This window comes from Papaver somniferum, chromosome 7, assembly GCF_003573695.1.
Source record: "Papaver somniferum cultivar HN1 chromosome 7, ASM357369v1, whole genome shotgun sequence".
In the NCBI taxonomy this organism is placed as follows: Eukaryota; Viridiplantae; Streptophyta; class Magnoliopsida; order Ranunculales; family Papaveraceae; genus Papaver; species Papaver somniferum.
Window position 1 is genome coordinate 187,323,819 of NC_039364.1, and position 72,089 is coordinate 187,395,907.

The following is a 72,089-nucleotide window of genomic DNA, read 5'->3' on the forward strand; positions in this document are numbered from 1 at the left end:
AACGACATATGATGTGCTCCCAAATGAACCTGAAGACGTCCTTGTCACGGATATGTCTCAGTGGTGCCGCCTCCACCCATTTAGTGAAGTAATCCGTCTACTATTAAGTATTTTCTCTGCCCCGATCCACATGTAATGGTCCCACGATATCGATCCCCCACTTTGCGAAGGGCCAGGGGCTTACTACCGAGTTTAGAGTTACTGAAGGTGCATGTATCTTCTTACCAAACCGCTGGCATTCTTCGCAAGCTTGCGCCATTTTTTTGCATCATCGTTCATATACGGCCAGAAGTATCCCATCGTTTTCGCTCTCGCTGACAGACTTCGTCCCGAGCTGTGATTTCCGGCTGCTCCATAGTGTAGTTCATTCAAGATTGTCTGGCCTTCTTCCTTACTTAAGCATCTTAAGAGTGGTCCCAGGTATGATTTCCTGTATAGGATTCCGTCTCTTAGCTCGTAAGCGGCCGATTTGCTTTTCACTTTTTGATCTCGGGTCGCCCCTTGGGTAACTCGCCTGTCTCCAAGTACGAATGAATCGGCTTTCTCCAATCTCCGTCCGGATATCTGTCGGCCGTGTTGATAGCCACGTCGACGTGCACCTCGGGTGTCTCTGGTATAGATGGGGCGAGGAGTCTCATGACACGAATACCCTCCACACTTGGGTCTGTGAGCTGGGATGCAATATATGCCAATGCGTCCGAGTGTCGATTATCTTTTCTGCATATGTGGCGAAATTTGATGTTGGGATCTGGTCGATATAGAATTGGGCGAGCTCCCAGTACTTCTGCAAAATCGGGTCGTGGATGGCGTATTTGCCTGTGATTTGTCGGATCACCAACTGCGAGTCGCTAGTTAGTCTTACATCTTGTAGGCCCATCTCGACGATTAATCTCAGGGCGTGAATCGCAGCTTCGTACTCGGTGACGTTGTTTGTCGCCTTAAATTCCAATCTAAACGAATGGACCATTTTTCGTCCCTTTGGTGTGGTAAAGACTATCCCAAGTCCCGATCCATCTTTGTTCGACGCTCCATCGACGAATACTTCCCAACGTGATGGGCTACTTGCTTCGAGTAAGTCGGCCGGGTCTTCTCGATCTTCTTCCATTCCGGGTATGTCCTCGACCTCATCTTCGTCGCTTAGTGGAAAATCTGCCAAGAAATCTGCCACTACTTGTGCCTTCACTGCTGTCCTCATTTCGTAGAAAACATTGAACTGTTTAATTTGCGCCCCCCATTTGGAGATCCTTCCAGATCGGCCTGCATTGTCCAGTACCGCCTCAATAGGTGATTTTGTGAGCACGCGGATCCGATGGGCTTGGAAATATGTCTTACTTCAGGTGGCGAAAGCTAGCTAAATCATCTGTTCCATCCTTGTATAATTTTTCTCGGGGACTTAATGTTTTGCTGATGAAGTAAACAGGTTTTCCTCGCCCCTTCATTTCGAACTAAGACTGCACTGATAGCATATGAAGCGCTGAGGTATAGTGAGGACCTCCGATGGCTCGGGTCTTTGTAATACTGGAAGACTTGCAAGATGTAGCTTAATATTCTGAAACGCCTCCTCACAAGCGTCCGTCCATTTGAATTTCTCTCCCTTTTTAAGAGTGCTAAAGAAATCCTTGCATTTGTCGACGACCGAATAAATCGCCCCAATGCTGCTATACTTCCGTTCAGCTTTTGACGTCTTTTATTGTGGCGTGACGGCATCTCGAGGATGGCTCTGACTTTCTCGGGATCTTCTATCCCCTTTGGAGTGATGATATATCCCAAAAATTTGCCCGATGTGACCCAAAAATCGCATTTGGTCGGGTTAACTTTCATTTTATATTCTCTCATCGTTCGAAAAATTTCCCGCAGGTCTCGGATGTGATTCTTGGCTAGGCGACTTTTTACTAGCATATCGTCGACATAGACCTCAATGGTGTTGTGGATCTGGTCTTCAAACATGTCGCCCACCAACCTCTGATATGTGGCGCCTGCATTCTTCAGCCCAAACGGCATCTTGGTGTAGCAGTATAGGCCCCTTGGTGTGAAGAAGGAGGTGTGTTCTTGATCCTCGGGAGCCAGCGGGATCTGGTTATACCCCGCGTATCCGTCCATCAAGTTAGTGCCTCGTACCCCACTATAGATTCCACCAGTTGATCGATACTTGGGAGAGGGAAACTGTCCTTCGGACAAGCTTTGTTCAGGTCGCTGAAGTCGATGCATTCTGACTCCTCCGTTTCTCTTTGGTACCACGACCATGTTAGATATCCACTGTGGGTAGTGCGATTTCCTGATTATTCCCGATTCCTGTAACTTCTTTAGCTCCTTCTCGAGCCGTCTGTAATTCTGGTGCGATTCGCCTCATCTTTTGTCGGACGGTTTGAAGCTTGGGTCGATTTAATGGTGACAGCATACCTCCGGTCTATCCCTCCATATCGTGCATGTTCCATGCGAATGCGTCCATGTTTTCCTTTAGCACCGCCACGAGCTGGTTTACTTGTTCGTCCGATAGTAAGGACCCGATCCTTACCACCCTTGGTTCTTCTACAGTTCCCAAATTAATCTCCCGAGTAGGTTCCACGGCCGAGAAGTTTGGTTTTGATTCCTTCACGCCGTCGTCTCCTTTAATTGCTATGAAGGCTCGTTTCCTTGTGCTTCGTAAGTCATGACCGCCTGCGAAATAACTCTTTCCAGTTCTTCTGCGACTTTGGCTTCTTTAGCCTTTTCTTCTCTCCCCTTTGTCGTGCTCGCCGCTCCTCATTTATCTGGGCATCGACCTGCATGCACTGTCGGGCTGCCTGTGGATCTCCTACGACCTCAGCTATCCCCTTGTACGTTGGGAATCGTAGCCTTTGATGATAGGCGATGCCACTCCTTTGATTCCCGCGATCCATGGTCTTCCGATTATAGCTTCATAGGGCGAGGCGACATCAACCACGCAGAATATGGTTAAAGTATCTAGGTAACCACCTTCATCTGATACCCTTAGAGTTACTTCACCCTTCGGGATGGTTACGGTCCCATTAAAACCGTAAATACGATATGTCGATGGGACGAGTATATCATCTGACAACTCCATCCTTTTGAAAGTATCGTAGAAGAGCACTTCGACTGAGATCCCACTATCTACTAGTATCCTTCTTACCCCCCATTCCTCAATCAGCAGGGTGATAACCAAGGGATCACTGTGAGCTTGGTCGTTCATCGGGACATCCTGAGCCGAGAAAAAGATGGGTCGCATCATCCAGGGTTCCATCGGCAAAACTTTTGCTACACTGAAAATTTCCTTCTCATTATGATCTCTCTTGTGGATCCTTGACATAATTCCAGGATTCAGATTGTACGCTTGAGTGGCGGAATGGGAAATCGTGTTGACAAACTGCGTGGATCTGTCGATTCGGACCTGATGAACGGATGCATCGGGCGTTGCGGTCGTCTGGGCTGGGTGTCGGACGAACTGTCTCAGATAACCATCTCTAATAAGGTGTTGCACGATGTCTTTCACTTCTCGACAGTTATTTGTAGAGTGGCCTCGATATTGATGATAATGGAAATATTCCGGGTGATCCTTGGTCTCCTCGAACTGTATCCCTCTTGAAGTTGGGTATATGTTGTCACTCCTTTTTTCAACCTCTTTGAAGATTTCTTCTGGTGGAGCATTCAAAGGGGTGTATGTTCTCGCCTCGTGCCTCGACCTCTTTCCTTTAGCCACCCATTCCTTCTTCTCATTTCCTCGCGTAGGTGGGCTCGGTCTCTTCTCGGGCCGCCTTTGAACATCGTACGATGTCGAATCGGGCGCCGCACTAGCCTCTTGCACTCCCCTATCCCTTGATTCCTTCTGAATTTCTTCTAGGGCAATGAAATTCTCTTGCATTTCAATGTCTGTGGTTTTTCAGTAAACATGGCTATCCAGATGGGGTCCGACCTCCCTAATGCGTTTTCGAACCCGAATATCTGCTGGTCGACTGGTACTTTCCCAATTTCTGTACACAAATTTCTCCATCTATCGGTCAATGATATGAGAGGTTCTCTAAACTGTCGGGCCAAGGTGAATAACCTGTTGACCCTGGGCCGAGGTCTGTTGTTGTGCATGTATGTTTCAAGGAAGGCTTCGACTAGAGTCTCATAACTGTCGACTTTTCCTGGTGCGAGGTTGTAGAACCATTTCCTTGCCTCGCCTTCCAATATTGCAGGGAAGAACTTGCACACTACCACCTCATGGTTTTTCCATTGTATTAGGGACATTGTGTACATCTTCAAATGCTCAACTGCGTCTCCCGTGTCGTCGAACCTTGATGGGAAGGTGGGGAGCGTGCACTTAGGTGGTAAGGCCCTTAGTTCTATCTCTTGGGTGAAAGGGGTCCTCTCGGCCTCGCTTATGACCTCGGCGAGCCTATCTTCTTCGCCGGTTCCTGACAACTTCCTTATCTTTTCCTCTAACTCTCTTAGCTTGGCTTCAGTCGCATTGTCGGACCTTGTGTTTCTATGTTGATTATTCCTCTCGTGCCTTTCGTCGTCTGTCGATGAATCCTCAGGTGGAACGTATCTTCCGATGGGTGGCGTTGGGGGTGGTCCTGATCGACCGGAATTGCTTGGTCCTACTGCAGGTGGTACCTGCCCGATTCGGCCTTGGTGTCCTGATGTCTCTCGGCTAGAAGATCCTCTCGATCTCGACCTTAAGTTCAGTAGCTGATAGTTCTCGAACTCTAGAGCTAGGTTCCTCTGCTGAAGATCCCTTAAAGCCTCATCTTGCCTTCTTTGGCTTTCTAGAATTGCGAGTTAGTGTTGGATCTGTACTCTCATGGTTGGAGTGACCATTTGGATGGCCTAAATGGGCAGGGGGTGGTACCGTCATCACAGGTGATGGAGGTGGTATTGTGGGGGGTATCTGAGTCGATGTCGCCAGATCGATTTCGATAGTTGTTTCTCGTCCTAGTTGTACTTGCCTTAGTCGTTCTTGCTCTCTACCGAGGGCTTCTTGATACTCAGCTTGTCGTCTGATGTTTCGTCTCTGAGCATGCAGGATTAATGCTTCCTCGTCATCTTCCGTGTCTGACGCGGTAAGTCCATCTATTTGATCATCATTCCTTGGGGGCGAGGCGATTCTCTCCAGAGGCGATGGGTCATCGTCTCGTCCCAGATCGATCTCCTCGTCCACAGTTGGCATACCCCTTGCAGCAGCTCGTGATTCCTCTAGTGGTGGATGCCCGTCACTCCCTCGCCTCGTCCTAGTTACTCCTCCTTGCATGTTGTTACTAGAGATCGTGCGGTTCCTCAGGGTTCTTCCCATCCCTGACGTGCTAGCCATCGGACACAGTGTGTTGTTAGTCTGAGAGTCGTCCCTACCTACGTCAGTGAAAACAGAAAACACCTTACTTTGACCTGTTTTTGAAAAGTTTCTATAGTACGTACATTTTCAGAAGAAAAAGGTGACTGACACTAAAACTGAGTTTCAAAAGTACGATCCCCTCTACTCTTCCATGCTGACCTCGCCAATTTTCCATGTTCAGACTCTAAGTGTCTCCTTTTAGACGGGTATCATGCTACGTCGCTTTCAGTACCACGACTCTGCATTAACTACAATTTGTCCTACATTCCCTAGACTCCAAATCATTAACACCTAGTTCTCTGTGGGTAAAAGTTCCAAATTCGTACTTTTATGAGGTCAGCACGCCACGGAAAAAACTGGACTAAGACTTATGCACTCCCTTAGAACTACAAAGGTATGTCTTCCCTTGATTCCTTGGATTCCTTCACCGGCGATCAATAATATCGCCGTGCTGTTGTTTTGGCAATTTCACAAGCCAACATGGAACCTCAAGCAACTTCAACCACACATCGAAGATGTTATTTGGGAGTTTTAGAGGTATTCCGTTGTTGAACTCGTATGACAAAAACTAAGATTGAAATACAGAGATAAGTGCGAAAACTAATACGAAAACGAAGATTGAAACATGAAAACAGACTCGCCTCCGAGCATGGCTAGCCGATCTGTTATCAGGATCCTTCCCTGGCCTCGACCAAACGCTACAACGTTATTTGGGAGCTCTTGAAGGATTCCCTATCAACCCGACTGTTGGGAATTGACCCAACTAAAAATACTTGCTAACGACACGACTTCAACAATGAAAACTCAACCATATCAACAAACTTCAAAACTAAACAAACATAAACAGACCTCACCAAACAGAGTTCATACCATAGCATCAACTAACACACAAGGTGTTCTTAGGAGCTTTTGGATCGTCTATGCTGGCACACGCAGTCAAGGTATCCGGAGAACTTACACATTCCCCTTAGTCGGCGCCAGAATGTAGTAGCATAAATCATACACTACATCCAATGGTATAGAAGATGAGTTAAAACTAAGTCAAGATGTTCAACAAACATAGACACAAAGATATACGTGGTTCGGTATGATTATCTACGTCCACGGGGTGAAAGGATGAATGTTATTATTTCTTTTCTTTGATTACAAGGTGTTCTCTCCTTCTCAAATGGTGTAACTCTCAAACTCTCCAATGTAGTGTCTTCTTTATCTCCCTTTCAACCTGCCTCTCTCTCTCGACGTGCCCTCATATTTATAGGCCAAGGTCGACATACAACAGAATTACAATGTTGGTCACATTACATCAATTTAGTTGTTCCCTATCGGACCTTCACTGCTCGCCCAACTTTCTGGTTTGACCGATAGTTCTTCACCCGAGGCTGAGTCTTAATCGTCTGGTTAACACGATGTCGCCCTTCTTTCTTCTCGTTCCTTTGTTTGACCATCTTTCTTCGTCTGACCGAGTGCTTTCTGATTGTTCGCCCGACCTGTCATAGGATGAGGGTCACGTCACATCCGACAACTATTGGGCCATCACGTCCGACCCACGTGATACCTCGCTCTTTGCGTCGTTTGGTTCTATCTTGTGCTTCGCCGCTCTTTTTTCTTTGGTATATCACAGCTTAGGATCTTGCCACCTATCCCTGTGGATTATCTACACCTACATCTGTGAAGGTTTAACCTTTGTTAAAATTAAGTATAAAATGAAATGTTAAGTAGGAGTCGAACCAGAGACCTCCAGCGCCCTCGTATGAGGTCATAACCACTGCACCACATCATGCTTTTGTGAATTACACTGAAACTATATATATTTTATAATAAAATTAGCAAATAATATGTAACCCACGCTACATTTTTCACGCAACTTCATTATTTATTAGCAAATATACGATTCATTATACGATTCGATTCTTAAAATTTGAAAAACGATTTACGTTACGATTCACGATTTCGCAACCTTGATCAGTTGAGCCCACCAAATGTTGGTATGTCAAGTTTGGCTGCCATATTATAGCTTCAAAACTTGAAGCTGCTTGATTAGATTATTATAGTCAACTTTGTTAGGTTAGACTAGAAGCATTAGAAATGTTGAGACAAGCTTGTGTTACTCTGAAGAACTCGAAGACGTATCCACATCAACGAACACATCATCTTTATGTTCGAGGTTAGCAATACAAGATTGACGTATTTTCATTTCTATCTACGTTGCTTTCGAGTCGTGTATACTAACACCATAACGTACGAAGTTATATATATATAAGCATCTCTATTAGTGGTGACTTCATCATTACTTTATGACCAAAGTGTCAAGAAAGTATATGCTAGTTGTTTCATACAGCTTTGGTATATTGGATTACAAAGTATAACGTTTATCTTTTGAACTTCGTAACGACGACATAACACTATTTGGTGATTCTTTACTAGTTTACTGTGTTGAACTTTAGGTTGATTCCATGCCTAGAAAACTGTGTTTAATTACATGAGTTTAAACATGTAGACTTGCAAAACTTTTTTCGTAGTTGAAAGAATCAAAGGATCTATTCTAAGACTGATCCCTTAACCAAGGATTAATACTAGGACCGGTACCAGTAATCTATAGCATGATCGATCCCTAATAGCTTAACCAATTACAAACGTATTTCCGATTCATCTATTATTATAGGGTTTGTATAGATATCGAAATAGGTTTTGGTTAATATGGAAAGTTCACAATGTCGACATAGTATTTGGACATATGCTAAACTCCTAGTTATTAATGTTCAAGTATTTTCCTTGATATTCAAGGTGAGATCCCAAATCGAAATATTTCGTAATATTTTTTAGATATTCGGAATGTATATGTTTTCAATTTTCCCAGTAATTAAAGCATATGTATGGATTATATATTAATAAAGTATACTTGTGTGCTAGCTAATGTTGAGTTGTCATCCATAAGAGATTTCGGTATATTAGTTGGACAATAGTTGGAATTTAATTAAACCGAAACTTGGTATTTATTACATATATTTTCATATGTTGGGTTATGGTTCCTTGGTGTCTAAACTACCTTGGTCTATAAATATTGAAATTTGTTCTTCTTACAAACTTACCCCAGAACACACACACTTCATTTCGTAGTCACTGTGGAATACCGACTAGCAGTATTACCTATAATACTCATTTGGAGAAGAGAGTATCCTAATTAGGTGAAATCTCTTACCTCCACTTTATTTTAAAGACTTTTATGGGATCAAGAAGCGTCTAGAAGTATTTTCGGTGGGACTAGAATCATATTATTATATTAGCTTTTGATTATTGACGTGATTGACTAACGGTAGTTGAACCTTGATAATCACAAAGAATCGCCGAAGTTTATTTTGTGATCCTTTTCTTTTGATATAAGGTCACTCGAACTAGACCAAGGATCTCCAAAGTTTGGATTTGTTTTTACATCTGAAGATAGGCTTGTGATCATCCATTGTTCACAAACTCTATCATGTGCGTGATCGATCATAGGGGAATCAAATTGTTTGTGCAGGTACATTGACAACAAAACATTTGTATACAAAAAGATTTTGTTATTGGTGTTCTGATTTTTGAGATATACTTCGTGCACACCTTGATTGACTGGGATCTAATAAATTTGTATTTTATCTTCGATAGACTTTTATAACTTGTTATATAGATAGACGATCTATCATTTGGCAATTCTCTTTAGAATCTGAATATGATAGGTTGTGAACTAAGGTTTGATTATCTGGATAATCTATATCTTAGTTGATCTAAACTAATACAAATGAGTTTAATCTTTTAAATGGAAGACCCTTTGTATAAGTCAATAAACATTTCTGATTAAGTTTTTGAGATTGGTAAAGCGGTTACCCTATACATATTAGTTTTTTTACTATTTCGAAATGCGACCCAAAGGAGTTGAGTGCTAGAAATCTTCACGGCAGGTGAAGCAACTTAAGATAGTGGACTCTATCTTAGGGTTCACGTACGTTGGCCAGATTTTTAGTAGGTGCAGGGATACTTAAGGAACTGAATAGCTTAGAGTTAGTTTACTCGGTCTCAACAATATGAAGTTGGTAGTAGTCTTGGTATAGCGCTTAATTCTGAGAGTATCCAATACTGGTCTAGTTCCTGAGGTTATTCTACATTTGCGGTTTCCTCGTTAACAAAACCTTCTTGTGTTTTTTTTATTTTACTTTTTCCATTATAATTATTTTTTTTAGTTATAATAAAGTAGTTGCATTGTATGTTAATCAAACACTTGGTTGATCCCATAGTTGGTTCGATCAGAACTTATATTATACCAAGTGTGCATCTTGATAGATACGCAAGGTGTAACTTAAATAGGTTGATATCGAAAATATTGTGGTGTACTTGGTACCCTCGTCATTTCAGTTTGTTCCCTTTTCAATTGCATCTCCAAAAAGATTCAATATGTTTTTAATTACTTGAATTTAAATAAGCGTAATTTATCGAATTATTCTATTGCAGAAGTAGAATTATAGATTCAACTGAAATCTGCATAAGCAGTTTAGGGGTTTTCTTAGTTTTGAATTTTGCTTTTGTCTATCATGCATCGGGGAATCTGGTGATCCAAGTGAGCATAAATTTTACGTACCACCTGGGAATCAATATTTGGATAATAAACACAGTTAGAAAAATTTTGTTTCTTTCTGAGATTTCATCTTTTTGTGTGTGAATGACGCTTAAGATATGTTACGATAAGATATTTCGAAACCAATAACATATTTACTAAACTTAGTCCAGCATTCCTTTGACCAACATTAGAGTGATCTCCGTTAGCAGCCATCAATAAATCCTCTTGATTCATCATATCTTTACCCAAATCCTCCATTAGCTTGTCACATATTTCAATCTCTTCATTCATAATATTAAGTCCATTGTGAGTCTTTCCACTTATTGATTCTTGATGATAGATAAGCTTGTTGATTCCTGATAGATAGGGTTTTAATATGTAGTAATGATTTGGTTTGATTCAGAAGGGAGGATATTTTACGATCCAAATCTTTTAGGTTTTCTTATCTCATACATATTTCCGTTGTGACAGTGTCATTACCGTTAGAGGGGTAAGATATATTGATGTTATCTACACTGTCTCTTCTTAAAATGCGGCCATATATAAAGCGTTCCTTTCCTCCGATTCAGAAATCTAAGCCATAAATTGATCCTGAGTCATTGCATCACCTCTTATCTTAAGTATATATCACTTAGCTACAACTTTCCTCATCATGCTCGAAAACATAACACTCCTTATATATTTTATCGGGTTGTATTTTAAGATGGTAAATCACCCAAGACTCTTTTCCATTGGCAGTATGAACCCCATCCACCACTTTTAAGATTCTTCTTAAGATCAAATTCAACCTTAAGAGTATTTTTTTTCCCATATTTTGGTTTACAATTAGGAGGATCCATTTCAATTTTCTTCTCGATGTCAGCATATATCGCATCCATAATTTTCCTATCCAAATGTTTTAATCTAAGATTTACCAGCATGATGTTTCATGTTTGGAGAGTAAACTTGAGGCCAGGAAGTGGAAATTTGGATTTATAATGTTGAATAACAACCAAATAACTGTCGATGGTCCGTGGAGATTTTTTCATAACCTCTTTCACCATATCATACTTTTTGAATTTGAAATTATATAACTTCAAACCTATAGACTCGATTTCAAAAGACTTATGTTTCCTCCATGTGATATTGACTTCCTTTCTGACATCCAGAAAATCAATAGACTCTTCACAAATATCTTTCCAATAATACTATATGTTTGTTCCTCAACAACAAGATTCATATCTTAAGCAGTGGTTGTGATGACCCGACCTTCCACTGATATTGTCCTCACTTAGGCACTACGATCATCTAGTAGTGTGAGTTTTAACGGGCACCGCTATAGTCATCTAGAAGCAGCTTCCCAGGAGGTCACCCATCCACTCTCGCCGGACCGTGCTTAACTGCAGAGTTTTCTGCCAACGCTGGAGCTAATTGTACTGAAAATTCCTCAGTACAATATAGAGGTTCCATGTATCTTGTGAGACCAGTATCTAATAACTATCTAATATACTTTCCCACCTGATCACAAGCGACTTCTCATCCCAACTATCACCAATATTGTTTCCACTTACCTTCTGCAATTATCCAGCAGTATGGGATTTTTAATGTTACTAATGTGTTCATCTAGCAGCAGCTTCCCGAGAGGTCACCTATTTTATGACTACTTCTGGATGAGCTAGCTTAACTGAGGAGTTTTTGTGACAACTCATACGGCCTATATGTTACGAAAAGACAAACCATTACTTATATTTCATTCAGCGAACCATACCTTTTGAATCGAGGTATTACAATACCACCACCTTAAATTGGAGTCGTTCTCGGCTCCGGAATATGTATACAGGCTCTGATCTTCGACGTTACCTGTCATTCATGAAACTAATACCTAACCAACCATCCAGCGTGCTCTCACCCTCAACATGTGACATGTCTTCGGTCCTGTACCATTAGTAATGACTTGTACCTCTCTGGATTGTCCACACTTAGCCACTTTGGTTATCCGACGGTGTGGGATTTTCAGTACACTACTGAGATCAACTAGCAGTATCTTCCCGAGAAGTCACCCATCATGTGACTATTCTCGGGCCTCAGTATTAGGAAATACAAACCATTACCTATTTTCCATTTAGCGAACCATACCTGTCGAGTCAGGGTATTACAGTAGTTCTTCTAGGAATCATACGAGAAGCATTTCTAATGGTAGCAGATTGTATTTTTGAGGTAATATTAGCTATTTGAGTTTGAGAACCAGAAAACGTGATGATTATATGAATTCTCTATTGTTGAACACTAGGTAGGGAGATCACTAGATGTGTTACTAGCTATTTAGGGTTTTAAAGTAAGTAGAGTGATCACTAGGTGTGTTGTTTTAATTTTAATATCGTATAAGATAGTTACCTAATTGATCAAACTCTATTGTGATTTTATTGTTGAAAATATGCTACGATTTCTGGTAGAGCCAATGAAGATTTTTTTTTGAAATTTGAATTTTAAAAGGTAAAAAAACGGGAGTAAGTAGCTAAGAATTCGCATGAGACATAACTAGGGTTTTGAATCAGTATATGAAGAGAGGAATAGTAGAAAACCAAGGGATGAATCACACATGTAAGAACGAAAAATAGATAGACAATGATATAGCTACCTAAATCAATCTTTGGAGCTAATAGAGATGGAAAGAGAACAAAGCACAACTGGTAAGGAATGCAAAACTGCTACAAGAGATTCACAAGCAATAACTGCTAATGGAACTTCACCGCCACTGGAAATCACACTCTCTAGGGAGTCAATAGGAATAATGTTAGAGCATTGCTCGATCAAATTCACAAGTTTTGGTATGTCTAGTTTGTTGTCAAATTTAGTTGACCAGAACTATATCTTGACTTATAGTCTACTAAGGTCAGTCTCGGACTAGGAATAAAGCATAGTAGTTGAGTATCAGAATTCACTTAACGATCTTAAAGACTGAAAAACAACAGAGACATCTATAGGAACTCCGTCAACAAAGGTATTTGAAGACTGACTATCATATTTATTCATATTATCTACTAGTATATGTACTGGGACAATGTCGTATCACTTTATTATGATGAATATTGCAAATAAAAAATCTTGAGTTGATGTGCGTCGTGAGTAAAATAATTAAGATATTTGTCAATAATTAACTAGTATTATAACAGTAGTACACGAGGAACAAGGAGTTTCAGTTGTCAAACGGGGGGGGGGGGGGGGGGGGGGGGGGGTTGTTTATATATTACATATAAAGCAAAGTAAATATGTACTCAATGATGAGAATTATGATCGAGGAATCCTTATTCATTACTAAACATTGATCAAAGTAATATATTTATCTATTCTTAACTAATCATAGATTATATCCAATTGTAGAATAACATGTACGCTTAGCCACCCTCAAGATTCCTTATATCATCGGACAACAGGTATGCTTAGCTATCTGATTGAGCCACCAAGAAGTACGCTCTCAAGGTGTAACTCAGTCGAATGATTTAGGATTTGTGAATCTGGATTTGATCCAAGAAGTTAAACTCAGTATGCTCGGTTCACTCACCAGTATTTTTTCTACACGTGATTGCTCCACAAAATCTCTCTGCAAGGCCTCATATTTTCTACTTGTGTAATAAGTTATTCAACAATTACGGATATCTTAACTCTTTAATGGAAATAGATTAATCAAGAAACCGATTTAGTTAGCCACCTAAAACAATCAATCATAAAAATACTCATAGTAGAAACAAAATAATCATGTGAATAAATCAAAATAGATTCATATATTAAATCAATTCATGTTTGGAACTCAGAATTCACCCTCAATCAAATAGGAGTATAACTACTCATGGATATAATGAAACCCATGAGATGCATATGATAAAATCAAAGAGAAATAGATGTGATGATGGAAGAAAGATGAGCATCATATTCAAATATGAATATGAACAGAGCAATTTTTCTCGGATATACTAAATAATCTATATCCAAAAGAATCGAATTCCACCCACCTAGAATGTAGGTTTAGTGTGATGAAATGTCAAATAACCGAGAATTGAAAGAGTTCTTATTTTATTATTATTAATATACATACTAAAACTAGCCTACAAATGTGAATATTAATACCAACATGCGGTATAGCTTCTTTAAAATATAATATAATGGTCTCGTTAAAATAATAAAATTTCATGGTACCTACTCGGGTCTTTATTATTAAAATAATAAATTCAATAAAAATCATAAGATAATATATTTTAAAAGTTCCCCATAAGCATTACTGGGTCCCAAATAATATATAAAATAATAATCTTGTTAGAGCATTGCTCGGTCTAACTCACAAGTGTTGCTATCTCAAGCTTATTGTCAAATTTAGTTGTCAAAACTATATCTTGATTTCTAGTCTACAATTAGTTAAGTCTCAGACTAGGATACAAATGTAGTTGAGAAACAGAGGATCACGGCACTCATCATTGCGTTCTACCGTTTGAAGGCTGAAAAAGCGGAGGTACAACAACCACACCTAATATTTCATTTGGCAATCTGAATAGACAAACACCAATATACTTTTAAGAGAATCAACTAGACAGTCAAACTCAATCTAGAGAAAAGTATATCAAAGAGTTTTGTATCTCTATCTCACACTTCAATATGCAATCAGTAAATAGGAATTTGCGAGCCCGATTGAATATAAAATAAGTAACTTGAACGGTACCAAAGACCAATGTTCAAGGATCAATCAATTTCAATCAACAACCAAAGGTTGGATTTACCAATTGATCGATTCAACGTACAACCTGTGATATTTCAATCATATAGCAAAATATAATGCGGAAAAGAAATAACACAGACACCAGAATTTTGTTAACGAAGAAAACCGCAAATGTAGAAAAACCCCCGGGACCTAGTCCAGATTTGAACACCACACTGTATTAAGCCGCTACAAACACTAGCCTACTACCAATGAACATCGGACTGGACTGTAGTTGAACCCTAATCAATATCATACTGATTCAAGGTACAGTTGCGCTCCTTACGTCTCTGATCCCAGCAGGATACTACACACTTGATTCCATTAGATGATCTCACCCACAACTAAGAGTTGCTACGACCCAAAGTCGGAGACTTGATAAACAAATCTGTCTCACACAAAAAAGTCTATTGGAATAGATAAATTTGTCTCTCACAGATATACCTACGAGTTTTGTTTTGTATTTTGGTAAATCAAGGTGAACAGGAAGCAATTGATAACCTGGACTTATATTCCCGAAGAACATCCTAGTATTATCAATCACCTCACAATAATCTTAATCGTATGGTAGCGAAACAAGATACTGTGGAATCACAAACGATGAGACGAAGATGTTTGTGACTAATTTTTATCTTACCTATCGGAGATTAAATATCGAGCCAATCTTAAAGAAGATAGTACTCAATACGATAGAAACAGCAAGATCAGATCACGCAACTACAGAGAAAATTGTTGGGTTTGGCTTCACAATCCCAATGAAGTCTTCAAGTCGTTGAAAAACCTTAGGTTGAAGGAGAATCGAATCTAGCTTATAAAACTAGTATCACACAGAAGGTGTGGGGTTTCCCAGTTGCTAGAGTTCTCCTTTATATAGTCTTCAAATAAGGGTTTGCAATCTAAGTTACCTTGGTAACAAAGCATTCAATTTTCACTGTTAGATGAAAACCTGATTAGATTCAATCTAATATCTTTCAACCGTTAGATCGAACTTGGCTTGTTATATACAAATGAAATGCACCTTCATTTATGTTTATGTAGCCGTACCTAAACGTGTACACCATGTTGGCTCAACTGTAGTTTATTCATCTTAACCATAACTAGTTCAAATGACTCAAATGAAACTAGTTAAAGAGTTGTTCAATTGCTATATTCTCATAGAAGTATGCAAGAACACAATTGAAGCAAAATCGTTTTGATTCACTCGAATAAATTCATGAACATTATAGCCATTGTTTGCAAAGAATGCATTCCTTGGTATATAAACGTATTAGTTGATGTCACAACCGATTCTAGAACTTTGAGCACTCCATTATGCAAACGGGTACGCATACTTAAGTAGCCGGTATGAGTTTGGGTTCGCCAGTATGAGAACGGGTACGCATAATTAGTACACTTCCAAATCCCAACAGAAATTCCCGGACCTATACCTTACGCAAGTATGCGCACCGGTATGTGTACTTGGTAAACGGAATTTCACAGCTTCAAGTACGCATACAGGTATGCATACTTTACTTCCGGTCATGGATCACATACATGCAAGAATGCATACTATGTGTATAATCCAATAGTTCTAAACTCTATTTCAATCATTGAAACTTTCTTAGAGGATGACAATAGCCGTTTTCACACACTATTAGCATCAAAGAAATTTTCAAGTTATTGAAATAATCATAAAGAAACATTCCAAGTCTACACCAAATGATTGTATCACACAAACCATATAAGATGTTACTCGGGAATTTTCACATGATCGTGTTTTGTCTTTCGTTAAGAATATAAGATGAACTTGGTAGAAGCGAAAGCTTGCCAACACATATTTCGAGAAATATGTAAGCGAGTTAAACTCAGCTCGAAATCTCAAATATGTATAATAGAAAACTATATCATAACACGACTTATGTCTCAATATATAAGATATAGTAGAAATAGACTTTCCAAGTGATAAATGAGTTTCAGTCTCCACATACCTTTTATTGATGAAATTCCTCAAGCTCTCCTTAGTAGTTTTTCGTCTTCAATTGATGAACGTCGTGAAGTCTAATGCTCAACTACACAATCTATCCTAGTCTGAGACATCTATAAGTAGACTAGAAATCAAGACTTATAGTTTTGATCACTAACATTGACAAACAAGATTGAGATAGCAATGCTTGCGAGTTCGATCATGCAGTGCTCTAACAATCTCCCATTTCTCAATTTTAGTGACAAAACTATCAATACATATGGATTACAAAATAAATAAAATTTGTAGATTCTCATCCAAATGCTTGATCTCCTTGGTTCTTCAACATTACTTGAAATCTTCGTCACTTCCAAGTACTCCAATGATTCCAAATTTGTTCAGCTCAGCATCATAGTTATTGAAGATCCGTAGCAATAACAATGAGAAAATATTTGCTCTCAATCATTGTTATACATTGTCATAGTATCATTAACATCATCAAAGTTCAATTGTATCACAACTTTGACAACAATACTATGGTGATATATATCACTCCCCCTTAGTCAATACTTCATCTCACAATGAAAACCACTCCCCCTTACATAATGATTTGTAAACTACATGTATTTGTAGTGTGAACTACACATTAATTCTCTCCCTTTTTGTCAATATAAATTGGTCAAGGTACGAAAACTAGTGGGATCCTCATGAAATTTTCATAGAGATACTTCATGACCAAAAGAGAACAACATAACTTGTTTAGATGCCACCATATAGCCGAAACTAAATACATTCATCAAGGAGTATATAAAGATACAAGATAACCCCTACAGTATTCCACAGCCACACTCCCCCACAAAGATTTGGCAGTTAAGCACAATTTCAATTAAGAACTCTCCCTCATAAAATGTCATTCCCGAAAGAACAACAAGAGCGACCTTACTTTTACAAGAAAATAAGGATTTCTTTGAACATTAACAAATCACATGAAACATGAATTTGTATCGAAAAATCTCAACTGAATTAACCACAAGGAAAATGATCAATTCAATTCGCCATGCTCAACATAAGAGAACTTACAGAGCAACACAGTATATACACAAAGATGTGGATCAGGGAAGGACCAAAATACCAATACTGCGGAATAATCAAAGATTCATTCTATTTTTTATCACTATTTGCACAATGACATATAATAGACTTAATCTTTGTAAACAAAAGTTCATCCTTTCTTCCATCAATATTCGCGTAATGACATAAAAGGCTTAACTTTTGTAGTCAAAAGTTCATTCTATCTTTTATCAATACTTTCATACCGAAATATAATAGAGTTAACTTTTGAACAAGTATGGGACAGTCAAGGTTCACGGACGTAAACAACATATCCCATAACAATTTGAAATATATAAAACCTTAAAGATTAATACTGCAAAAATCATCTTCCAAATCAAATTTAGAATGTAACTAAATAAATCTAAAAACATTGCAAGGTGAAAATGTTGCCAATAGCTATATGTACTCACAATAATGACTATTCCAAACCCTAGTTATCCTTCTTAAAAATACAAGAAAAAATTCTCATAAGAAGTTTCCTAGACAATTATTGAAAAGAAATAACTCCCATAAAGCATTTCACTTACTTTGAATACTCTTCTCATATTCCATGTACTCTTCAAGCTCATCTTCGATTAGATCAATCCTGGATTCAAGGTTATCCAACTTTTCTTCAAGTCTTTTGGAAGAAGATTCAAGTTCACTCTTCAGGGAACTTACTTGTTCCAAGACGATATTCATGGTTAAAGAGAGCTTATCAAAGGAGAGACAGAGGGATTCCCAGCAAGGTAGGAATCACGTTTGTCAGACAACATATCACTATCAGAGTAGTCAAAACGAATCTTCTTAGAAGGAAAAAGAACAGTCCAAACATCATTTTCTTTTCTTGAAAGACTTGATAAGGACATGATAGAAGAGATAAATGAAATGCTCTCACTTAGGAGAAATCTTCTTCTTAAAAAGAAGAAAGATAGGGGATAGATTTCCAAAAAATACCTTTGACCACAACCCTAACAGAATTTGGTTATCCCCAAGAGAAGATCTTAAAAGGAAAAAGCCGTTTAAGTAGAGAAACGATTATTAACTCACTAAACAAAAAGAGCCACAACAAAAAGGAACAGAAACACATACGAGAATCAACAGAAATATTTTACACAACTCTCTTGAAGATTATGGTTCTTATCTAAGAGAGAAAAATAACAAGAACCATCTTACCCCTTATTACAGATTGTAATATCTCCAATCCAAGTCAGGACAAGGTGCTTTCTTATGAGAGGAAGAACTATTTGTTACTCCTTGTTTCTGTTGAGTCTTCATAAGAGAAGAGTTATGTGCATCATTTTTCCTTTTCAGCATAGTTTTGAATACCTTGCCTGTTGATTTTCTTAAACTATGAATAACTTTGGAAATCTCTTTTGAAAGAGATGAAGGCTTCTTAGGAGATTTACATTCCATCTTCTGAAAACAAGGTTTAACATAGGAGAGATTTTCTTGATACTTCGTGCACATTGTATCTAGATGATCCTGATTTCTACATAAGAGAGCCAAACCATTTGGTATGTCCTTGTATTTTTCAATATCATCAGTGTGACTTGAGAGTGATACTGATCCAGGAATAACTTGTTGAAGATGCCTAGAAGAGTTGATCGAAGAGGTTCGATGTGTCCTAGTAAGATCATAATTGCGAGAGTCAGCAATTTCTTGTTTTAAACTCCGCAGTTAACATTCCAGATCATCAATCTTTTTAATTAAGGCTTCCTTTTCCAGTTGAAACTCTTCTGGAGAAGTAAGATTGTACATCATAGAATAATCAAGACTGTTAGGAGGACAAGTATGATTATCAGCAAAGAAGTTAAGAAAACCTTCACAGATATTTTCCTCATGACAGTAATCAAGAGTAGTCATCCATGCTTTAGTTAACTCACTGAACTTCTCATCAGAACACTTGAAAGTATCATGGACACTTTTGTAGCACTTGGAACAAGTTTCATTACCATAGTTTTTCTGAACTATTCTATCCTTGTTTTTGATTGAATGATCTTTCTTTTGAGACTTTCTTTTACTCTGTCTGAGAGTCTTCTTTAACTGTTGTATAAACAGTGAAAGAGTAGAATTAAAGTAATTCTCATATTTTGAATCAATCAATCTACGCTAGCAAGTGATGTTTTTCTCTTTGACATAGTTCAAGATCGAAAATCTTTAGCTTTCCAACAAGAGTATTTCTGGAAAGAGTATTAATGTTATTACCTTCAACGATGGCATGCTTCTTAAAATCGTATCTAGATGGCAGCGATCTGAGAATTTCATCATAATATCCTTTTCAGGAATAGTCTTACCCAACGCAAAAGATGCATTAACAATTTCAGACACTTTGTGATTAAACTCATCAAATGAATCTTCATCTACCATTCGAAGGTTTTCCCAATCAGAATTTAGGTTTTGCAGGCTAGCTTCCTTTTCACCGGTATTTCCTTCAAATACGGTTTCTAAGATATCCCAAGCATCTTTAGACCGAGTGCACGTAGTCACATGGTGCTGAAGATCTGGGGTAGTGGCATGGATGATAGCCTTGAAACCATCCGAATTTCGCTTTGCAGCGAGAATCTTGGCAGGTTCATATGCACCAATATACTTTGGAACAGTTGCATCGCCTTCTGCAACAACCGGAGGATTATAGTCATTAACAATATAAACCCATGATTGAAAATCACGCGCTTGAAGAAAGGTACGTATAGAAATTTTCCACCATAAGTAATTTGAGCCATCGAAGACTAGTGGTACGTATATGGAGATAGCACTTCTGTCCATATTCAGATCGCTACAAACACAGACTTATAAGGTTTTTAACGTGTTTGCCTGCTCTGATACCAATTGGAAAAAAAAGGGGTACAACAACCACACCCAATATTTCGTTTGGCAATCTGAATAGACAAACTCCAATATACTTTCAAGAGAATCAACTAGACAGTCAAACTCAATCTAGAGAAAAGTATATCAAAGAGTTTTGTATCTCCATCTCAATTCAATCTGCAATCAGCGAATAGGAATTTGCGAGCCCGATTGAATATAAGAGAAGTAACTTGAACGGTACCAAAGACCAATGTTCAAGGATCAATCAATTTAAATCAACAACAAAAGGTTGGATTTACCAATTGATCGATTCAACGCGCAACCTGTGATATTTCAATTATATAACAAAATATAATGCGGAAAAGAAATAACACAGACACCAGAATTTTGTTAATGAGGAAAACCGCAAATGCAGAAAAACCCCGGGACCTAGTCCAGATTTGACCACCACATTGTATTAAGCCGCTACAGACACTAGCCTACTACCAATGAACTTAGGACTGGACCCTAATCAATTTCACACTAATTCAAGGTACAGTTGCGCTCCTTATGTCTCTAATCCCAGCAGGATACTACACACTTGATTCCCTTAGCTTATCTCACCCACAACTAAGAGTTGCTACGACCAAAATCGAAGACTTGATAAACAAATTTGTCTCCCACAGAAATACCTACGAGTTTTGTTCCGTCTTTTGATAAATCAAGGTGAACATGAACCAATTTATAACCCTGACTTATATTTCCGAAGAACATCCTAATACTATCAATCACCTCACAATAATCTTAATCGGATGGTAGCGAAACAAGATATTGTGGAATCATAAACGATGAGACGAAGATGTTTGTGACTACTTTTTATCTTGCCTATCAGGGATTAAATCTCGAGCCAATCTTAAAGAAGATAGTACTCAACATGATAGAAACAACAAGATCACATCACGTAACTACAGAGAAAATAGTTGGGTCTGGCTTCACAATCCCAATGAAGTCTTCAAGTCGTTAACCTACAGGGTTTCGTGAATACCTAAGGTTAAAGGAAAATCGACTCTAGCTTATACAACTAGTATCACATAGAATGTGTGGGGATTAGGTTTCCCAGTTGCTAGAGTTCTCCTTTATATAGTTTCCAAATCAGGGTTTGCAATCTAAGTTACCTTGGTAAAAAAGCATTCAAATTTCACCGTTAGATGAAAACCTGATTAAATTCAAGCTAATATCTTTCAACCGTTAGATCGAACTTAGCTTGTTATACACAAATGAAATGTACCTTCATTTAGGTTTATGTAGTCGTACCTGAACGTGTACACCATGTTGGCTCAATTGTAGTTAACCAAGGTTAGCTATATGAACACTCCCTATCAACCTTATTCATCTTAACCATAACTAGTTCAAATGACTCAAATGAAACTAGTTAAAGAGTTGTTCAATTGTTATATTCTCATAGAAGTATGCAAGAACACAATTGAAGCAAAATCGGCTTGATTCACTCGAATTAGTTCATGAACATTATACCCACGGTTTGAAAAGAATGCATTCCTTAGTATATAAATGTATTAGTTCATGTCACAACCGATTCTAGAACTTTGATCACTCAAGTATGCAAACGGGTACGCATACTTAAGTAGCCGGTTGCAGTTTGGGTTCACCAGTATGAGAACGGGTAAGCATACTTAGTACACTTCCAAATCCCAGCAGAAATTCTTGGACCTATACCTTACGTAAGTATGTGTACCGGTATGTGTACTTGGTACACGGAATTTCACAACTTCAAGTATGCATACGGGTATGCATACTTTAGTTTCGGTCATGGATCACATACATGCAAGAATTCACACTATGTTTATAATCCAATAGTTCTAAACTCTATTTCAATCATTGAAACTTTCTTAGAGGATGACAATAGCCGTTTTCACATACTATTAGCATCAAAGAAACTTTCAAGTTATTGAAATAATCATAACGAAACATTCCAAGTCTACACCAAATGATTGTATCACAGAAACCATGTAAGATGTTACTCGGAAATTTTCACATGATCGTCTTTTGACTTTCATCAAGAATATAAGATGAACTTAGTTGAAGAGAAAGCTTGCTAACACATATTTCGAGAAATATGTAAGCGAGTTAAACTCAGCTCGAAATCTCAAATGTGTATAATAGAAAACTATATCATAACGTGACTTATGTCTCAATATAGGATATAGAGTAGAAATAGACTTTCCAAGTGATAGATGGGTTTCAGTCTCCACATACTTTTTGTTGATGAAGTTCCACAAGCTCTCCTTAGTAGTTCTTCGTCTTCAATTGATGAACGTCGTGAAGTCTAATGATCAACTACACAATCTATCCTAGTCCTAGACATCTCTAAGTAGACTAGAAATCAAGACTTATAGTTTTGATCACTAACATTAACAAACAAGCTTGAGATAGCAACGCTTGCGAGTTCGACCGAGTAGTGCTCTAACAAAGGAGAAGATCAACCTAAACTTTTGAAGAACTTCATCGATAAAAGGTAAATAAAGACTGAACCACCTATTTCTCAAGTTATATTCACTTTTCTATCACTGAGACGATGTCGCATAACTAATTAGACTATTATGCATAGACAAGAATTTTGAGTCAAGTTTATCTTGATAATTAGCTCTCGAAATATAATGACTAAGCTTAATGAATATTTGTTCTTACTTAATGAATTTCGGTTAAGGACAATTTATTTTTCGGAATCAAAATGATGATTCAAGTTTTTTCGTTCGAAAATATCCTGGAACAGTGATATGTGTCATTGATATTATTTAGAAATGTTTTGAATCAATTTAGAGATAAATATAGAATTATTATAGATTCGGATACAAGACAATGTTATCAATCTTACAAACTGGGAAAACTTTTATAAGTCTGAACCCGTATACATGTATTCGTACACGTAACGGAGTAGTTATATATCGACTTACAGATTTGTGGTACGCATATTTTTATGTATATCATGTGAAAATCTGTTCAACTCGTGAATCAGATCGGTATGCATACTCGTGCGCAAACCATTTAGGAACTGTGGTTACGGAACCAGGTTAGTTTACAAACCGGTACGCAACCCAAAATAATTATATGTTCCTGAACTCGGTTTTAGTACCTAAACCGATACGCAAACCAAAATAGTTTTGTGGACCCCGGAACCGGTCGTAGTCTTAAGGTTTCCAAATCGGTACGCATACTTTGAAAGTTTTGTTGACTCCGGAACTTGGTTTGGTTAAATGTTTACAAACTGGTACACGTACTCTGACTGACCTGAGTCACGAACGCCTATGTATTTGTACTTTTTGCATTTATTTACCATGTCGATTATCTTTAAGTGCGATTAAATTATTTCTACGAGATAATTTGCATTTGATTAATTCTCTAAAAACACTAGACTTAATTGATCACATGATTGTGACTCAAGATTAATGTCTTAAGTGCTCATAAAAATGAGTATTAAGCTTTTAAGTTCAAATCGGCTAGTTTTGGATAACCATGTTGAACATAGTCTTTGTACACGGTTCGTTACGGTTTTACCTAACCAGGGTATATATCTTGCTTATGTAAATCAGATTCAAAGATTCATCTGACGGTGGATATTGATTGCTTGGATCCAAAGATATCTTAGCTTAAACCTAAATTAACCTACGCTTTGAATGTCTATAAAAGGGTAATTTCAAGCAACTGGGATCTTTGAATCCCGACATTACTTTTTGGTGTTTCCTAGTTGTATCTAGAGTCGTCCTCTTCCTAAATATTTTAGGGTTTAGCGACTACAAAGTCTTCGTAGGATTCGTGAAGCCAGGTCCAGTTATCTTTCCTTGATAACTCGAGTATCCTGATCTTGATTTTTTTTTTGAGCTTGGTCCATCGATCAAGATAGATAGAAATCATCAAAGTTCTCTTCGTCTCAAACTTTGTTGATTCCACGGGTTTTGTACTTGTGAGGTGAATAATAATCTAAGCTACACTTCGGGTTGCATAAGTCTAGATATTGAGATTTGCTAGACTTTGCGTATTGCTATCGATTTCCACACCTTTGATCAAACTAGTTGATTATAAAAGTGTTAGAGCATAGCTCGGTTGAACCCACCAAGCGTTGGTATGTCAAGTTTGGTTTTCATATTTTAGTGAACCAAAAATCATTTAAGAGTCGCTTGATTATTTACTAGAGTCAACTTCGTATAGGTTAGCTTGAAAGTATTAGGATATGAGATATTACAAGTATTACGTGAAGACTTGAAGAATGAAGAAGTAAGGAGCTACAACGACGACATCATCCTTCCACTTGAGGTTAGTAATTGTATGAATGATTACACTCTAACGTATCTTTCAAGTCGTGCATATTGAAAACATAACTGCGAAGCTGTGAATATTATACTCTAGTTAGACGTAGTATTAAGGAATACAATACGAAGTATAACGCTTATCTTTTGAACTTTGTATATAAGACATCGACATTATTGTATGAATATTATTGTGATTATGTATGGGTACGGGTGAATATTTCGTCCTAGGAAACTATGTTTTACATTCCTTTAAAGGAAGTAAATTCATAAACTTGTTTTTTGAATCGAAAGGGAAATCGAGAGGATTATTGGTATTGTTATTCATTGCAAATCTTTTGAATTACCAATATGTGTGTTTAGTATAACCGCTCATAACTTGTTTATGTATCTTGGTAAAACTATTCACAAGGCCTAACTTTTGTATTGGTATGACTTTTATTAGTGAAACCGATCTTAAGTAATCACCTGAGATGGTAAGATCGATATCTTGAATTTGGTGTGACTAAATACTAGCCATTGGGTAACCGATCCTAGTAAGAGGTGTGACCAATCACAAGAGAGAGTGTAATCGACCCTTGTAAGAGGTTTAACAAGTTTTATTAAGTTGGTGTAACCGATCCTATAACTTGGTCAACTGATCACAAGTTTTACCATAAGAAGTGGTAACCCATCCTAGTACTTAGTTAGCCATTTTATGGTAACTAGTGTAGCAGATCCTAGTACCCACTTGGAGGTAGAACCGAAACTTTATGTTGAGGTAGAACCGTGAAACCCATTAATGGTGATTTGATAGGATAATCAATCACATAGTTCTTGGAAGTCAAATGAACCAATTCTAAACTTGTTTGGAAGTGTGGCAAATCGGTTCCAATATTGTAAATATGAAAAAGGATTTACAAAGTAAAGATGTCGACATAATTTGAACATGTGCAGTAACTCTTATCTTTTATTGTTCAAAAATATTCCTTAATAGCTAAAGGAGAATCCCGGATCGAAATAAATTGAGAATCTTTTAATTAAGATTTTTAGTTTTTATATGCTTTCAATTTCCAGCAATTAAAATGCATATCTTTAGCAAATAAAAATTAGTAATGTGCATTTACTAATTGGAGATTTTCTACTGAGATTTCGGTCATTAATTGAACAGAGCATTTCCAAGAATTATGAAAACCGTTTTTGGCTTTATTGCATATCTTTGAGAATATTCAGTTTTGGAAATTCCTTGGTGTCCAAACTTCCTTGGTCTATAAATACTGAAGTTTGCATTTCTAGCAAACTAATCCTTAGAGCCAGCAAAACTACCTAGTTGTGTTGTTACTGGTGGAGCCGCCTATTCGGAGAGGAAAGCACTCTAATTAGGCGAAATCTCTTACGACCGCTCAGTTTAAAGACTTGTTTGGGATTGAGAAGCTCTATTAGTACCGTTGGTAGGAAACTAGAAAATTGTGGCTTATTATTATTTTTCGATTCATTTGATTGACTAACGGTGGTGTAACTTTGATTGCACCTAGTTTTTTTATGCTTGAGAAACTTCTCTTCTGATATAAGATTCACTCAAACTAGATCAAAGTTTCGACGAGGATCTTTAGACTGTTTGTAGTTCTAAAGACGTCTTGTGATAATCCATTGTTAACATACTTCGTTTTGTGTGTGATTGATCACAAGAGATTCAAGTTGTTTGTTTGCAGGTGTTTATTGAAGATCTAAGAAGATTTGAAGACAAAGAAGATTTCTGATTTGGGTTCATAATCTTTGGTGTGCACAATACTTGTTTCGGATGGAAAAGGATTCAACTATAATCGGTTTATCTTTGTGATAGATTTGATTGATTAGTTGAGTAGATCGGCATTAATACGATTCTTTGTGATTAAAAGTATTGGTTGCAAAATCTAGATACAATTACTTTGGTAGTTGTTATTGAGATAAATCTAAGGACCTGACAAAGGAGTTTATTGGGATAAAAGAAAGAGCATTTTGTCAAACTCATATCACTTGGTTGAAAATAGTTGTTACCGAACAGATTTGTTGTTCCTTTACTGTTTGGAATACACCAAAGGAATTGTTCCAAGTGCGTGACTTATTGCAAGTTGGAGGTGCATGGATACAGACGGAACTAGGTGAACTATAGGTTTAGTTGCTTGGTCGCAACTATACGAAGTTGGTTTAGATTTTGTATAGCGGCTTAATCCTGAGAGTATTCAATTCTGGACAAGGTCCCGGGGTTTTTCTGCATTTTGGGGTTTCCTCGTTAACAAAATCTTGTTGTGTCTTTTACTTTTCTATTTTCGCAATTATAATTGTTTTATTATAATTAGAAGTAAAATACACAAACGTTAATTCCTATTTACTTGATAGCAATCCTATTGTGTTTGGTTAAGTCCGAACCTTTTATCAAGTAAACATACTTTGTTGTTGTGTTGTCTCGATCTTGTATCCATAGTCAATCACACAAGTTATCTTGTTGTCGTATTGTCTCGATCTCGTATCCATAGACTATCACACGAAGTGTGAACCGATTAGTTGTATTGTCTCGACTCAGTCCATAGACAATCACTTTCGGAGAAAGGACTTATAGGTGAAAAAGTTTTAGATTGAGGTATATTTGGGTACCCTCGTCTTTCCAAAAAGGAAATCATATAAATAGGATTAATCCGTGGGAGACAGATTGGTTCAAAGTCTTCAATTGACTTGAAGCAACTCTTAGTTGGGTGACATCTTCTAAGGGAATCAATTGCGCGGAGTCCTGCTGGGATTCAAGAGGCGTAAGGAGTGCGACTGTACCTTAATCAGTGGGATACCTTTTAGGGCTCAACTACATTCCAGTCCGAAGTTAATTGGTGGTATGCTAGTGCCTGTAGAGGCTTAATACACTTCGGTGTTCAATCTAGACTAGGTCCCGGGGGTTTTCCCTACATTTGCGGTTTCCTCGTTAACAAAACTTCTAGTGTCTGTGTTATTTATTTTTCCGCATTATATTGTTTATCTTTATAATTGAAATATTACAGGTTGTACGTTGATCAATCATAGTAGATACATACGATACGACCTAGTTTGTTGGATGCAACTTGATTGATTCTTGTTGGTCTTTGGTACCATCCAATTAATATCTTTATGATTAGGTTCACAGACTTGTTTCTGTAAACGTTCTAATCGCAAGACAAAGAGATATAACTATAGATATTATTCCTTGATTGAGTTTAACTCTCGGAACTGTATTGACTTTGTCCATACAAATCATCTAAGAAAAAAGTGGTTGTGAATTTTGGTACCCCCAACGTTTTTAATTGGTATCAGAGCAGGCAAACAAGTTAAGACCTAAGAAGTCTGTGTTCGAAGCAGTCTGAATATATGGACAGAGACAAAATATCTAAAAACACACACCATAATTCCTTAACGATTCTTCATAGTTTATTCTTCTCAAGACTTATTGTCTTACAAGATGCTCTCGACTCATTCAATATTTCCAATACCTTGATTGATTGTAAAGAATCTACAGGAAAAATTAAAGAATCCTCTGCAAAGGTTAAAAACAAGAAACGTCCAGTTAAGAGTAAGCAAAGTAAATAATAAAGCAAATAAAGATTAATCAAGGATGAAAATTATGATCGTAAAATCCTTCTTCGTCACTTAACATTCTTCAAACTAATATATTTATTTATTCTTCATTAATCACAGATTATCACCAACCGCGGGGTAACAGGTACCCTCAAGGTTCCTTATATCACTGAATACCAAGTACGCTTAGCTACCGGGTTCTATCTGTCTGAGCCACCAATAAGTACGCTCTCAAGGTGTAACTCAGTCTAATATTTTAGGGACTGCGACTCTAGGTTTGATCCCAGCATTTAAACTCAGTACGCTTGGTTCACTTACTATTATTGTTTCTACACGTGATTGCTCCATAAAATTCCTCTGTGAGGTCTCACGCTTTCTATTTGTGTAATGAGTTATTCAAAAAGTTACTTGGCCACCTAAAACATCAATCAATCATAACTATAATCATAATAGAAACAAAAGATGGTCATGTGAATATATATCCAATTTTTTCTAAACTATTTATTACGTTGGATATATAATTTGGGATAATATAGTAAGATATAAAAGATGCAATAGGGATAAAATAGAAGTTTTTACACAATACATATGTGGGTCCAAGCTTATAACTAAGTATGTTCCTATCAACTTCGGTAAGCAGGGAGTTTGGGGTTCAATTCCCGCCATAAAGGTTTATATTAATGTAGTTGTATATTTGGGTTTGGCAGGTTGTATCATACACAAGTCCTCACCAAGGTTCCTTAACCAGATGAATCTACTATTTAGATACTTTCATCACCCGAGAGTCTAACAAAAGATGTGAATCTAGTTGGAGGAAGGTCTAACACTAATAACTAATTTTGGTCATATTTTTCCACCTTTGATCTTATTTAAAATAATATAACGAAAAAACTACGGCCAACTATCAATTTTCATTATCATTCTTTGTTTCATTTTAGAAATATTTTTTATTTGAGGGGGCTGATAGCAATCTTGAAACAACCCCTCCGTCTAATATGTGGACGGGCCACATACATATTGTACGTGGCACATCCTTATATTTTGACACGATTAAAACTTAAACCCCCCCTCCAAATTTTGTTAATTGCTTTACTTTTTAAGAAAAAGTAGGAAGATGAAAAGATAAAAACAAAAAGAATAAGACAACCAGTTTGGTAATAAAACTTTATTTGAGACGTATAGGCGATGAAGATGGGCCATATACTTGAAGTATATAGCCCGACCACATTGTAACCATACCGGACTCTTATTTTATCTCTAGCCAAAGAATCGTAGTGGTACGTGTTTTTTTTCTGCTTAATCATAAGAATTTTATTACCAAAATCAAGAATAAAGAGTTTGTATAATAAAAACTTCTTTCTAGACAGACCGAAGGAACTAAAAACAATTAACAAAAGCATACTTGCATTTTCAAAACCTGAAATATGTCTTATCTTCACTTTCTAGCATACCTAGGAAAGTTGGTTTATTGTCATAGTAAGCACATTCACCTCTACTCAGTAGTACCCCTCTCTAGCCAATTTGTCTGCTGAAAATTTTATTTCTCTATATGAATGTCTGAATGATGTGTTCTTCAGATTCTTCCTTATCGCCTGCCATCTATTAATCACAATCCAAAGTATCTTATTTGAAGTAAGGTCATTATCACTGCCTTTTAGTCAAAACTAAAACAGACATCCATAAAGCCACTCCTCACTGCCCATTCACCAGCAATAATCAAAGTCATTACCTCAGCCACATAGTTTGTGGCAATCCTCAATCCACCTGACGTAGCTCCTACATATCTTCCTTTACAATCTCAGCCAATAAAACCAACTCCAGCTTGACCAGGATTTCCTTTAGCAGCACCATCACAACATATTAATATTTGATTAATCCCTGGAAACTTGAAAAAGCATTCCTTCACCATCTTATTAAGCACTGGAATACACTTTATACAAAAGGCAGATAATACTTGGAAATCATACAAATCACCCCACCTCTTGCCCCTCATCCTGAGACTGCATTCCTTAGTAAAACTCAATACCTTTCTTTTAACTTGCACCCAGTTTGGTGTTTGATCTTTATACATTTTTCTGTTCCTACTAAACCATACTTCCACCATGGTAGTAAGAACACTAATGTAACAAACTTGCTTTATAGCAGGACTTTTATGCTTCACAAGATTTATTAATTCTTCAAAGTCTCCAGGAATTGGGAATTGAAAATTTTCACACAACCAGTGCCATATGTTTTCACTAAAGCTACATTTCCAGATTATATGCTCCATATAATCTTGATCTTTCCCACATAAGTAACATTTAGAAACTGTACTGAAGCCTTTTTTTTTCTAATAGTTTCTTCTGTTGCACATGCTCCTCTAAGTATTTTCCAAACATTCAAAGATATATATGGATGTATACGTACAATGATCCCATAACTTTTTGGTCCAATCCACTGAAGGAAATTTAGGTCTAACCATCTGAACTGCATTGGCTACAGAAAAATGTCCAGTTAGATCTGCACTCCAAATTATTTTATTAGCACCATCACCCAGTTGTGGTAAATCTTCTAACTTAAAAAATTGAAAAAATTCTGTAGGAATATCCCATTTCCATTGGTTATTAAGTGTTCAACTTTCCAGTATTTATGTTGTTGAATAAAAGTGTTATCTGGATACCTCTCAGCTAAAGAATAGTCAAACACCCATTTATCATTCCAAACTGAAATGCTCTGTCCATCCCCCACAATCCATCTAGAACCTTCATTAACATATTGAATTACCCATTTGAACCCAGACCAGATTGAAGATTGCTTGTATGACTAAGTCTATTCTCCCTTCCTGTTCATAAATTTAGCTTTCATAAATCTTGTCCACTCTTCATCTTCAGTCATAATTCTCCACATCGGTTTCATTAATAGTGCTTTATTGATCACTTCCAATCTTCTGATGCCTAAGCCTCCTTCAGAAACAAGAGCATTAACTTATTCTCACTTTACGGTTACTAACTTCTTTTCAGCAGGGTCCCCAGTCCACAAAAAAATTCTAATAATTCTCTCACACTCCTTTATCACTACTTTTGGCCATTTGTAAATTGACATAGTAAAAATTGGATATCTATATAACACAAATTTGACTAGTGTAAGTCTAGAAGGGAAGGCAAGTTATGTACCTTTCCAACTAGCAAGCATATCCTGCATCATTTCCACAATCCCCCATACTTGATGCACTCTCACTCTACCAGGATTGAGGATAACCCCAATATACTTATCAGGGAACTCAGACAGTTCCATATGCAAATGTTCAACAATACTCTTTCATCTAGTGTCTGATGTACTCCAGCAAAATATTTACTCTTCATTATGTTTATCACATGTCCATAAGCATTTTGATACTTAATCAACAATTCCATTAACCTATTAACAGATCTTTTATGTCCATTACAAAACAAAAAGATGTCATCTGCAAACATTAAATGAGAAGGTTGACATCCATTTCTTTGAACCATTGCCTGAATATTCCTTCTTGCACCATTTGAGTTAAATTTCTACTCAATATTTCTTCATCAATAATAAACAAAATGGGAGAAAGGGGATCTCCTTGCCTCAACCCTCTACTTACTTCAATAAAACCACAAGGACCACCATTTACTAATACTGAGACTGAGATTCTAGCTGAAGTAAACAATGTTCTCAACCATTTAATGTCCACAACTGAGAAGCCAAATCTTCTTAATACTTCAAAAACAAATTCCCAGCTTAGTGAGTCATAAGCCTGAGAAATATCCAATTTCAAACCAACATTTCTCCCCCTTCTCTTTACACTCATTTCATTTATCAATTCAGATGGCAAAACTATCTTTTCATGTATGGTTCTTCCTTTAATAAAAGCTCCTTATCGACTGGATACCAATTTATTCACCACACCACTTATCCTTGTAGTTATAATTCTTGTAATCACTTCGATACTAAATTTAGCCAATCCAATTGGTCTAAACTGTTCAGCTTTTTTTGCACCTTTCACTTTAGGTAGAAGAAACAAGAAGTTTGAGTTTAGACCCTTAGGAATAAACCTACATCTCCAGCAATATTGTATAACAGCTATCAAATCCTGACCAACTACTTCCCAAGAAAACTTATAGAAACTTCTAGGGAATCCATATGGACTAGGAGAACTACTTGCATCCATTCCAAAAACTGCATTTTTAATTTCCAAATCTGAAGGAACAACATATATTAAAAATATTATCTTCTTCAGTAAGTATTTTTGGAATTACATCAAAAATTCCAGTTGCAAACTCAACAGGTTGCTTCTTAAATTTATTTTGAAATTGCTCCACTAACATGTCAGTTATTACCTTTTGATCAGTAACCATAGTTCCATCTTTATCTTCCAATTCAACAATTGCGTTTTGAGCCTGTCTTATTCTCATATTTGCATGAAAGAAAGCAGTATTGGCTCCTCCACCCTTGATCCATTTTATTCTTTGAAAAAGCGGGGGTCTAACAACCTCACCCAATATTTCGATTAGCAATCTGTATGGACTAACTCCAATATACTTTCTAGAGAATCAACTAGACAGTCAGACTCAATCTAGATAAAAGTATATCAAAGAGTAAATATCTAAACCTCTCGATTTTGTTCAAGCAAATGGAAATCTGTGAGTCTTTATCAAATACTAGAGAGATAAACTTGGATGACACCAAAGACCAATATCCAAGTGTCAATCAATTTAAATCTACAATCAAAGGTTGGATATTCTAATTGATTGATCTTAACGCACAACCTGTGATATTTCAATTATATAACAAAATATAATGCGGAATAGAAATAACTGAGACACCAGAAATTTTGTTAACGAGGAAACCGCAAATGCAGAAAAACCCCGGGACCTAGTCCAGATTGAACACCACACTGTATTAAGCCGCTACATACACTAGCCTACTACAAACTAACTTCGGTCTGGACTGTAGTTGAACCCTAATCAATATCACACTGATTCAAGGTACAGTTGCACTCCTTACGTCTCTGATCCCAGCAGGATACTACGCACTTGATTCCCTTAGTTGATCTCACCCATAACCAAGAGTTGCTACGACCCAAAGTCGAAGACTTTAATAAACAAATATGTATCACACAGAAAAGTCTACGATGATAGATAAATTTGTCTCCCACAGATAAACCTAAGAGTTTTGTTTCGTCTTTTGATAAAATCAAGGTGAACATAAACCAATTGATAACCAGGACTTATATTCCCGAAGAACAGCCTAGAATTATCAATCACCTCACAATAATCTAAATCGTATGGTAGCGTAACTAGATATTGTGGAATCACAAACGATGAGACGAATATGTTTGTGATTTGTTTTTATCTTGCCCTATCAGAGATATAATCTCAAGTTAATTATTCAATTGAACTCGTACGATAGAAAAATGGCAAGATCAGATCGCTCAACTACAAGAGAAGTAGTTTCGTCTGGCTTCACAATCCCAATGAAGTCTTTCAGTCGTTAGCCTACAGGGTCTCGAGAAGAAACCTAAGGTTAAAGGAGAATTGACTCTAGCAAAACCAACTAGTATCACACAGGAGGTGTGGGGATTAGTTTTTCCAGTTGCTAGATGTCTCCTTTATATAGTTTATAAATCAGGGTTTGCAATCCAAGTTACCTTGGTAACAAAGCATTTAATATTCACAGTTAGATGAAAAACCTGATTTAACCAAGCTAATATCTTTCAACCGTTAGATCGAAACTTAGCTTGTCACACACAAATGAAATGTATTTCATTTAGGTTTGAGTAACCGTTCCTAAACGTGTACACTTAGTTGGTTCACAAATAGTTAACCAATGGTTAGTCATATGAGCACTTCCATATTAATCGTATTCATCTTCTTCACATAACTAGTTCAAATGACTCATAAGAACTAGTTGAAGAGTTGTTCAATTGCTTAGGTCTTTATGAATAGACACAATTGAAACAAAATTGGTTTGATTCACTTGAATCAATTCATGAACAATATAGCCACGGTTTGCAAAGATTGCATTCCTTATTGATTTATTTTTTAAGTTCATGAACTTCCGATTTGAGAAATATAAGCAGCTTGGGTACGTGTACGGGTACGTGTACCACAGCTACCGGATTTGAGTTTACAAACTCAGCAGAAATTTTCGGTCGAAAACTTCTGTGGGTATGCGTACCTAAGGTGGTTTAACGGTTTGCAAACTTACAAACTCAGCAGAAATTTTCGGTTCGAAAACTTCCGCTGGTACGCGTACCCAACCTGTCTCCTTCACCAATATCGTATGCACACATATGCACACACTTGGTTTCCGGCACATGGATTTATACATTAATGTGCGAACACACTATATATGCTTATATCCATAGTTGGTTATATAATCTCAACTCTACATTTCAATCATTGAAACATTCTTCTATAATGTTATAACAGTCGTTATTCACAACTATCGTCATCAAAGCTATTTTCAAGATTGAAACGTCATCATGACTTCCGTCACGGGTTAAGATGAAAAGTGGTTTAAGCGAAAGCTTACCAACACATATTTCGAGAAAAAGATAGGCGAGTAAACTCGGCTCGAAATAGCAAATGTGTATGTATGAAAACTATCATACTTGTACGACTTTTGTCTCAAGAGTAGGAGATAGAGTAGATAGACTTTTGAGTGATAGATAAGTTCAAGTCTCCACATACCTTTTGGTCGGATGAAGTTCCACTGGTTCCTTGAGTAGTTCTTCGTCTTCGTAAGATGATCGCCATGGAGTCTGGAGCTCAACTACACTAAACTTTCCTAAACCGAGACTTAGCTATAAATAGTCTAGAAATCAAGACATATAGTTTTGACAACTAAACTTGACAAACATGCTTGAGATAGCAACGCATGCGAGTTCGACCGAGCAATGCTCTAACACTCTTGACTTAGCTTGCATAAGTATATTATATTGTTGGGCAACTACTTCATATTTACCTCTACCAGTTACTAATTTATTCAATAATTCTACATTTTCAGGATCTGCATCAGATAATATTGAAGCACTCTTAACATCTTTTTCAGTTGTTTGCACTTTTTTCCTTAGATCATCAAAAAAAAATCCAATTCCACTGCTTCACATAATATTTAAACCTTTTTAGTTTACGAAGAAATTGAAAAGCTGGATTACCTTCGCATACTCCCCCAAAGATTGTTGTATCAAAATTAAGAAATCTGGACGAGTAGTCCACAGTGATACTCAAAGACAAACACGGAAACTTTGGGGAAATGGTGAGATTATAAAATAAAATTTTGTTGCCCTCTCGTGGGAAGTGATAATTTTATTATGGATAGCTATTAGTTAAAAACAGTAACTTTTTATAATCTAAAAAACATCAGAAATAAATTATTTTAACATGAAAATTTAAGATAGTTACAAAAATTCATCTTCCAAGTTCTATATGGGGTGCCATCACCTTCTAAGTTTCAAGCCAACTTAGCCACCACCAATATACACACACGATGATACAAATGGCTTTGACAATTCAGCTGAGAGCAAAACGAAGGACATGCGCATCCACGATATGAGTCATATGACACAGAGATGGCTTCTTGCCAAGTGCATATTCAACATTCTTCCCTTTTCTTTTTGGTATTTGCAGCACACATTTGGCACGTCATCCAGAATCCTAGATCCCATCACCATTCCTCCTAGCAGATCTACATAAGCAATTACTGCCGTAACTTGTAAATCATTAACTAATTGAAGGATCCCCGAAATTTCATTTCATCTGCCTCAAAAACACTGCTTTGATATTCTTGAAAACGGGAAGAATAAACCTTAGGATTTACTGAAGTAATTTTTCGCGAATCAAACTGGAGTGCTTTGTATGCATGCTCTAGACGCTTGACTACATTATACCCTTGAAGCATATCTATGATTCCAAAAAACAGTCTCACATTGTTAAAAGATTGTGCAGCACTTCCGACTTCATTTTTAGGTACAGCACGTGCCTGTGTTTTAAACCCAAGTTTCGCATCAGACCTGCCAAGTAACTACATTCGTGAGTTAAGAAGAAGTACAGGAGCATAAAAGACAAAGCATCTCCAGCGTCTAGGGCAGGGACTCATGTATACAACAATGACTCTTAAAGCCTACGAACTTAAGAAGGTTTTCACCTAAATTAACTTAGATTCACCAGCTGATTCATTGGTGTATAGGCAGCTTATCCTGTAGTTTATTCAAAACCATCAGCTGTGCTGCTGCGAAAGAAGAATATGAAACAGCAGCTTAGGGAAGTGAAGAAGTGACTAAAGGATATAAGTCATACTTTAACTACGTTTGATGCTTAGTGCAGAGAAGTCAATAGCTCGAAGAGGCCAATACGAAGATACAAGACTCTGCAACAAATAAAAAGTCTGAACCAACACACACTTCCAAAGAGTTCTCAAAAAATGTTCAGTTTGTCCCAAAAGAAGTAAAACATTACACAAAACACGACATACATAGTACGATATTCTGATGGATTAAGGAATTCCTACATCATGACCTTAATACCAAAATATTGGGACTTGATGCAGTATAGTCGAGCGAGCCATGGGTCACAGCCTCACATTATGACTGGTTTCAGTATACGATCCCCGAACAACTGTTCCCCCTAGACAATTCACTGTATCTATAATATGTACTCTGAGGTCAAGGGCAGGAGTGGCCAAAGCAATAAAGACAACTGGTTGTTCGAGTAAGATCTTACTTGTAAGTTTCTCGCTGTCGTCAAGTAATAGCTCAGTGCTCCCTTGTCTCCACGACGAATCCGGAGGGAATGAATTCCCAGTAGTAAGACTTCGTCCATTTGTTGATCCTAAAGGAAAAATTCAGGAAAAAAGAGGTGAGTAAATTTCATTTTAGGAACTACCTTTCTAACAACTAACATTCTAAATCCATTTTCAGCATTTATAACAATTTGTAAAACAAGAGATGAATACGGGATCTGGGAATACAACAATTTCATTATTTCTCATCAATCTTATTAATATACACACAACATTTTTAGTATATTCATATAAAGCACTGCGTGAGTTTACAAAACAAAATGGCAGGAAAAGTATAGTAGGAGAAATAACCTCTTGTAGGAGCTTCAATATGTATTCCTAGCAGAAGACTGTAACCCATGATGCCAGCTTCCTCCAAAAATTTACAGTCTTTCTTAATCTGTCTGCAAATGAAATATGAAGATGAAAATCATAAGAAAGAATAGGAGCAACTACAGTATTCATTTTGAAAAAGGTTGATGGACAGAAATCTGAAACTTTATCATTTTACTTTGAATGGTTACCTTCTGTTCACATAAAAGTTGGTAAACAAGGGAAGCAAAGTAGTATACTAACGGTAAACAAGGGAGGCAAAGTAGCATACTGACGTGAATAGACAATGGAGGGTTAAGGGATTGAGGAAGAAAGTTAAATTGAGATCGTGATCTTTAAATGTTGTAGCTTCATCAATTGTCACTTTATTCATGGACCGTCCTTGAGATGAGCCTTTAAGGTCGAACCGTCTGTGCAGATATAAATCTGTCTGAAGTATGTTTCCCATTACAACAAAGTATATCTGTCCAATGAGTAACATTTTAATAATTACAATCCCGATGAGTAGGAAAGCGAAATATTGAAATATTAAACTATTTAGGAATTTTGGTTAGTTAGGTCACTATTCCCTCATTTATCATACAAAAATGGTTGTACCAATGTACACAAATTTAACCAGAGAATGAAAATAATAGGAAGAAACACGAAAGTCGAAAGGAGCCTTACAAAAGTTAAAAGAAAAAACTTTATTAGTTGTGACAACAAAAAACTGCCTAACTTTTGAGCAAATTCTAGGATATAAGGGCAACGGGATGTTTAAACTATATAAATGATTCATCTAGCCAAATTATATTACAGCATCTAAAATCTTGGAGATAATTCAATTGATAAAATTTATTACCTTTGTACCCCCAACTGGTCTCACCACATGAAGTCCATAGAACTTTGTTAGCAATGTGCTCCCAAATGTTTGTACATGATCAACGTACTTCGGAAGCATTGCTAAGAGTGCCTACACAAATCAAGAACGAAAAACAATTAATCACACATAAAGCAAGGGGTGAAAATAATTATCTTCACCCTTAAATCGATCTGAGTGTTAACTTGAATAATTCATTTGGTATCAGGGAAAACGAAGCAACAATGTCACTCTTAGTTGTGTGGATATAAACCTCTGAAACGAAATATACTGTGAAAACCAGCAAACCTAAGAAAATTCCTACCAACACACAACTTAAAGACCAGAACTTTCTTGGGTATCGGACTGATTGAAGGCTGTATTCCTTCACTATATCTATTAAATAACAAAAATGTCTGTATACAGGATTACAAACAACACTAGATCAACTTCGTTAATTCTAATGGATACTTCCAAAATTTATGAAATCAATCAGTGCGCAAGACAACACTAACCTCAACTGTACAACCACAACTTCACTAACTTCACTAAAAAATATTGGGTGTAAACTCAAAGTAATGGTTTTCAATTTTTTTGATAGAAAAAATTAAATAGTAGATAGCCAGTTTCTTGTCATCTTGTAATTCCATAGAACACTGTATGCGGCAGCCTTTCTTCTTGACACTTCTAATAACAATCAGCTCATGCTCTTAGAATATCTAAACATGGAATGCTATACTACTAAGTTTGGGATCACTTCTTGAACTCTACTTCTCAGTCAAAGTTGGAACTCTAAACTATATCAATTTCTAATTATAACATCCTTACATTCTTTTCTCTTTGGTCAACAGTATCCGTACTTAAAGCATGTTTCTTCAGCATTTACTCCCGCCCTAGTTTCAATACCTTATTTGAAATAGATAACAGTTCCACCAAAATATGTGTATTTAACTTAACTTCATGAACAACAGTTGGTGCAGTATCTACCTTTTTTTCAGTTTTGCGGATAGTTTTTACCACAAACCGATCATCATGAGACAAATAAAGCAGTTTTCCACTCTTTCCCAGTGAACAGAGCTCCACTAATGTCTCAATACCACATACGGATAATACGTAGTTAGCAGATTCAATATTGTCAAGCCCTTGAATGTGCCTAGAAGAAAATTTCAATAGACGAATCAGCTTCACTAGAAGGAAAAGAAGAAAAAGCTCAAGGTTAAACACCAGAGCCTAGCAAAAGTGCTCTATAGGAGTGACTGAGTGAGTATAACATTTTTTGTAAAGATGTACAGAAAGGAGAATAGTGTTACTTCATTAATAAATCCAAATGTTCAGGAATTAGGGGAGACTGAAGGCAGCTATAACATCAAAACTGGATGGGTTTGCCTTAATTGAGCATTGGAACCAAAATTTCTGTGTAAATATCTTATGTATTATTCTAAAAAATAGATCTCAATAAAGTGTTGTGCCCAAACAAAGATACAGGTAGACAGTTGAATAACGATATAGAGCGAACCTGAAAACTGCCGGGCAGTAATCTTTCCATCCAAATTCTGTAATATTTGCAGCAGGGAAACGTTTGAACCATTCTTTGGAAACCGTATACATATGCGTTTGGATGCTTTGAAGTCTTGGTCTGAAAATTCCCTTCTTGGAGTTTCCATATACTGCTGCAAAAGACAACGTAAAAATTATTTGTGACAGGTGAAATGACATTTATTTTTCATGACACTGTAGCATAAAGAACTGATTCGGACTAAGTTCAGTACTGCATCAAATACCAAATACAGGACTAAAATTCTACAAACAATAAATAATTTGCCTCACATCAGTCAGATTAATGCACTAGAACGATGCCGACATGCATCAAGCAGAGACATGCTTCACTCAAGCTCATCAAACATCTAAGACAATGTACCATTTCAAATTTGGTAAGCATTCGTAGTTTAATCTGGTAAGCATTCTCGAAACAGTATATACACGCAAGGTGATTAAAGGAAACAATGGCTTTCAGAACCCAACGAAGATAAATAATTATTTTTGTTCAAATATTATTCCGTGAAAACAATATTATCAAAAATCTTTCACTTCAAACAGCTAATTATTTAACAAATTTCTTGTTAGGAAACACCTTCTGACACACACCATGAAATATTCGAATTCTCATTTAGGGTATAAAAAAGCAGATATCCTTAATTAATTCCATACATCATTACATTGAGACAGTTAAAAATTAAAGACAGTTACATATTAAAATTTCATAATAAAGATTTTGAAATTTCTCAGATTATTAGAAGTCGATAAGTTACCTGTCAATAAGTTGTCGATGATGAGAGGAAAAGCTTCTAAAAGCGAATAAAAATGGAAAGTTTTCTCTACCTAGGTTATAGAAATACATGCCCATAAAACCCTGAAAAGGGAACATTTTCACTGGTGATTATACCAAGAATTTTTCGCGCCAAATATAGATAGAGTGATTTTGTGATTCAAAATGGAGTAGTTGGTTGTGATTTGGTTATTAAAAATCACCCAAAAATGACTGAACCACATTTCTTGTCATAATTATACGAAGCACCCTAATGTTTTCGGATCATTGGATTATCTGGCTGATAGTCAAAAATTAAAATTAAATATTGGGGAAGGACCGGTTGACAAGGTTATTAGGCCGGTTCCTGTGCGTGATGTCAAAAAAAAACGCTGTCAACCACGAGGGGATTAGCCCAGTTGGTCAGGAGCCTGACTCTCAAGTAGGAGGTCAGCGGTTCGAGTCTCCGCTCAATCGTAAATTATACTAACTTTAACATGGGCTTAAGAGGGTCAGTGGGAAGTAAGCCAGTGGCTACGCTGTCAGGGGGCAGGACGGGCCTATGCCTAGCATCAAAAAAAAAAAAAAAAAAACTCTGTCATATCAGGTGGCCTGGCAAACCAGCCGCGTCAGGTCGAGCGATATTTTGGATGGCAAGGCGATATAAAGATTACTATCTCCCTTATGAAGCATAGTTTGGACAACTTAGGTAACAAGTTAAAGAGCAGTCCGGATTCATTTTTGGGAAAACTAAATCCATGGTTGTGGTTTGCTTTAATTAAAATTAATCATTATGAGCGTTTTATTAATTAGTGTCTCATTAATCTCTCATAATGAATAATTTATTAAATTTTCATCATTTAATGTCCTCTTAATTAATCTAATAAATATGTATTTTTACATTAATAAATAATATTAATAAAAATTATATCAATAGAAATTAGTGGTTAGCAGTGGAAGAAATAGTGGCTGGTAGAAGCGGTGGTGGTGGAGCCGATAATATCAGTGGTGGTGGAAAAAATAATGTTGAAGGGTGGTTTTATGGTGGTGATGTTGGTGAATAGTCGTGAACATTATTAGTTTTGTATATTTACAACACAGACAACATTGTATCGTGAAAGATGTAGTTGGTCATCACGATTGACAAAAACAGATATCATATTTTGTGAAAATATGAAAATTTGGCTACAAAAATTTGTGATTAGCCAGATTATGAAAATTTGGCTATCACAGGTAGTCGGGGTTTCAATCTATTCAAAACTTTTTGGTCTAGAAATGTGAGATTTTCTCAAGAATCAATTTTTCGTTCATATTTGTTTAGACTAAGTAGAAATAGAATTTTGATTTCATCTTGATTCAAAAACGGCTTAAAATAAAATTGATTGCAATACAACCGAGTATATAACAATAAAAAATATAATTGAAAAAATTAATTAATCTAAGTTTGTTCAATCAAAACTTTACTCATGATGTGTGTGATTTAAAATTAGAGGTACGACAAACGGCCAACGGGAGGACGCGACGGTTGTGGTGGAGAAATAAATGGTATTAGATGGTTTTGCAGTGCTGGCGGTGGTTGGTGAGTAGCAATAGGCTACGATAATTTTGTGTCGCTACAAAATGAGTAACATTATAAATTAGAAGTTGTGGTTGATGGTCTTATTAATAAAATGTTGGCAATCTTGTGTATAAACTGCAATAAAACAAACAGAGAAGAAGAGAAATGCAAACTCAATTAAACGAAACCAAAGTCGAAGCAAGGATTATATCCTCTAGCCTTAAAACAGATTCACCCCGCACTGGTGCTTACGGATTATCAATATCTGTCTCCCAGGATACAACGACTATCTTCTCGATGTAGTAGCACTCCAAACTTCGAGAAACGGCGAACCAAACTTAAAGTGATGAACTCTCTCTGAACACAAACTTAATGATTTTAGAATGCAGTAGGATGATAATTAGGTTTCTGATTGATTGATCTTTTCTAAGAGTGTGCGGGGTATTTATAGAAATTACTAGTACTTCTTCATGAAGAATCATGATGCTTCAAATACCTCTTCAATTAAGAGTCATGATGCTAGAAGGATTTTTCCAAGGGTTGCGTCTTTTGAATTCCTAATTGAATTCCCCGTACAATTTTGGTTTTAGGTTCCGTTTAGTTTCAACCGTGAAACTAAAACTGACTTAACTTAACTAACAGGCTAAATTAAGATTAAGCCCAAACCATTATGTACAACCCAAATCCAAACCGGTACTAGACCAAGGATTTTCTATTCATATACAGTCGGAATTATACTCAATTTTCCAATATAAAATAATCTCGGTTAAAATACGTGAAAGATCAAAAAAATAAAATAAACCAAAAAGTGTCATGTTATATAGTTACCACAAACAATCGGGCACACGGTAAAATCAATACACAAAAAATTACTTATTATCAGGAGGTGTCGTTATGGTAAGGGATGTACCCTAGGTATGCATACTTTTCTGCCTATTTCTTTGTATTGTATTATACAATGAAGCTTTGCTAAGTTAGGAAGATAAAGACCGGTCCTGATTTTTCCTTCCAATTGGTAAATTCACGGTTTCTTTCAATCCCATGAATACACGTTTATTTGAGAAAAAATTATTACATATTCTTTTATTCCCATCTCAAAAGTCAAAATCAAAATGGAAAAATTTGATCAACTGAAAATAACGAACATGCCTTTCGATAAAATTGACCAATTGATTTGTCGCTCACATTCGGTAGGATGAGTGGGTTTGAAAACTCTAATTCCTTACTTTAGAGCAAACGAAAATAAGAAATAAAGTTGGGAAGGGAGATAGATTGCGGAGAGGAAAAAACTCAAATCTAAGAGTATAATTCAGCTTAATATTGTTTCAATTTTCTATCAATCTCCGTCCACCAAAACGTACATCTGTGACCTTAAACTACTCTGAGTTAACAACGTATGAGAAAATCTTTTTTTTTTAATATATATATATATATTGTTTCATGTATGAATTTTTGGAATTTCTATCATTTTCTTGAATATCATTTATTGTATTATATATTTAGCTGAAGCATACATTTTCAAAGATAACCTTATTGATTACAATAACCTCATGGTTGAAATTTAGGTGTGCCTGTATTTTGTGGTTAGTCATGTTATGAAAATTTGGCTATCACATGTCATCGGGGTTTCATTTATTCACAACTTTTTTGTCTAGGTTTAGACATTAGAGGAAATAGAATTTTGATTGCATCTTGATAGATAAACTTAGAGAGAAACTTATAAGGTTTTTCAGATTACACGTTATAATTTGACAATAGATTGGTATTTACAAAATAATCTTACATGTATACAAAAGCCTCTGTTCTCCGGGGTTATGTTTCAAAGTACAGAATAATTTGACTAGAAGTTATTTTCAATAAATAATCTAACATGATTATACGTAATTTATATAACACCCTTACCATTATGGAAAGATAAAGAGTGGCTAAGATTTTTTTAGGGAAAAGCTAAATCAACAGTTGTGGTGGTTTACATCATAATTGTATATCAATAATTTCTCATAATAAATATTGTATTAATCCTACATTATAAATATCTTATGATTATCTTCATAAATAAACTTTCATTAATCTTACATTATAAATATTTTTTACATCATAAATATCTTATAATTATCTTTATAAATTAACTTTCACTTAATATTTTATTAATTTTTCATTATAAATGTCTTATAATTTTTAAACATGTTTTCCTTTAGTGGGAAAGAGTACGATGGAGAGTGGAACATATTACAAGAAATTGGATGGGAGCCTTGCAACAAGATGGGCTCCAACCTATTTTTGAATGACAACCCTAAGTTCCTAACCTATGGAAAAGAAAATCTCTCACTTTAACATTCGCAACATTAAATATTCATCATTAAATAAATATAGTTTCATTATTAAATTTTTTGTTAATGTTTTAAATGTTTTATGATTATCTTAATAAATACTTTTATTAAATAAATAATAAATTCGTTAGTAATCATATCAGTCGGGTGGTATTTGCGGGTGGTGGTCCATGGAAGCTGGTGACGATGGTGATGAGGTAGTGGTGGTGGAAGTGCAGGTGGTCAGTGTGGTAATCAGGTAGTGGACAATTCTTATTCTATGTCGTTAGGACATAAGTAAACTATTACGGAAGTTGTGGTTGATTTTTTTAATGTGAAAATGGAAGTTGTGGTTGATTTTTTTAATGTGAAAATAAGTTGGTTATAATACAGAAGAAACAATTGTACATGCTCACCGTAATTTTCCCTAAAAACAACCTTAGAAGAATTCAAGGATGATAGGGTAATAATCTACTATTTGGATAGTAAAGGTTTTCAGTTGGTCCCACTACATGTTTCACTCAGTGGTTTCTTCGAGACAATTATTACGGTCAACCTAGCATTTCTAAAAAAAACATCAAAAAATATTGTCACTATATATATATCCAACAAAAAAAAATACAACGGTTAAAACTCACATATTCTTCTTTCACTTATTATGAAGACCGTGTCGTTACGGCACGGGTGAAGTTCTTGTTGGCATTATAAATTTCATCGCTCGATGGAAAGTGATCGTTAACTGCTATTTTCCACTTACTTCATTCCTATATATATATTCTTCATATCATCAGATTAATCACACCTATTTTTATTATAAATTAAAAAATTTATTTATATCTTGTACCTGTATTCTCAATTTGCTTACTTTAAATTTCATAATCAATGACGAATTCCGATGAAAAGATGCAAATCTATATCGATCGAATGAAATCACCGCAAGAAATGTATCTTCGGATGTTGCGAAAACATGATGATTAGGAGGCTGAAGATAGAGAACTAAACAACACTATGACGTTTGTAGTGGTGAAATATCACAGAGACTCGTGGTAGCATTCTGAAGCACCAAAGTAGGATAAGAGCGAAGCACCCAGTCCTTTCCAAAAGGCCCAACGCGGTAATCTAGATATCTACCACATCTATCTAGAAGCGTGGCATGTTGAAAGCATAGGATCAACGCTCGAGTTTGAATTAGGAGAACATGCATTAAATGTTGTGAGCATGGCACACACGAAGTGATTAGACGGTCAGAACGATGTGAAACCCGACGAAGGAAGACTTGCAAGACACTCAAAGGTCGGGTCAAGAAAATCACTATATTGGGAGGTAGGGAATCAGAGATAGCATGTTGGGGAAATCGGGTTATACCTCCCGACGAGGACATATCAGTTTCGCTGGTCGGGCTTAACATTGTAGTTTCACTGTACGAGCATCTTGTCTATAAAAACCAAACTATGCTATGAGACAAAGACAGGTTCTGTAAGTATGAGAGTAAAGAGCAACTAAGTTGAGAATCGTTCTTGAGAGACTCCTAGCTTATCCTAGCAAGTCGTAATTGTCGTAACTTAATAAGATCATCCTTTCACCCCCGTGGACGTAGGTAATCATGCTAAACCACGTATATCTTTGTGTTTGATGTCATGTTTTTCTTTACTTCTTAATTATCATTTTGAATGTTCGATGTAGGATGTTAGATTTTTAACAACTACATTTTAGCGCTAGAAACAGGGACACACGTCTTGTTGAATACCTTTGTGGTCGTTCTATATCACTAAAGTATATTTAAAAGCTCAAAGGCATCTATGATCTTTGTTTGAGCTAAGAAAGATCTTCGGTGTGATGAAGGATGTGATTGTTAATGTTTTAAAATGTTTTAAAATGTGATTGTTAATGTATTTGAGTATGTTCAGTATAGTTCAACATCTTGTTCTGTTCAAACTTGTTTGTATTTTTCTCTCGAAATTTTGTCATCAAGTTCATCTCACTGTGTCGATAAGATCTCTGATTCTTGTTGAAGCTAAGAAAATTCTTCGAGAATGGGTGGGATGCTTTATTAGTTAGCGTTGGCGTGATAAAATCGTGTCCGAGTCTTTTTGGGTGTAGTATGTGGTGCTTCTATATTTAACCTAAATGATATTAATAGTTAACTTTCCGGTGTTGTTAGACTCCGGGGTTCTATCTATAAACTCTGTCTCGAGTTTGTTGAATACTTTTCGAAGGTTGACAAACATATTTGGTCTTCATTCCTCCTTATATAGGGTTAAGGTGATTTTCTAACAAAATATTTCATTCATTTCTATTCCGGTCAGTTAGGATAAAGATTGTAAAACCTTAGAATCATCTACGTTAAAAAATCTTGCGAGTCATTTTGATTATTAAGTGATAATGACAAATCATTAATCGAGATATAGACGGCTTGTTCCTTAAGAAAACAATCTCACGTGAGGATAAGTTAAGGTCTATGCAGGAAAAATACCACATCTTGTGTGCATGTTATCAGTATTGATTTATTTCGGTCATCGGAGCACGTATAGTGACGCCTGCCTTTTCATATGAGGTGTCAGAAAAATATTATTTTGCTAGAAGTTCACTGCACAAACCTAGTTTTAAAGCCATAATATCTTTTCCAGAGGCATCAGTTTCCAATGAACTACCTTTGCAGGGTATGAGCTCTGCAAGAACTGAAAAGTTATACCGCAAAACTGACAGTCATATGAAGACTAGGAGATTCAGGGATTAACAAATGACAAAAATAACTTTATTTCTCATCTTTTTTATTTACCAAAGACATATCGGAGTGAGGTATTGTTATGTTTCTAACATAGGTTACTTTCGGGAGAAGACATACAAGCACAATCTGATGGCGAGTACTGCGACCCCGACGAAGAATCTGCAAAGTCGGACATTGGGTGAAACGAGATAACAAGAGGGACTGACATCACTAAGGTAGAAGAGTACTCCAGTTCCAATGCAGGTATGGGTCCATAGACCAAGGGTGGACATGCCACCAGTTAAGAGAATTTTGTTGTCTAGTCCACTAAACCTGACCCGGGTTAATGGCTAGTCCAGCGGGAAAATATATTTACTCGCTAGTCTAAAAAGGTTTTGAAAAGAGTAAAATTACTCTACTAACCCTAACATATAATACTACATATGTTGTTACATATAACATATGTAGTATGTAGTAAAATATGTAGTATGTAGTAACATGTGTTACTACATATAAATATTGTTATGTTATGTATTGATATTACATATCAATATGTAGTATCAATATGTTATGTACTACATATAAATAAATACAATTATGTTATGTATTGATACTACATATCAATATGTAGTATCAATATGTTATGTACTACATATCAATATTGTTATGTTATGTATTGATACTACATATTAACATTGTTATGTTATACTACATATTAATACTAGTAACATATATATGTTACTAGTTACTACTATTTGTACTAGTTACTACTATTTGTACTAGTTACTACTAGTAAACTAGTATACTAGTTTACTAGTACATATGTTACTACTAGTATAATAAAGTAGTTACCTAATTTACTAGTAACATATTTTTGTTACTACCAGTATAGTACATATTAATATGTAGTATCACCATATTGATACTACTAGTATGTAGTAACGTACTACCAGTAAAATTTACATGTGTTGATATTAATTAGATCTGGAAGGGTGTTTTAGGCATTTAGAAAACACATTTTATAATCTCCACAAAGTTTTTGGACTAGCGAGTAAATAATCTGGTCCAAAAACATGTTTTTGGACAAGCGAGTAAATGTTTTTCACGGATGGACTAGCCATTAACTGGGTCATGAAAAGCTGGATTAAACAGTAATTCCTATACCAGTTAATGAAGATCTAAAACCGGTCTTGGAGGACAATGATGTTGTCGTGAGAGATCTTCCTGAAGATGGACTGGCGGCATTAGACACGAAAGAAGAGGAGTAACGACGGGTGCATCGTGGGATCAAGAACTAGGTGATGACTAGGGCATTACGACAAACCCATACGGCAATGGATCGAGAAGTGGATAGGCAACATCAAATTCGGCTCGGGAAGAGGAAACATGTCGAGTGAAATGGTTACCATAAAAACTTGTCAATCTATGAAAGCAAGGATACAACTTTGGCCATGATACTAGTCAACCAAAAGAGGTAGGAAGAAATGATGAGGGACCACGAAGGAACCTCATCTTAGTACAAGAAAACAACCATCAAAGGTTTAAAACAAGAAAACAACTTTTTGCATCCCCACATACTCATACACTAATATTTTGATTTTGTACACCCTTTTTTGAATAACATGAATTGTTCGTCGGTTCGGATTCCCTAACGTTTTTGTAATATTTTGTATCCCCCCGTTTCAAAAGTTAGTCTCATTTACTAAAAAACCTAGGAAATAGTAACTTAGAAACTAATGATGGCTTTATCTTTTTGTGCAGTAAACCTAACCACCTTAATTCTAAAAAAAAATCTTTTTTTAAAAAATACTAATTAGAACAAGAGATGAGTTTATTTATCGTAGATGGATAAGATGGTAGAGATAATTGGATGTTTATATGGTTGGCCGAGAGGAATCTATTTATATAGGAAAATCCATTTATTGTTTTCATTGTAAGACATATCAATATCTTGTAAAAATAAAAGGAAATAAGTGACTGGGCGCCTGCAAAAAATCTAGAATAAGATTGAAAGAAGTGATTGGGCGCCTGCAAAATCTATAGAATGATATTGAAAGAGTAACGAGACACCTGCAAAAATACGATGTAATATGGGTTGTAATAATATTTTTATAATCAAATCAGGATATGTTATGATAGTACACTCTAGAAAATACAAAACCTTAAACAAACGAGATATCCAAATTGTAAACCCTAACTCACTTGCACTGGAATCACGGTTACACTTAGCATGTTCATCGGGCCTTTAAATTCGTAGGAGACCTATTGGATGAGTTGTGTCTAGTGAGGGTTTATAGAGAGATACACCCACAAAACCTATCACTACCTAAATTAGTCTTCATCAGAGTCTCCTGGAATGGGATTGTGTTTCAGTTGTGATACTAGATCAGAAAACTTTGTCTTTAAAAATTGACAGCACTCATCAAGTTCAAATTCTCCGCCTTTTAGTTAAGAGTACTTTATTTGTTCATCCTATCCTACAACATCAAACATTGACATCAGTGTTTATTAGTTGGAAGTGATATATATTAAAATATCAAAAAGTAATTGGATAAAGATTCACCAAGATTTCAGTTGTCATTGCTTCAGGACATCTGGATTTGTCGAAAAATGCTTGCTTGGAGGGCTAAAAAAAACGTTACTTCTTCTTGGATTACCATATACTTATAAAAAAATATTTTTTCTATTCTTTGGCGAAAGTTTCCATAATCTCATTTAAAATAATGCCATACTCGGTTCCAAAAGGTATTAATTGGTAATGCTCCTTGCACAACTTCTAGACACGAGCTTTAAGTGACCCAAGTTGTGATGATGACAAATTATTCTATTGAATCATAAGTAGCCATGTAAGTTGAAGATATTCTTAGATTGGATTTAGTAGAGGAAGTTACTTTTTTACTGGAGATGAAACGCATAATAAAATGATTTTGGTATTTTTTGATCGGTGCATAAGAAGTGAATTTAAAGAGTCATTGATAAACTAAATTTTTTGAAAACCACATCCCTTGAAATACAATGACTTGGCAGATATAGCCGTTGATAGCACAACCACAATCAAAGTTAAAGAAAGTGAAAAGGAAGTTATACTCTACATTACATTCATTCAAACATAAAGTTGCAACACTGAAGAGGTTAAAGTACAACCACCTCACCACTATAACGAAAATTATATTTCTTCTAAAGTTGGTTCAAGTCTTTGCTTTCATATTTATCTTCATCTTCATCTTCATCTTCTGCCTCCACATATCCATCTTCATAAACATGTTCACCTTCATACTTATAACCATCTGGAACTTGTTCATAAAATTTTGATCCACCATCTTCAACATCACCAGGAACTTGTCCATAATAATCAAATGCACCATTTTCAGTTTGACTATGAACTACTTCTTCATATAAGTATGTATCATTATATTCTCCATCTAATGATGTTGATTCCACGTATTCCATATCTGAACCTTTAACACTTGACGCCTATGATGATTGTGTTTGGCCGCCTCTACCAGGACGCAATTTAATGTGCGCAACAAGATCAACTCTTACTTAAAGGTACAATTCAAGATCTTTTAGACCTGAGATAAAAACACGACGATCATCAATAGGCTCTGCAATTTAATGTGTGCAACAAGATCAGTTCTTAGTTAGGAGAAGGAACAATTCAATTTCATTTCCTATTTTGATGCTCGTGCTGAATAATCATTTTGTGCAAAATAAGACAACATTTCATCATTAGGTTCAGATTAAATTATTGCCAATACTTACATGGAGATCCGATAATTATAAATTTCCCTTTAAATACTCCAAAGCAAGCTCAACATCTTCCCTTTTAGCTATTTGATACTTGTTGAATCTTACCAAGTTTGAGACCTCCAATGTCAGAGTGAAAGCTTGTACAATTGTAGTCAACTTTGGATAGATATCACTGGCTCAGAAATAGCTCATGTTGTATTGGTGACCATTGATGACATAATTATATGGTACACTCTTGACCAAGCCTTCCAAAAAGAACATGTCAAAACTATAAATCATATGATGCCACCGCTTCTAATACCATTGAATTGTATTTCTCTTTACCCTTCTATATTCCTTGCCGAACTATCGGGCATTCCTTTCATGGCCACTACATACAATCGATACTACATTACATTCCAGGAAGTCCTCTTCTGACATTCTCAGTTAGCAACATCTTCACATCTCCAAGCGTAGGTTGGTGGCAAGTATCTTTCTCCAAAAGTCATGCATAATGTGTACAAAATCTCTTTAGATAATAGTGTGCCATTGAGGCTCCATACGAGTATAATCATCGATATAATCAGCAGTTGTACTTTGAAAATAATAAAGAAAGAAAGAAAAAATGAATGAGAAAGAGGAACCCAAACCCATGCTCCTCCTGAAGTTTTATACCTCTGAGAAGTTTTCATCCAATCGTGTCAGTCTGGTCTAGGTGAACCCATTCGGTTTCCTTATTCTACTCCGCTTTCAAAAACTCAACATAAGCTTAGCGAAATTGAGCCACCGTAGGAGTTTCTTTTCAGGTCTTGGATGGCCTTACAAAAAACTGTCATTTTGTTTACATAATTTTTTCAAAGCAGCAAGCTGTCGTTTTTTGTTTTGTTTTTTAATGAAACCAATTTTGAGGCATTCTCAAATATTTTAAGGCATACAAAACCATTTTCCTACCTATGGTGGGTTTATAAGGGGTGTCCTAATAGTGGGTAGACTACTAAGTTACCCTTAATTATTTTAAATTACTTAGATACCCTTCACCTAAATTAAAAACATAAACCTAAACTAATCAAAATCCAAAATCATTTTCAAAATCAAAAATCATTTTCATTCCTAACTAAATTTAATTATTATCAAACTGTTTTGATAATATTTCGTCAACGATTGATTGTTGATTCATAAATCTTTGATCATTGATTAAAACCACAAATATAAATGAGTCGTTTGAAGTGTTACATAGAGATTTAGCTCCAGATCCGCAAATTGTAACCCAGATCTTCTTCGTTTTTTTATGTCTCAGCAGAACAGTTCGGCTGATATTGAAATATCACGTTTTCTGCCGAACCCAGTTTATAGTGAAGAAGACCTTTAGGTTCGGCTAATTATCTAATATATTAATTTTAGCCGAACCTTGTTTATTTTGGATAAAATCCATGTTCGGCTCGTTCGAAAGTTAGATTACTAGACGAACCTACAAAAATAATCCACCAAGGCAAGGTCCAGCTCATATTGGAAATACAGTTTGTACAACCGAACCTTTAACTTGTATTTTTATTTTTATACTACCAGGTTCGGTTGTATCATAGTAAGCCGAACATGACTCTGTAAGTCACAACTTATAAAACACCAAACTATGAAGTACAAGTTCGGCCAACAACAATAGCATTTCGAATAAGCTGAACATCAAATATAATTTTCATACACTTAGGTTCGCCTTTAGAAATATCAGCCGAATGGTTCTCCACAACGAGATTCGGCTAGTAAATTTATTGCCGAACCCACACTGAAAATCCGAAAAAACTTGTAAAAAACGATTTTTTTAAAGAATTCAACCTGAAAAATGGAGATTAAACATCCTTTACAAGTATACCTGCGAATCTGATTTGAATCACACATTTTGATCACTTCTAATCACTAAAATCTCAAAAACCAAGTTGTATTTTCATATTCTCCGCTTGAAACTTGTGGGGAGCTGGAGGCAGTTATTGAATTATAAAACGACCTTTTTTGGCGGGGAGTGGTTCTTATGCAAGGGCCGGGAAGTCCATAAAAGCGCACGACATGCAAGAAAATTTACCGCGCTTGACTTACAAGTGCGGCCATCTTCTATCATCTACCATCCATTTCTCTTAAACGTCATCTATTTGATTTAAAAACAACCTTGAGACCTCTTGGATCTCCACTGCGTTGTTTCGAAATACTAGGAAACCAACCTAAACAACCTTGAGACCTCTTGGATCTCCACTGCGTTGTTTCGAAATACTAGGAAACCAACCTAAATAAAAGCGCTTTAAGTTTTAGTGGCAGCATACGGCGTGCTGAGTCTGCTGACAAATTCTTATATCCAAGGACAACTCCCAGCAATCAGTTACGGACGGACTGTGAAAGGGCTCAAATTCTAGAATCCTGAAGATGATGTGTCGATTGTGTTTATAAGATAATTAAACACCCTACCACTGTTAAGATAACATAACCACAATCCAATAAAATGATAACAAAATGACAACTCTTCGGTACCCTGATTTTGCCACCAGACATCAAAATTCTGAAATAGAACTTGGACGATAAATAAATGTTACAGAAAAATTCCTAGTTCGCAGCTCTGACTGAACTGTCATGGCTAACGATCCCTTATCTGCAGCTACAGCTATGCCCATTTTACTCAAGTCTGTGTAAATCGATGACTAACTTAATCAACAGCTTGATACCCTTTCTACACATTTATCACCCTTCAAAACTCGAAGACATCTACTAGCATCCATAATGTGATACTCATAAACCTAAACCTGAAAAACAAACAATTAACCAACCTAGCGCCCTAAATACGAAGAAAACAAACAGTTGTTCCAACCCGAGAACCAATAAACCTACCAAGCTCCCTAAAAAGAACAATGGAAGCCTAGCTCTGACATATTATAATCCCATTATACAAAATGTAAATGACACGGGAGTATACATGACGTAGATGGAAGCTTACTGACCAGCTAAAGTTGATGAAAATGAGATAAGAATGTGATTTCGAGTGGTTTCAGGGAGAACCACAGAAGTTCTGTGGTTTGCAGTGTGAAAAACATTAATCAGATTTAGACAAATAAAAAAACAAGGAATAGCATTTCCATCACCAAAAAAAGTGGAAACGAATTGCCACTGCCATGTCCTTACAAATTCTAGAATAGCAAATGTTTCGGATTCTCATTTCTTTGAGAACCTAGACTCTAAACAAACAATTAACCAACCTAGCGTCCTAAATACGAACAAAACAAACAAGTGTTTCAACCCCGAGAACCAAAAAACCTACCAAGCTCCCTAAAAACGAACGCGGGATGCCGAGCTGACATAATTATAATCCCATTATAATAAAAATGTGAATGACACAGGAGTAATACATGACATAGATGGAAGCTTAGTGACCAGCTAAAGTTGATGAAAATGAGATAAGGCGAGTGGTTTCAGAGAGAACCACAGAAGTTAAACTATGGTTTGCAGTGTGAAAAACATTAATCAGATCAGAAAAGAAAAAAGAAATCAAGGAATAGCATTTCCATCACCAAAAAAAGTGGAAACGAATTGCCACTGCCATGTCCTTACAAATTCTAGAATAACATAATAATGTTTCGGATTCTCATTTCTTTGAGAACCTATGATTCTAAGCAAATATTTGAACAGTTTATGGTGATTATCTAAGATCACATCCAAGGAAAAGAATCATCGTGACCATGGCCAACTCCTTAAACAACAAATACCCTATCAAACCCTATCAACTTAGACTACAATCTACATATAAAAGACTGAGTTGTTATACAGCCTAAGTAGCTAGAATACGATCATTGGTAATCACCTTGAAGAAAGATACAGCTTATTACTATGCAAATTCAATGGGTGCACGTCCCAGACATCAAGCTCACATAAGAATCTCGATTGAGACTTGACTTATGTTCAAGCATCTAGAATTCTATTCGCCACTAATTTTTCCTTGTCTAATGAAAATTCAGAAAAGATTTTCCTGAACAAGTAACCAACTCCAATACTGTACATTTAAGTCCATCCTAATCAAATGACCTATACTTACACTAAGAACCATCTGGTTAAAATCCTAAAACATAAAAAAGATAGGTAATAACCGAAGTGGCAAGTAGTAAGAAACCTCATGATCACACCACATATAATTTATAGAATTTAGTGATTCACAATATCAGTAGGCATACAAACACACTTAAACAACTTAAAAATCCATGTATCAAATTACTTGAAATTTAAAGAAAAATGAGTTGTTTCAAAGGAAAAACAAACCCTAGATTTTATCGATATCCTCATCTTCGAATTCGATGTAATCAGAACCAGCACCTTCATCTTCATCATCAAGTCCACCGGTAATTCCTTCATTAAGTCTGGTATTCTCAGGCAATTCACCATAAGCTTTCAAAAGTCTAGCTTCATCAGGCATGTATTTCAAGATGACATCAGCTTTATCATCTTGATAATCTCTTAATCCAACCAAAATTATATCACCAGCAGCGATCCAGACTTTCTTATGCATCTTTCCTCTGATATGACTAAGTCTTTTGGTACCATCGATACACATAGCTTCACATCTTCCATTACCAAGCATCCGGAGAACTTGTGCATATTCTTGTCCATCTTCTTTGAATACAAGTTCTCTTTTCTCATCGTCTGCTTCGTTCTTTCCTCTCTTTCTGTTCTTACCTCCCTTTCCTTTGTTCTTCGGCATCTTCGCTGCTTGACCTGTGAAACCCTAGAAGAGTTTTCTACCTTAGACTTTTCTGTTAGGATCGAGAAATAAAAAAAACCCTAACCCTAATTTTTTCTACAGTCTCTGCTGATAATTCCGCAAATGCTCTCTTCTCGAACCACTAGCCTTCCCAGTCTATCTATTAAGTGCCGTATTGAGGATTCTGAGTTAGCGTTTAAGCTACGGAGGCTGTTGGTGCCTTAGGATTCTTAATAGTAGTATGACGGATGAATGACATCTGTTATATTCATGCCTGGACGCTTCTGCCCTGTTCACAAGTGATATTAGCTGTTGGATCTCAGCACCTTAAATCTGAGCCGTCAGATATCAGAGGATACTGAAAAAGATTCTAGTCACACAAATAAATTGCGTGTGATTTGTTTTTGTTACTTGACAAAAATGCCCCTCCATCTTGTCTAAAATGCAACTCTTTCTTTTCATTGTATCCTCTTCGATTCCATCGCCGCCCCATCTTTACCATCCACCACCAGCAACACTATCACCACCACCACTATCATCATTACAAGCAACATCATCATCGTTATTGCATAAATCTTATGCAGACATGATTCTTTTAGGGAATCTTTCCATAACAATTTCTCAATCCGTGCATATGTAAGGAATTTAATAGATACGAGGTTAAACGCTAATTCAAGTGCATTACATATAGTGCATTCAAAGAAGATGGACAATCTGGATTTTCACCTTATTATGGTGTTGGGTAACTGATCATTTTTACTTTCCTTATTGGTGCAATGCCACGATGTGATTTGCAGATAGTGGTAAAAACAGATTCGTTTCACAGACTTGTGAAGGATTTTTCTAAACTTAAATTCTAAAACTAAGATATAAAACTCAAACAAAAATGTTTTCAAGATTAAAAGAACATTGAGGCTAAGATTCCACTATATTCCAATTTCAAAGTGACTAAACCAATATTTATATTTATGCAATTTTCTCGTTTAATTTGATTCTAAGATATTGCAACAAGTAAATTTTCAAAATAACAAGTGTAAATCCAAAGTGTAGAGCATCAAAAACCTATGGCCAAGCATGCTCTATCAAAAGAAATAACAATTGCTTAGCAAAAATCAATCAAACAATTTTCAATCAAGGCAAATAATCATAAAATAATTGCAATAAATAAATAAGAATATACCACTTTTTATTGGAGAAATAACTTCCTATGTCGCCTCAGCAATGGGGTTTAGCTCCTCATATTAATCACTTTCTCAAAATACATGTTTGTTGCTCAAAAGTTGATTGAAAGGAGGAGAATGTATAAAGCAGCGTGTTTGTAACTGATATAATTGTTACAACACCCATTGTTACAACACCCATTGTTACATAACCCAATGTTACAGATAATTACTAACAATAATAGTTGTTGGGAAATTGTTACAGTTTGAAAGAAAAGGTGACGGTTCTATGTTCTTGTTCTTCCTCTCGACCGCAACTCAGCTGTTCTCTCTGTGATTTTTTTTTGTTGTTGCTCTGTTCTGCTTCTAAACTTCCCCAAGGTGTACGTGATCGCTTATGTGACTCAACCCAACCCTTATATAGCCAACAGGGGTCGAACATATCCCGAGGAATCTTGATTTAACCTAATTTTTCTTCCTCCATAAGTCACGAGTTTTTCTTCTTCTAGATCTAATGTACGCGTCCTCCAAACCAAAATCGAACGCCTCGTAATCTCTCTCAGATACTCTCGAATCGAACAACAAGCCTTTCTCCCTCATTTTCACGTATTTTCCATGAATAATAACTTCTGATAATAATCCACCCATGTTTTGTCGAAATACGGTAGTCCAACCTCCTCTGCCTTATCCGACCTCTCTGATCCCCTCTCAAGACTGAATAAAGACCGAATACATCCAATCCTACCGTAAAATCCTCTCCTAATCCTTCATAGATGCCCCAAAACTCCTAAAATATTTCTTCTCCTCTACTTATTTGAAAGTCTGTGATTCATCCTTTGTTTTGCGAATCTTGAGTGATTACCAACCCTGTTTGACCAAAACAGGGTAATACCAATCCAAAACAACAACTAAATCTCATGAAATCTAGCCCAAAATTCCTTCCGTAAATAATCCAGCTGACTGCAACTATTCTCGCCAGTTTCAAAATTTAACGGTGAAAAAAGGGCGCCCCCTATCCAGAGTAGGGGTGCCGATAGTAGGTGCCTTGAGGGGTGCCCTGGGGTGCCTCTTATCCTAACTATGGGTGCCAATAACAACTTTTCGAGCCGATTTTTTCCAAAAATGTTTATTGACCAAAAATACCTACACACATAAAACACCATAATAAGTACAAAAATGAGCACTACAATATATAGTATCGAGACAAATTAGACACAAAAATGTGTGTCTATCAAATACCCCCCGAACTTATTATATGCTAGTCCTCGAGCAAATCTAATCTAGAAAATAAAATCCTAACTCACTCTCGCAGGCATCGCGATTGTACTTAGCGTGTGTAACAAGCCTTTAAACCCCTAGGTGGCCCTAGTGGCCGAGTTATAGTCTCGGGAGGGTTTACCAGAGGTTTACCCACAAAACCTTTACTCCATACCCTAGATATCTACGCAGAACCTTGGAAAGACACTAAAGAATCTCCTTGGTTGGCGTACTCTCATTGACTACAGGAGGAAGTACCCTGATGCGAAATTCCAATTGATGTACACGAGTTTGCACTCAAGCATACTAAAATTCATATATAAGTGAAAGAGCTCTACTCAGATAGTCGCACTATGAACATCAATATCCGGAGTCAACAAATCACATGCATAGATTAAGAAAATGGATATAGAGAAAAACATAGATGATTTTGATGTTGACTAAGGTTAACGGTGTTTCCCAGATCTGTTTGAAGACCATTGCCAAGATGAACCTATCCTAATGGACTGAGATACGGGTCTGACTAATATCAACACAACTGGCATATACAAGGGAACCAGCGGTCGATTTTATTGAACAATTTATTCTGTTTGGTCTGATGGTCTGGTTTCAATTTCTTTTTCTTTACTTTTCATAAAGTAACTCAATCACTCTACTTCACCCTAGCAGTGGTAACAACTCGATGTGTGTGCCCCACCAAATCACTTAGAGAAATATATTTAAAATAAATAAAAGAAAAACAGAAGGTGAAAAGGACTCAACGAGATATGGTGGAATTACCATGTTATTTCTAAGGGTTATTTAATCGTTGGTACCCAGAAAATGACCAACACCTAGATTTGGTACCCAATTCTCTATATAAAAATAGAGTTTTTTCAAGCGACGTGGTTAACCGGAGCTTCTGGTTGATTCTGGCCCCACCATAAATAAATTTTTGGTAATATAATAAAATTTCGGCCAATAAAATTTGAGGAAAATATTTTCGGCCCCAGAATATATTTTTTAGCCAATCATATCCAATGATTCATTTTACCTAAAATAATTAAATCTAATAAAATCTCATATCATTACCAAAAATGTATTTAACACTAAAAATCTTAAATATATCGAATGAAATCACATCAAAATATTTTTTTTAATGACGATTTCATCATAAAATCAAACCAACTATTAAATTAAAAAAAATGTCCAATGTCCAAATTACATTTCCCAAATATTCTACTACCAATTAAACTAACCTGATTGCAGTATACGATTCCAAAGTAAATAAAAGGTATTGATCAAATTTTGATTAATGATTAAAATTTAAAATCAAAATACATAAAGTTGTAGAAAATTACCTGTAAATATCGGATGTGTACCTCCTCTTCCGCAAAGAAAGAAAATGATTTCTAAATCTAACCAAAATACAAAATCACTAATAGATAATCATGATGAACTAGACATGATATTTAGCAAAACTTTGAATATGAGGAACAAAAAAAAAATGTCAGGAAAAATTAAAAGTGCAACCCAATAGAATACATTGAACAAATCTCAATATTTTGTTTTATTAATTAATATGGTATATTTCATAAAGAAATAAAAAAATAATACTGTAAGAAAAAAAATCATATTCCTAAATTTAGGGAATATACTCAATATTTTCGAATAAAAATACCACAACAAATAAGATGATTTTCGGTAAATTTGGGACAAAAATATTGTAGTAACTAAATGCGTCTATCTTTTAGTTATATTTAGGACAAAAATAACGCAATAATTAAATGCGTCTATCCAAATATAGTGAATATCAAATATTTTAAAGATTACATAATTCTTGAGAATCGGTATGGTTTCCTAAATAGAGTTCTTTTTTCATGGAATCTTCGACCATGGTTACTCTAGAATACTGCAACAAATAAGATGTAAATTTTAGAAACCATTCTCACTTCCTGGACATGCAGGACATTTTCGTTATTTTTAGAACAAAAATATTGTAATAACTAAATGTAGCTATCAAAAATAGTGGATATCAAAAATTTTAAAGATTACATAACATTCAAGAATAGGTGTTGTTTCCTAAGTAGAGTTTTTTTTTAAGGAAATTTTCGGCCTTGATTACTCCATATATAAAGCTCTTGAACAAACGCCAAACCTAGCTTGCAGGTTTTTTTTTTTTGGCTAGGTTTTTATATTCTTCTATTTCATGTAGTTTTTGGTTCTTTTTCTTATCCATTTTGTTGTTGTTGTTTGTTTTGCATGTAGCATTGGTTGCAGCACTGGGAGGTCGCGGTTCTTTTGAAGATTCCGATGATAATAATGTTGCGGTAGTGGTAATAGTAAAATTGCGGTAATGAGAGGTCATGGCCCTTTTGAAGCTTTGCGATGGTAACAATGAACTCACACTAGGTATAAAATATTAAATCGTTTTTTTTTATTTCAGGGATTTTTCGTTTTTCTGGTTTTGCAGTTGGTGATATCTCTTCTCAAAGGAGGATTAGGGGATAAAACTAAACCTTTTTTTTTTCCGTAGGAGTTTTCTTTGTTTTTAACACTATTATTCTTGGCGTAGGGATAGCGAAATCAGATTATACAAGACTGTATGTGGATGAGGTGATGAATCTATTTTCCGAAGTCCGAAAATATAGGGTCGCGATAAATGGATGTGTTGACAAATTTTATCATACTTCTTATCTATGTTTTTTGCGATTTTTATTTGTTTTATTCTTTTTTTTTTAACCCTCCTATTTCACTTTGTTTTTGGGTGGGCATCTATACAGATAATGCAGGGAATTTTTTGAATGATAACCCGACTTCCGATAAGTCAAAGGTGGCGATGATTGTCATCACATTCGAGAGAGGATCATGTAAATATTACAACTCGGCTCATGGTTAATAGTCTTAGATGATCATGTGTGTATTTTTAAAAGATGCACCAAATACAATTTGACAAGTTGAATTGTCTACTGAGTGGGATATTAAATGGAATGTTTTTCGAGTTACAAATGATTTTATGCTTTGTTTTGTGTTTATTATTTCGATACGTTTTTTCTATTTAATGGAAATGAACTTATAGAAGGGCTATGCAGAATAAAAATTTCATAATAATCCATGTCGATGCTTTTATTTCTTTAAAAGTGATATAACAAGATACTACGAATTGCATTCCCATGAAATGATCTGATATTGTCCCTTTCATCTGAGATTTCTTTCCCCACTTCGTATATGATTTACTATTTGAGTCTAAATACGAATTTGAATACCTACACTAACATGTGCGTTACCGATGGTTAAGTGTAACTCTTACGATGTAAAGAAAAATAACATTCTTCTGGGATAGTTCATTGCATATTTTGTTTTCCTTTATTTATTTATTTATTTTATTAATTCTTTTACCTTTGTTGGTTTATTTCAGGGTTGGACCTATGGATGTTGAGGTCAAGCAAAGAAAAACTGCTAATCAGAGAAAACAGACTAGGAAACCAACAACAACGAACGCCCTGAAAATGTATATTTTCGAATTAGTTTTTTACATTGTACTGTGTGAAGCACTTTTTTTTCTCTCTTTTCTCTTTTTGTATTTATTTGTAGTTTTCCCGACAGTATATATCTGGGAGTTTGATAAAGCCTTTTGTTTTACCAATATTAGAATTTGGTAGATATAATTTCTTACATCTCTAAAAACGAAAAAAGAAATATTTTGCAAGACATGCATATTTTAGTCAATGGATTCAGAATCAATGAAGTGACTGCTAAAAGGATATCTATCTAAACTTTAGCGTGTCTTGAAACAACTCTAAGTATGATGAGTACAACATTGCCTACATTAGGTTTAGATACATACTTCTTGAAGAAGATATAACCCTTGGAAGGTGTCAAGTATACAACATTGCCTATATTAGGTTTAGATACATACTTCTTGAAGAAGATACCACATTGCCTATATTAGTTGAAAAAATATTGGACGTGTGAAGGTGTCAAGTATTCATCAAAATTGAGGAAATATGAATCCCTTGGAAAGTTATTTTTTGTGTGCAAGTCCAGGATGCACATGAGTTTAAAAAATTAAACTTATGTTCGTCATTATCTTGGGTATTTCCTTTACATGCGTGTCCAATCCCAACTTTGGCCCCATTGGTTTTATTCCGTTTTTAGAAAAGAGGTGTTATTCACATAGGTAATATGTAACAGATTGTTGAATTCTCTATTATTATTTATGTCAAGAATTTGAGATCGGTCGTGGAGATCATCATCGTCTTCTCAAAACTATCATACTATTTATTTCTCTCGTAAAAAAGCGAGGGCCTATTGCAACTAGCTATAAGAATTTTCAATTAAGAGGTCTTGCTAATTGCATGTTAGTTCTTTATAAAAATTGAAATTTATTGCAAGTGCCATGAAACATGCTAGAATATTTTGAAGACGCTTGGGATGGATTAGGTAGAATGATATTCTTATTTCATTTCCAAAAAAAAAAGGATTATGGTTGAGAATGACAGAACATGTCAATGCATGGACGCACACCATTAGTAGGTCAAATTGTATTGTTGTGGCGTTCTGGCGGAACATGAATACTTGATTCCTAAGTATTAGGTGTCCCATTTATAAAAAAAATTGACGCTTTTACACGCATATTACACATATAATATGTTGAGAACCAACAAAAAGAGAACTAATAAATAATTTTACTTCAGAAAATACAAAAATATATGTAGGATCTCATTCCAACTTCGAAAAATAAGATCTCGATGACATCAAGTTTTTAAAGCGATACTGGGTTTGAGAGTACGTAATTTTGGCACTTCTTTTACATTATGAAACCTTTCTTGGTGTTACCACCTCGAGCTAAAAGTTAAATTCAAGGATGCTAACATTTTTTACATTTTAAAGGATAGATATCCTAGGATTTCCAAGATATGTTTAATGAAGTATCCGTAAGTTATATGAAAACTGAAGGTATTCAGAATACCGGTTTTTCTCACAGCGTAAACCTAGCTGACTCCATATATTTTCTGGAATTATGTCACGAGCTAACAAACAACCAGTTGCGTACTGGTAAAGAGGACTCGATGGTGGAGTATAAATCAGGTGATCCGTGGTCAGTTTTCTATAAGGCGGACAGGGAGAAGGAGTACTCATTTTCTTATAAGTCACTTAACTGGTTAAACTCTATTCCACCTAGAGTTGCATTCTTTGTATGCTCAGTTATACTCCATCAAGAATGACGTTGCGAAGGAGAGGTATTGATCATTTGGGATTTATCCTATACTCCTATATTACAATTGCATATATACACTCACTTGATGTATATATAATCACTTATTTGAATCCTAACTTTCTGTTGCCCCGAAATGAAACACACACTTCAATATATATGAAGTATTGGATGGCACTAAAGGAGTGGCTCATCTAATTGTGGAGTGTCAAGGTAAATTAAAGTTTGAGTTTCTATATACACCCCAACGATTTCGGTTTCTTGCAAAGATGCAAAAGTATTGCACATGGCCAGGATTTAGTAGCATAAGAAATATGAAGGAAACAAAGCCATCGAGACAGTACATAATGATACTATATGGAGTTTTTCATTTCTTCTTTCACTCTAAACTGCAGTGTCTCCTTTGGAGCTTATATTTGTGTTTGCCTTTTAATTTTGGTTATCTTATTTTCTTGCACACCTACTCGGATATTAGCTTATTGATTTTTGTATTTGTAACATATGTATCATGGTTACTGATATGTTACCGATTTCTATTATGTTTTTGTAACAAGGGCATCCAATATTCCATAAGCAAGATACATACCCGTGCATCGCACGGGTGAGAAACTAGTATTTAAAAAATTAAGGATTGGTACCTTGACCCCGTCAAAGACTGTCAAGTCAAACAGTTGACCTGACTCTGTTTTACTTATATATTGAAAATTGTAAATAAATACTAATTAATTGACGGCATTAACCGTCCGTTAGCACGTGATTCTTAAAAAATGTGAGACCCAGCACAGTTAACATTTCTACGGTTATAAATCCATTAATCCACGGCGAGAAAGATTTCATCATTGAGAAATATTATTTTAATCGATACTTATTTCTTACCTTAAATTTCATAATAATTACTCATAGATGAAATCAGCTAAATCTTGTTTAGAATATAGATTAATATTGCATGAATTTTTAGTCCATAAGAAAATAAAAATTCGTCATTCTTCATTCTTCTTCTGTAATAAAGCTTCACTACCTCCATTAATGGAGGTCCTGCAAACAACTCATAAAATATCCTAATTAAAACCATGAAACCCATCCATTTCTTAATTAAAATCCTAATAAGTAATAACCCACCTTGTATATCATTGAAATAATCAATACCACCTGCAATTATACCACCACCACATTCAACCATCACCACCACAACATCCCACCGCCAGAAAAACCCACCAATACCGACAACACATAAATCTACAATCGTAATTTTATGTTTACATTCTTCTAACACAACTGATATCCTTAAGTATTAATAATCTTATCACTTCAAATTAATCAGATGATGAATCAAAACCCTAAGAAAACAACAATTGAGAAATTATGGAAATGAAGTAATAAAATTGAGAAGGAGATTATTTATTTTGTTAACCAAATCAGGGTTTTAGAGGGGCAAAGGGATACGGTGTGGGTTCGATTATGATGGGGATTGAGGGGGAGAATGAGATTTGAGTTATTATCATCTTTTGTAGTGGGATTTGAGTTATTATCATCTTTTAGGTCAACAATGGCCGTTTATTTAAGTGGCTACAATTAAGACAGGTGTTATGTCTCTGTAACTAAAGTTTAGGATAACCGTAGTCTATGTTAGCATTTATAAGGTAAGCAATGTAATAATGCGGGTTCAGTTACGGTTGTTAAGTCAACCGTTTGACTTAACAGTCTTCGACAAATCTAGGTACCAACCCTTAATATTTTAAATATTGGGTACCAAACCTAGGTGTTGGTCATTTGTTGGGTAGCAACGGTTAAATAACCCTATTTCTAACATCTGATCTCTGTGCTTTTATGAATAGACTCTATTTAGATGTTTTCATCCACTCAGATTGGTTCCTCAACTCCTATAACCAAGATGCTCCATCAACTTAGATTGATTAGTGTCATCTTAATAGGCATAAATTTATATGCCTTGGACTTTATTTATTGCAACAAAAAGGTAACAAAAAGTTTCTACCCCACCCCCAAAGTTAAATCTAACATTGTCCTCAACGATTCTAACTAAATAAAAGTACCAAAAATATAAGTAACATGAGGAATTAGTAAAGAGAGAAGTCGGAAAAGATAGTACCTGGGTGAAGTGTAATCAAAAACCTATAAAATAATATACAACATACAAACCGACTCGATGGTTAATCAAGGTAAACAGGGTCCTCCAGAGGGACCTCCTCACTATCACCTGTAGGAAAAGGTTTTAAAAAGAGCTTCAATCTTTGACAGTTAACCTTTGAAGAACTACTACTATCTGGTGTCTCAATCTCAACAACGCCGTGAGGAAAAACAGTGCGGACCACGAAAGGACTGGTCCACTGAGAGCGCAACTTCCCGGGAAATAGATGCTAACGAGTTTCATACAGAAGAACTTTTTGACCTGGAGAAAATGACTTTCGTAAAATATTCCTATCATGCACAAGTTTCATTTTGTTCTTATACTCCCTAGCACTATCGTATGCATCTCTACGAATCTCGTCCAACTCATTGAGATTGAGCTTTATGTGAGCTCCTGCCTTGTCAAGTGAAAAGTTTAGCTGCTTAATAGCCCAATAGGCTCTATGCTCTAACTCAACAGACATGTAACATGCCTTTCCAAATACTAAACGATAAGGTGACATTCTAATGGGTGTCTTAAACGCAGTACGGTAAGCCCATAATGGCATCAGTAAGCCTCGATGACCAGTCTTTCCTATTAGGATTAACCGTTTCCTCTAAAATACGCTTAGTTTCCCTATTGGAGACCTCAACCTGACCACTAGTCTGTGGGTGATATGGGGTAGCTACTTTGTGGGTAATACCATATTGTTTCATTAAAAGAGCAAACGGTCTATTACAGAAGTGTGACCCTCCATCACTAATTATAGCTCGCGGTGTACTAATTACAAAAGTGTGACTCTTCATCACTAATTGTAGACTATGTGTAAGTATATTCTCTTTCAAAAACTGGATTACGACCATGTGGTCATCTGTTTTACACGGAACTACCTCAACCCACTTAGACACATAGTCTACAATGACAAGTATGTAAAGATAACCCAAAAAATTAGGAAATGGACCCATAAAATCAATGTCCCACACATCAAAGATCTCAATCACTAAAATAGGGTTCAAAAACATCATATTTCTATGGGAAATGGTTCCTAACCTCTGGCAAGCTCACAAGAAACACAATGACTATGGGAGTCTTTAAACAACGAAGGCCAGTAAAATCCACACTGCAATATCTTAGAAGCAGTCTTCTTAGCACTAAAATGACCCCCACATGCATGTTCATGAAAAAGTGAGATACTACTAGACTAGTCATTCTCAGGTATACATTCCTAATAATCTGGTCTAGACAATACTTAAACAAATAAGGATTGCCCCAAAAGAAATGCTTAACCTCGGCTAAAAACATAAAACGATCTTGCTTACCCCCAATGTTGAGGCAGTCAACTAGTAACAAGATAATTCATTATATTTGCATACCAAGGTGATTGGGAAACAGAGAACAATTGTTCATCAGGAAAGCTATCCATTATGGGAAGGGAATCATTAGGGGAGCTAACAACTAGCCTAGACAAGTGGTCTGCTACTACATTTTCTGCATCGTTTTTGTCTCTAATGTCTAGAGAAAATTCTTGTAACGATAGGATCCTTCTAATCAATCTAGGTTTGGCATCCTTCTTAAAAAAAATGTATTTCAAACCAGCATGATCGACATAGATTATGATCTTATAACCTAATAGGTAGGATCTAAACTTATCCAAGGCAAACACGATGGCTGACAATTCCTTCTCGGTAGTGTATTCAGATTTTTGATAGTATAGTAAATCACATGAAGTAGTTTGTTTTCTCGCTGACCTAACACAACGCCTATAACATAATCTGAAGCATCACACATGATCTAAAAGGGTAGGTTCCAGTTAGGTGCCTGGACTATTTGGGGGTGGTAGTGAGTAAAGTCTTAAGCTTCTCAAAAGCCTCTAAACAAGCATCATCAAAGACAAACTTAACATCTTTTACAAGAAAATTGCTAAGAGGTCCAGAAATCAAGCTAAAATCCTTAATGAATCAACGATAAAAACCTGCATGCCCTAGGAATGACCTAATATCTTTTACGGTTTTTGGGACCTGTAAAGTATTAATAAGGTCAAATTTGGCTTTGTCTACCTCTATACCCTTTGAACAAATGATGTGCCCTGACACAATTCCTGATTTAACCATGAATAGGAATTTTTCCCAATTAAGCACTAAATTCTTTTCCTTACACCTAGTCAACACTAATGTCAAATGATGGAAGCACTCATCAAAAGATGAACCAAACAATGAAAAATCATCCATAAAGACCTCTAAAAACAGTTCTACCATATCATAAAATATGCTCATCATACAACGCTGAAAAGTCGCAGGGGCATTACATAGCCCGAAAGGCATGTATCTATACGCAAAGGTACCAAAGGGACAGGTAAAAGTGGTTTTTGCTTGGCCTTCTGGGGTAATAACGATCTGGTTATATCCGGAGTAGCCATCTAAGAAGCAATAATGACTATGTCCATCTAATCTCTCTTGCATTTGGTTGATAAAAGGAAGGGGAAAGTGATCCTTCCTTGTGACCTTGTTCAATTTCCTATAGTCAATACAGACACGCCATACCGTGGTCACTCAGGTTGGGATTAACTCATTATTATCATTCTGGACTACAGTGATACCTGATTTCTTGGGAACAACCTGAACGGGGCTGACCCACTTATTATCTGAAATTGGGTAGAGAATACCCGCATCTAACAACTTAAGCACCTCTTTTCAAACTACCTCTTTCATGTTAGGGTTCAGTCGACGTTGCATCTCTGTAGAAGGTTTGGAGTCTTCCTCCAAATGAATCTGATGCATATACACAGTAGGACGTATACTCTTAATGTCAGCTATAGTCCACCCTAAAGCTTCCTTATTATCTTGAAGTACATTCACTAGCCTATTTTCCCTATCCAAATCGGAAGCTACAATCACAGGTAAAGTCTCAGATGGGACTAAAAACACATACTTTATAGTGTTGGGTAGTGGTTTAAGGTCCAACTTAGGAGGCTTTTCTAAAGAAGGATTTAAGGTAGTCTCAGAAGCTGGTAATTGTTCGAACCTATCTTTCCATATATCAGTGTCTAACACATCGGTAAAATCTAATAGAGCATTCACTTGTTCAATAGTGTTATTGTCGTCAAAGTCTAAATCAAAATGGGATATACAACTTTCAAATAGGTCTTCAGACAAGATGTTTGGTAATGACTCCTGAACTAAGGCTTATATCATATTCACCTCTTCAACGCATGTATCATCTAGCTCATAAGGTATCTTACTGACATTAAGAATGTTCATATCGATAGTCATATTACCAAAATATAAATTCATCACACCATTTCGACAGTTACTGATCGCATTAGACGTAACTAAGAATGGACGACCTAAAATTACAGGTATCTGGTTCTCTGGGTCGGGGACAGGTTGGGTATCTAGGACCACGAAATCCACTAGATAAATAAAATTGTCGACCTTAAGAAGAACATCCTCGATAACACCTCGAGGAATTTTGACAGACCTATCATCTAACTGCAGTGTCATCTGAGTAGGTTTCATTTCACCAAGTCCTAGCTGTAAGTACACATGGTATGGCGGTAAGCTCACACTATCTCATAAGTCAAGTAAAGCTTTTTCTACCCGGAAGTTACCTATTGTGCAAGTAATGGTAGGGGAACCTGGGTCTTTGTACTTTGGAGTTGTGGTATCTGAATGATTGCACTTACATGACTAGCTAAAAAGGCTTTCTTATGGACACTAAGTTTTCTCTTTCGCGTACACATATCCTTAAGGAACTTGGCATAAGCGGGAATTTTCCTATTGCATCTAATAAATGAAGGTTTATGGTAACTTTCTTAAAAACCTCCAATATGTCATTAAAGTTCGATTCCTTCTTTGTTGGTATTAATAGCTGGCGAAAAGGGGCTCTAGGCACAGATCAGACCTCTCGGGAACCGAATTGGCATCATCAGAAACTTTATCAATCCCCTCAGCTAGTGGTGGCCCTGAGGGGTGAGATCCTGAGGGGTGAACTACAGTATATTCACTATCGGGCATGGCTACCTTATTGTCTACAACTCTACCGCGCCTAAGGGTTCTAATAACATTCAATTGATTCGATGGTTTTGCACATACTTCATGAAATACTCTAGGATTGGGATTAGTTTGACTAGGGAACCTTCCGTTATCTCTTTCACTTAAAGTCTTAGCTATTTGACCTGCTTGAAGTTCTAACTTAGCAAGGGTCTGAGCATTAGTTTGAAGGTTCTGCTTGGTTTCCTGTTGCAAACTAACATGGTTTTGTGCTAACATTTCTTGAGTTTTTGCTAACATCTTAATAGATTCCTCTAATCAAGTCATATTATTCTCTGAACCTGGAGAATTCTTAGTGTAACCAAAACCTGGGGAGCATTAGAATTACTAAACTGACCTTGACTATGGCCCTTAGACCACGAAAGGTTCGGTTGGTTTCTCCAACCAGGATTATAGGTTTCTGAATATGGGTCAAACTTTTGACGGTTATCAAATCTAGTGTTATTATAAAGAGCATTGGCTTGCTGTTCAATATTCTAGCCTTCACAAAAATGCTCCACTCTAACACTAGTATGACTCAATTCTAAAGCTTCTAACCTTTTTGCTATAAGAGCAATTTTGGCATCTGATTCAAAGCCTCCTTATACCCTACTGACGTTTCCTCTACCTAGAAGAATTGTTTTATGGGGTTCCCTACTATTTTCCCATTGTTCGGTCTTTTCGGAGATTTCATTCAAAAATGTCAACGCCGCATCAACTGTTTGGTTTTCAAACCCACCTGTACACAGAGATTCTACCATGGTTGTTGAAATCAGAGAGTTTTCATGAAATCAGGAAAAAACACCAAATAATAATAAAATAATGGGCGTGTGGGACCGGCTAGGGCATGGCCGGCCGGCTAGAGCCCGGTCCCACAAGTTTTCCTATTTTTTTAATATTTTCCATGATTTTAGATAAAATACATGAAATTAGGTAATTTTAGGGAAAATTCATAAAAACAAGGAATTTTCATAATTTGAGAAGGAATAATAAAATAATGGGACGTGAGGTGTGGGACCGGCCACGGCCAAGGCATGACCGGCCGGCCAGTGGTCCCGCGACACGTTTCCCTAATTTTATTATTTTTGATAAAATCATGTGATTTAGATAAAAATACATGAAATTAGGTAATTTTCATGATTTTAGGGAAAATTCATAAAATCAAGGAATTTTCATAATTTGATAAGAAATAACAAAATAATGGGACGTGAGGTGTGGGACCGGCCACGGCCAAGACATGGCCGGCTGGTGCTCGGTCCCGCGACACCTTTCCCTAATTTTATTATTTTTGATAAAATCATGTTATTTAGATAATTTCTTTGAAATAAAGGAAATTTGTTCGAAGAAGAGGATTTTCATGAGATCGTGAAAATAGTAAAAATATGATAAAATATAAAATTAGGCGCGGGACTAGTAACGGCATGACTGGCCGGCTGGTGAGCCTAGTCCCCTGGCGCTTTTGCTTAATATTTTATTATTATTATTTTCCCTTCCTATTTTGCATAGGTTCCTCGTTCGTTCGTATTTTTGAAATGCTCGTTCGTGCATTCAAAATGTTGGTCTGTGCATTATCTGCTAATTACACTTGCACCATTTTTGTCAGGGCTTATTCGATGCTCAAATGCCTGTTTCGTTGAATATTTATTACTAACCTGTGGAATTCTGCTGGGAAGAACCACAAATTGAAGTAACGAAATATAACGAGGAATCGTAGAGTATTGCTGGATATTCAGGCGATTAATTGACGACTCGTAGAATATTGCTGGATATTCAGACGATGGCTCGTAGAATATTGCTGGATATTCAGACTATTTAAGATAATTAATTGCTGGCTCTATACTAGAAGGGCTTCCTATCTAGGAGCATTAATTATCTGAGGGTTGAGCAATATGAACTTGCTGGAGTGTCATATTCCTCTTGCATAGTCGGGGAAAACCTGGTTACATCCCGAAGACGTTGTCGCTCTATACTAGCAGACATGCTGTCTAGGAGCCGCCCAATCTTTCGATTCTATACAGTATGAGATGTGTCGTGGCCTCAGCTGAGAGACTACACATCTTCATCTTCCCTGAGAGAATTTCTCCATCAGAGGTGGCATGAGCTTTCATGCATAGAGACATGAGTCTCGATACTCATCTGATTGCCGGATCCGGAGTAATTACTGAAATTGCTCAGTATTCATGAGATGTGTCGTGGCCTTAGATGAGAGACTACACATCTACATGTACTTTGAGAGACGACCTTCTCAGTCAGAGATTTTATGGCATGAGCTTTCATGCTTTGATGAGACACATGAGCCTAAATACTCATCCGGTTGCCGAATCTGGAGTATATTTTTACAGTTCTACCCTTTGTCGAAAATCCACCATCTATATTAAGTTCCATGCTTAATGAATGGTGATTTTCCAGGTACAGACAAAAATAATTAATTGAACTTAGTCATAAGATAAGACATTACCGGATTTCGACTGAATGAGCAAACCATGGTTTAAGCGGAACCCCGGTGGCGTAATAGAGCATCATCCAGTGAGCATAAATTGGTGTAGAACCGCTGATTCGATGGTGGAACCTTGGTCGATTTAGGATTCACGGGTCCGGGACCAAGAAAGGGAATTCGCGGACGTTCGTTCGTTAGTTTAAGAAACAAACAAGATAGACCTGAGTCTAATGATAAAATTTTGTCTATGAGCTTTCACGAAAAATA

At 36.1% G+C, this 72,089-nt stretch overlaps 3 protein-coding genes and 1 long non-coding RNA gene across 9 annotated transcripts; 1 reads left to right on the top strand and 3 right to left on the bottom strand.

Annotated features, from left to right (window-relative positions):
• Positions 1 to 2,806: 2,806 nt before the first annotated feature.
• LOC113295697 lies at positions 2,807 to 3,859 on the bottom strand. Its single transcript, XM_026544024.1, has one exon. It carries the CDS (start codon positions 3,857 to 3,859, stop codon positions 2,807 to 2,809), a length of 1,053 nt encoding a protein of 350 aa, XP_026399809.1.
• A 31,799-nt stretch (positions 3,860 to 35,658) lies between these two features.
• On the bottom strand, positions 35,659 to 40,868 carry LOC113299198 (phosphatidylinositol 4-phosphate 5-kinase 9-like). 6 transcript variants are annotated; one of them, XM_026548172.1, is made up of 9 exons: positions 40,594 to 40,868; positions 39,801 to 39,954; positions 39,272 to 39,437; positions 38,288 to 38,398; positions 37,722 to 37,909; positions 37,426 to 37,517; positions 37,056 to 37,163; positions 36,481 to 36,561; positions 35,659 to 36,346 (listed from the first exon to the last, which is right to left on the bottom strand). In XM_026548172.1, the coding sequence occupies exons 2-8, from the start codon at positions 39,890 to 39,892 to the stop codon at positions 36,509 to 36,511; spliced, it is 810 nt and encodes a 269-aa protein (XP_026403957.1). In that variant the 5' UTR covers positions 39,893 to 39,954; positions 40,594 to 40,868; the 3' UTR covers positions 35,659 to 36,346; positions 36,481 to 36,508. The 6 variants fall into 6 exon arrangements, with proteins under 6 accessions (XP_026403957.1, XP_026403956.1, XP_026403959.1 ...); XM_026548171.1 differs by having other exon boundaries at positions 36,481 to 36,564; XM_026548174.1 differs by lacking the exon at positions 36,481 to 36,561 and having other exon boundaries at positions 35,659 to 36,357; positions 40,594 to 40,867.
• A 14,154-nt stretch (positions 40,869 to 55,022) lies between these two features.
• LOC113299200 (eukaryotic translation initiation factor 1A) lies at positions 55,023 to 55,781 on the bottom strand. Its single transcript, XM_026548175.1, has one exon. It carries the CDS (start codon positions 55,616 to 55,618, stop codon positions 55,181 to 55,183), a length of 438 nt encoding a protein of 145 aa, XP_026403960.1. The 5' UTR covers positions 55,619 to 55,781; the 3' UTR covers positions 55,023 to 55,180.
• A 4,514-nt stretch (positions 55,782 to 60,295) lies between these two features.
• LOC113299030 lies at positions 60,296 to 61,517 on the top strand. Its single transcript, XR_003334548.1, has 4 exons — positions 60,296 to 60,426; positions 60,590 to 60,630; positions 60,798 to 60,884; positions 61,433 to 61,517. It is a non-coding gene; the product is annotated as an uncharacterized LOC113299030 (long non-coding RNA).
• The last annotated feature ends 10,572 nt before the right edge of the window (positions 61,518 to 72,089 follow it).

Excerpts from the sequence above, each read along its gene's own strand:
- LOC113295697 (XM_026544024.1), bottom strand. The coding sequence starts at position 3,859 with ATGCAAGAGAATTTCATTGCCCTAGAAGAAATTCAGAAGGAATCAAGG.
- LOC113299198 (XM_026548170.1), bottom strand. The coding sequence starts at position 39,892 with ATGTATACGGTTTCCAAAGAATGGTTCAAACGTTTCCCTGCTGCAAAT. Across the intron at positions 38,399-39,271 it reads TCCGCAAAACTGAAAAAAAG|GCACTCTTAGCAATGCTTCC; the intron begins GTAGATACTGCA and ends TGATTTGTGTAG. Across the intron at positions 37,910-38,287 it reads GACCAGTTGGGGGTACAAAG|ATATACTTTGTTGTAATGGG; the intron begins GTAATAAATTTT and ends CTCATTGGACAG.
- LOC113299200 (XM_026548175.1), bottom strand. The coding sequence starts at position 55,618 with ATGCCGAAGAACAAAGGAAAGGGAGGTAAGAACAGAAAGAGAGGAAAG.